Raw genomic sequence first — 72,089 nt, forward strand, 5'->3', positions numbered from 1 at the left:
ATGTGACTACCAAAGCTGATGTTTTAAGCTTTGGAGTGATACTCATGGAGCTGATCCCTCGTAGGAAAGCAAATTGACACCACCCAGCCACAGGAGAGGATACAATTTGTGATGTACTCTTTCTCGCAGCAAGTATGTCCTATAATCTGATGGAACTCGAAACCCTGCACAAAATACAAAAGAAAAAGGAAGAGATATCTTCTATGGTCAAATCCAAATGAACTAGATCCATATCTGCAACAATTTATCAAATTCCGATACCTTTCCTAGGTTTTTGTTTACTTTTCAAAGATGTTCATCAATTGGTGATTTTTTTTCCTTAAAATTGTGCTGTCCTGTATTTCCACCCTAAAGAACATAGTCCTGAACAGGACACTTGTTTAAACTGAACTTAAAACAATGCGTAGTTGCCAGTGGATGCACTTAAGATGTGATTACAACAACATCCTGGGTTGACGATAGATTGTCAATATCACGATCAAATAAACAAACTCTCAACTTTAATAAGCATTTCGCTGCATCGAATCATCCATCACAGGTGAAGAAGGCACACAAGAATGTTCCTTTGTACATGCATAATGTGGTGCTGAGAAAATAGTAAATCTTCTAAAAGCTGAACGAAAGGGGCCTAAAGACTTGGATTAACCTAATTTTCTGTTCCATCACTTTGCACAAAACCAGCTACCAAACAAAGTAGGATATAAACAAATAATACAATGAAAACATACCTGCATACTCTGGTGCAATAGAGCGGTTCCCTTCCGGTGCAAGTCGATTTAATCCAAAATCAGCAACCTTAGCTCTCATATTTTCTCCAAACGGGGAATGTTAAAGGGTTTCATATCCCTGACTGTACATGCTCTACACCTCGTGCTCATAGACCAAAAGCCTCTCATTTTCTTCCAAGCAGTAGCGAAGGAGGGAGGACCGAAATTTCTGACCAAAACTTGGAGGAACCTGCTTCAAATGGGTAAGATTAATAGAATAGTGCAGGTGAGATTGTTACCAGAGTATAGCAACTTCTGCAGCTTAGGCAGGCAGCAACTGGAAGTCGGGCGAGACCGCACCATTGAAACCAAATTTCTACAACGCGAAAACGGTGATATTACCACTGGGATCGCACGTAATGCCCGTGAAACCATTTCATGGATCATTCCCTCTCCAATTGTTGGCCAGTTGCATAGGATAGTTAAAGCACTTGGATCACGGTCGATGCCCTCTGTTACTGTATTGGCGAACATGGGCATCGCCGTCTTGCTTTGAAGTGATTCGAGCGAAGTCAGCGAGCTCGGCATGAGGCCCGTGAGCTTGTTGTTCCGGAGGTCCAAATCATAGAGGTTCTCGATGCGGCCCGAGAAGCCGCTTCCCTTCCGGTTATTGAGCCAGACGGCGAAGGTCGAGGGGATCGGGCCTGGGAGATTGATGCCGGAGAGGTTCGGATGGGAAAAAATTGGGGAAGTTGACGCCGTGGAAGTTTGGGGATGGTGTCAGTGAGATTGACGTCGTTAGCGGAGAAGGCGACGAGGCCGGAGGCGTCGCGGAGGGATGGTTCGGGCGGACAAGGGGTTGGTGTCGAGGTAGACGTTGGCGAGGGAGTTGAGACCGGAGAAGAAAAAGAGAAGCTATTGTTGGCCAGGAAGAGGGGGCGGAGGGCGCCGAGACCGGCAAGGGAGGGGAGGTGCAAGTGAACCAGGGCAAATCCCGGAGCATATGCACGGTGGTGAGATACAAGCGGTAGCGTGGCGTGCCATCCACCGTGGGATTTGACGCGGTCCAATTGCGCCGGGTGTATGCAATACGGAGGTTCTGAGCCCGCTAGGTTGGTCCCACTGCGGTGACTACCGTTTGATGTGCATATAGAAAAAAGCTGGGATTAGAGCCGGAGTTGGTATAATAACCATTCATTTAGTCAAACCATGCTGCAGAGTTTGCATTACAGAGCGGTGTGTATATTATTTGACACAAGATAGGTCATTATCAACAAGGATGCATCATATATTGCATCATTTTGTTTGATAGTCATCCATCTTCTGATAGTAAATGTTAGGTATTGTATAGTATTTAGAAATGCAAATTATGCACCATAAAAGATCCATATTGCTCTTCTTTCTCCGTATTCCATGATCAGAGAGCATCTGAAATAGGGACTCGACTTACTTGAATAGTACTAGAGGGTTTAACCTTGTTATGGCTTGCCTTTATTATTGAAGTGTGGTTGCTGTGAAAAGTCATCGAACTCAATTCAAAATGTGCAGCAAAAACCGTCCGTAATCTCCAGTTTGCCCATTAGCTTCAGGGGGCAAATCCGGTTCCTATTACAGGTTATGTGATATATCTTGAGATGTTGTTTTGTGTATGTATCGGAATTTTTCACCATTAGAGTTTTCAACCAAAGACTGGCAGTGCCTCAGCTGCAAGGAAACTAGGATGCCTTTCTGACCATCTTTTGGCCACGACATCATGTGCTTGTATAAACGTCTAAGAGCTACTCATTTTCTAGTTGGCAAAACGAGTTGAGATGGGCTTATAGAACATCGTTGCATTCGATGATGACCCACTAAAATATTAGTGAATACCAAGTGGACCAAAAGAGCATTTTTTTGCCCCTCTGTGTGACACAGCTGGGCTCCTTCTAGTGGTCCAAAAATACCTCCTTTATGCAGAGTAGTCTAAGAGGAGATGAAGGATGGTGAACTATATATTGAAATCAGTCACTGCAGGTACTAATGATTTCGTATAGAAGATTTATTATCATTTTCCTGCTCATGACTTGAAAGAGTATCATTTATCCTTCCACATTGGAGTATGATTATGACTGGTAATTTGGTTTTCAGAATTTGGAGTGTAAGAATTTTTTCAACCTTCCCATCTCTTCAGTTGACGCTTTATTGACTACAGAATATTGCTCAGAGACAGCTACATGATGTATGAAGCAAAATGGTACTAAGGTGGACCTATTAGCTAAATCATATGTCACTTTTGCATGCACGTTCTCGAGGAGCCTTCCAGTACTTATGATGTCCAGCATCACATGCGTCCTTTTTTCAATGACATGTATAAGCAAAACCGAGAATTTTGAGCTTTTGCACTTCACTCCCTCTCTCCCCCCTCCCTTTTTCTTTGTATCCATCTGAACTCTAATTTCCCTAGATTCCAAGACTTGAACCTACAAATTTGGTTGGTTGCTAAGGAGAGGACTATAGCAACTGGGACAGGCCCCGGCTCATAATATTGCACTTGACTCTTGAAGCATGGCTTGTGAACCACTTCAATCTGCCAATTCTTGAGTTAGGACCGAGCTTCTACTTATTTTAAAGAACTAATTCAACCTCAAACCATTTCTTGGCCAAGTTTTAAAGCACAGATTGAAGTTGGTTTTTTTTTAAAAAAGAATAATATATTGGATGCGCTTGAGCAAGCAAATTACTAAATCGATAGTGATCTATTTGGGATCTTACTCATGTCACAAAAGGATAAATTTAAGTGCTTGGATCCTCTCCAATTCTTATTCTATCATGTTCACTCACCCAAACACCATTGCTAACAATTGGTAGCTCAACTGGCCGACTTCCACCTCTTCAAGTGAGAGATTTCGGTTGAAGCTTCAATGCTGGCCACTAATCACCATATTTCAAATTAAAAAAAAAAAATCATCAGATTTTGTATTTGAAAGGATTTGAAATCACTTGCTCAAGCCCCGTATACTGTACATGCTACCCGTTCTTCAGTACGATTAGCTCATCAGCTCTCACAAATTAGTAAACAAATAAATTGGGATCGATGTGAATTAACCATCCTGATAAGGCCTTCGTGGGATGCTTGCTTCATTTGTTTGTTTGCACTCCTATGCAATTACGTTCTAAATCACAAAATAAATGGATCCCAACCTTCGCAGGTCAAGTCTAACGAAGAAAATAATCCCAATTGATTCAAAAGATTTATCCATGTGCTAACAAACTAGATGTGAAAACACAGCTGAAATGTGACATCTCCCAAATTAAGGAGAAAGTGTTGAACATGAAGGTTCATTAGACCTAAAATTATGAATATTTTTTTTTCTTTTTTTAATAAAAAAAATCCCTTATATCTCCTTAAAATAAGGCAATCTTGCTTAACGATATGTATACAGGTGGCTTTTATTCTGTTGAAGACCTTTCAATCATTTTCTTGATGCTGATTCTTTTCCAGAGAAATTAATGGGCTCATGGTCCGTTATTGTAGTAGATGTGACAAGTAGTAATAATTCCCTAAAGATAAGGCATCAAAGGAGGCTTCTAGATAAAAGAATTAAGACATACGAGGCAATTTTCTGGGCCACAGATATGACCTTTCCACCAGTACGTCAAAGGTAATCTAAAATCTAATAGCAACTGTTAAATTAGCCAACGGTGATTCAGCTTTGGTGTCAGATAACCATTTCATGACGGCGCCAGCTTATGCAAAGTCATTGTTGTAGACTGGAAAGATGTAATCGAATATTAATGCGATGATTCCTGCGTTAGAAAGGCTTCTAACAGAGACTAGAGCTTCTCAATTGGAGCGCCTAATCTTTTTTTTCTTTTTTTTTTTTTGTACGACAGAATGTTTTTAGCGCGTGCTTCTTTTTTTTTTTTTTAATTTTCTAAGAGCTGGTCCCCTTGCCATCTTCATGATTTGGATTGAAAGGAGTGCAACAATTATCATGAAATAAGGGTTAGTTGCACCCAACTACCAAAGTATGACTAGTTTAATCAACAGATCATGGGTTTTGTGTTATAGTGCGTCTACTAAGCTATTTTGATCACTCATCACCCACTAAAAAGTTGATAAATTGCATCAGACATGAGCTAGCACGAGCAAGCCCAACCTATGAGTCTGGCCTATGTACGCTTGGCATGCCAAATCTTCCACTTTCATTCGAAGAAACCGGCATTGCACTCGGACTAATCTCTACTTTCACATTATAACTTCTAGACTGGGATACAACATCCAAGAATCAAATTCAAAATCTTTATTTGCTAACTAGAGTTATGATTAGTGAGACAAGCCACGGTTCATTATACACCACTATGCATTAACATACAACAACTCACGCATATCACAGCCAAGTTTATTTGAATATATATAGAAAGTTATAATGGTTATGCACTTAAATTTTTTTTAAAAAAAAATTTCATGAATCTAGTTCAAACCATCTGTACACCAAGATCAAAGCACCATATGCGAATACACGTGAACAATTCTAGCAACTCAAATAAATCCTCGAAGAAAAGGCCCCTTCAGTGGTTCCATCAAGAGAGTGAGAAAGAAAGGCCATAAAAAAAGAGTCTAACATGGCTTGTGAAGGCCATGTGAATATTTTACACAAACTTCGGTGGGAGGATATGACTCTTCCTGGCAGTTAGCATATGAGTATGACTAATGCCCCATTTGGCCACATTCGAGCCCGCGTTGCTGCTACCTTTGTGTCGTCTTATCCTCCCTGTCCAAAAACAAATCTATCTCCAGCTAATACTGTACGGCAGATGTGGAAGTTTACCGAGCTGCCCTTGGACTTTAGAGGGAATGGCTTCGTTTATGGCTTTACGTCCAAAGTCTTGCCATAATTACGCCTGGTGAAACCAAGGGGAGGGGCTCTGACCGCACCAACTCACTGGCATGAGTTGGAAGACTTGTCATCTGCTTCATTATAAACAGCATCTCGATTCCAGGACCTCCAAGCCAGAAAGACAAAAGGAACGGAAAACTGAAGGCTTTTCCATGTTGGTGTTTGATCAAAGCTGCTGATTAGGATATCATATACTTCTTTATTTATGTATGTTTTTGTGTTTGCACAATGGTGTCTGCAGGAGGCAATTCTATTCAATTATATTTCAGTACATGACTATAGTTAAAATAGAGTTGGTGTGGTGGTTATCATGGAAACTCCAGCTTCAATGTCATCTCAATTCCAAATTGGACAAACCATTATGCTTAAAGCTTGACTAGTTTCAGTGAAATTGTCAAGAAACGTTAGGTTTATTTAGATTTTGATGAATTGATCCGTTTGACATCTAATCAGATGAAATTGAAACGTGACACCAAGTCAAGAGGTGATAGTGGAAAACAAAAGAGAAACTTGTGAATATGAAAGAGTACTGTATTAAAGATTCAAGAAAAACTGACCCAAGATAAAGTATTTGTCCCAAGTTGAACACGAAATGCCTGTGCAAAATGAGATTTCCAGCCAGTTTGTTTTGGGAATCATGAAAAATAATATGAACAAATTTAGAGCGCCAATGAATGAAGTTGAGCGGGGATGAACAGTGAAGAATTCATTTAATAGGTTGAATAAAGATTTCTTATTTACGATATATGACTTGAAAATACTTGCTGCTTCAAAGAAAATGAGTTTATAAGCCCAAACTCTTCCAATGTTATATGACTATCACAAATTTGGAAATGATGTGGCAATCGAACCTCAATTTCTATTCCTTTTTCCTTTTTTTTTTAAAGAGAAAGAGGGGAGATCCATTCAAATTATAATTACCCACATCCGATTATTTGAGATGCACCATCTTAAATCGAATCCTGCTAAGCAAAGAGATATCACCACTAAGGAATGCCTAGTTCATAAACCTCAAAATATTATGTGAATCCATAAGATGTACCATCCTACAAGCCTCTTTGTGTGTTTGTGTTTATGAGAGAGAGATCTGTTTCCTATTCCTAGACTAACAGAACAATTGAGACCACTTATTAGGGCGGTGCCACAAGACTAGATGTGAGGGGTTATGGCTGGTTCCTGGCGTGCATGTGGTCCACGAGGGCGTAGGTCCGGGCCCTGCACGGTAATAGATATGAGTGGAGGGTGGAGAGTCGTAGCTAGGAAGGCCAAAACTGGTACAGGGATATTATTTGGGTAATAACTGGCACATGGATATGGAAATCGCCATCAGCTGCATGGTTTTTTCTTAAAAAGAAACCGAAGGCAAAGCCAAAAAGTAGTGCACCGGGTCACCAAAATTTGAGACTTTTGTTACGTGCTGGTCATCCATTCCCCCCCTCCGAGCCAGTGTCACACCAAATAGAACCACTCATCCATTCCCCCCCCTTCTCTCTCTCGCTGTTCTCTTGATTAAAATTTCCAAAGCTTTAATGCTTATCTATCTGCCACCACACCAACAGCATGAAGATGGGGACACTGGGGAGGGAAAAGAAACTTTTTGTGTTTTTCTTTCAGTTATAAGAGGTGGAGTCATATCAGATGTTGATGGTAGCTTGGAGAGGAGGTTATTAAGCGGTGCCTACCGTCTCAATAAGTAGTTAGATTAATCTAGATCTAACACGTAATTGATGGAAGGTGGTGGCATCACTAGCTTTTCATTTGTGCGTGTGATGCATATTAGAAAAAGTATATTTTCTAAGTGGCTTTATGAATGGACTTGCTAATAAAACCTTTAAAATTTACTCTTAAAATATCATATGAATAAGATCTCTTTGACGTGTTAAAATATGGTACAAAAAATTATGTGGCCTTTTAAAGTCAACCTCAAGACGGCCATGCCCATGCAAGACTTTCATGTTATAGAAAATACATGAAATATAAATTACTCCGCTTAATTAATTAGCAAAGCTTATCACCCCATCTATGGTATCAATTTCTCAAAGTCAATCTACAGGCCTCTTCTACAAAAGAAAAAGGAAAGAGAAGAAATGACGCTGTAATCCATCGAACTTCAAGTTAAACACACAACATTAACGCATTAGGATACCAAGGTAAATTCACGACAGCCATAAGATAGAATCTTCAATGAAACTCAATAAGCAGATTGATAAGGATGGGATAATATCTATTGGTTCCAAAGATACCTGCATATGTGATGCTTTCCTATATCATCCTCCCCAATAGGCCAAGGCCTCATTATGAACAAACAAATCTAGGGCGATGTAATACAACATTAATTGTAGAGATTTCTAACAAATTATATAATTTTGATCAATAAAGATGGGTTTGGCACATCGGTAAGATTGCTTCATCATGACCTAAATGTTATGACGTAAGCCAATATGACGCTCTTTTGTAGGGCCAATTCAGTAAAAAATAATACCTTCAGATTTTCTAGACTTGCTTTTATAAAAAGAAAGAAGAAAATAGTGCTTGTAATAAAGAATTGTATTTATTGTGGTTCTAATAATGTAGAGAGCATCAATAGTCCCATATCGATTGTGAGTCAAGGAAGACTTGCTCTTATAAGGAGAAAAAAATCCTTCCCACGTGAGACGACTTTTAAAGGGCAAAACCGTGAGGCCCGTGGTGCAGAACGAACAATACCTCACGTGACGAGCCGAGCCCTTGTCCGCAATAATGACGTGCCAAGAAGGGGTCGAGGTCCGCTTCGATTCTCTGGGGCTGAGGTTCGCTTCGACTGACTGTGGGATTCTTCGGACTGTATACATCGGAGTCTCCCTTGACTGGAAGACTCTGTTGTGGTTCTAATAATGTGGGGGATATCAATAATTTCATATCGGTTGTGAGTCAAGGAGGACTTGCGTTTATAAGGAGAAAATTTTTTTTTCATATGAAGTCGAGCTCATCGTGAGGCCGTAGAACTGATGCAATAGGAAACCACATGGAGGTTGTGAGCCCAGCTAGGTGTGCTGTATCAAGAGAGGAATTCCATGGCTTTTTTAAACCCCAATTTGCCCGCAAGCATAGCCACTGTTTGATGAGTCAGACTCGTTAAACCATGAGTATATATCCTATCCTATAACATTAATTACTAGTGCCTTGAATTCTACCTGCAATACTTTAATTCACAAAAAGACAAATTATAAACCATGGCCAACAATACTTAGATACGATGACAAAATTATACACTTAGACCATTAAGTTTCCATAATTGACAGAGATCACATCAGTAAACCATTAAGTTTCACAGAGATCACATCAGTAACCTACAACCAAATATTTGGCAGTGGAAAATTTATGTAACTAACTTAACCTACAACCCAAAATAGACACTCAAGTGAAAATACCAGCTCATCAATCTGGTACGGTCTGGGATAGCTAAGTTCATATATATCCTGCCTTCATCAAGACTTGAGGGACTAAACTAAGACGTGCTGATGTTGCTATGTGTAAGTTACCGTCCGTCACCTTCCTTAAAATGTACTCCCCCATCTCAACACTAACACAAAAGACACAGAGAGAGGTAAAAAATAAAAAAGTAAAAGAGAAAAAAAAAAGAAAAAAGAGAGCATATACTTGATAAAGAAATGAATAACAGGGAGGGAAATCTCCATTAATTTGGCCTTTGCCAGCAAAGAAATCAACCCGACGGCCGACGCACTTAAAAATGCCAGATCTATGGAAAACGACTTTAATAATTACTCCCAGTATCTTATACTCCGAGGAATCGTATTCCTCTTTTACGAAAAGTTACCTTGTTATACTGTGGGAAATAAGGTAGCAGAACTTTCACTGTTCTTAACCCATTTTGGGCTCCACTAGGAACAAAAAAGGTAGGGCGATGAGCTCACCAAAGCAACCACAACCAGACCCAAACACTACATAAAAGAGAACGCCAGATTAGGCCCCAATTGTTAGGTTGCGGACACCCCAAAATTGGAGGGCGCAAAAGGTGAGATCTGCCAACCCCACAGGCTGAAGAAGGGAAAAAGAAAAATGTTTTTATTAAAAAAAAAAAAAAAAAAACACCCACCACACCTTCCTCACAGCAAAACGGCTGCATCCAAGAGGGGAAAAAGAGAGAGAATAAAAAAGTGCCTCTCTCTCCAACACAGACCCACACCTTCCTGAGCCAACTAATCCCCTACAGCTAACAAAGATGCCTTGGTCTTCACAAATCAAAGCCTTCTAACAGGACCATGCTGTCACCGGTCTGTACTAATACCACTATGCATTAATAGTAGTAGTATTGATAAACTAGTGCTAATAATAATATTAATGGCTGCACTTGCACCCCAAACGAAGACCAGGCCTTCTTCGACATCAGGATTTACAGAAGGAAGGGAGTGCAATGACATCTGCATGCTTTCAAACCTAAATCTCGTGAACGAAACATAGGCAATGAAGTCGAACAAAGAAAGCTATCTAAACTACACAATCATTCACAAGCCACATTAGAATCCCACATACAAAAAACCAAACAGGCTTCTTCTCTCTCACAAGAACAAAATAACCAAAACCTCAACATAAGATGCTGCACATTCATACTCTAGCACCAGAATACCACCAGCACCTGCTTTCTACCATTTCCCATTTGGCTACAAAAAGGAAGAACAAGTAGAGTGGTTCCCATTGCTCCATCTCATACAATGGTTTCACTCCGATTGTGTGATTGCACTGATGCTGGCTCCAGTGGCGGTGGTGGTGCTGACGACGGTGACGGTGTCAATGGCACTGAATGGTTGGTCTCATCGAGCAAACTGCTGATGGTTCGAGCCTTCACCATCCCAATCTTCTTCCTCTTCTTCTTTTCCTGCTTCTCCTCCATATCCTCCGCTTCGTTATCACCTCCCAAAGGCTGCTTATCCCTTGCATTCTTCTCATCCTCTTGCGTCGTAAAAGACAAAGGTAGAACCCCATCTCCTCCTCCCTCAGTGCTCTTCTTGGGCTTGTTACCACTGCCTTGACCTCGCACACTGCTCATGCTCCTCAGCCTCCCCTTCCCCAGATGGTGCTCGCAGAGAGAGTATCCGACGAGCGTCTGCTGGCTGCACCGCCACCCCCTACCATTGACCCGGCTGCACCTCGATCCCTCCATCAGCACCGCCGGGCTCCGCCGCTTCTTCCCATTAGATCCAATGTTCCCATTCACAAGAACACCATCACTTCCCTTGGTATCACCACCATTAGCACTAGTGCAATTATTCTCCACTTGACTGCTAGCCTTTGCCCTTGCCTTCGGCTTCGCCGTCTTCTCTTTATCTACTGGCTTCTCTTGTGATCTCCCATCTCCATTGTCATCATCATCATGTCCTCCTCTCCGCTTCTTCGGCAGGAACGCCGTCTCCCCAAGCTTCGACTCCTCCGAGACCGGTGCACTCGAGCTGCTCCCAATCCTGGGGAAGCAAATGGATACCGAAAAATGGAACTCGAGCGGACTAAACTTATAGCACATCACAACAACGAACCCCCACTTCCAATCTCCTCCAGAGCCTATTATTACACCATAGCCCACTCCACAACTCTTAACTCTTGTGCAATGGACTACCACAAGTTTGTTGTGAGCTAATAACTACCCAAAAGAGGTGCAGATGTGTGTGCAAGTGTGTGGATGGGTGCATGGATGGGATAGGATGGGATGGTGGGATGTCATGATGGGTCAAGCTGGCATGCATGCTATTAGCAAAAACTGGGGATGCTTTTCCTCTTTTTTACCGCAAGGAATGGGAGAGATATTAGAGCTACTTCCAAAAGGGAAAGAGAGAGGGGAATTTTGGGTATTTTTTTTACCTACCTCTTGTCACTATTAACTTGGGCATTCCATCTCTTGCTGGAATCCACCATCTCCTCTTGCTTCTTGACCTCCTTCAGGACCTGCAACCACAGCCCGAGAGAGCCCACCCATGAGATCGAGATGAACTCCTCTAATCCCCACATTGCACCCACCAAGGAACAAAGAAGCAAGAAGGGGATCTGATGGATGGAAAGAAATAGAAGAGCAGTGCAGTTGAGAAGAGGGGGGAAGGGAGTGGGTTTACCTGGCCATGGTTGAGGGTGGGATGTGGGGAAGCAAAGAAGGGTGGGGTGCTCCGTTCTTGTCTCCTTCCTGTGGTTGGATGACCGGCGCCAGAGGGGGCTGGATCCCCATTAATGGGATCCATCCCCCACCCATGGGATTCTATTTGCAGATCCCCATCTTGGTGCAACCCTTCACCTTCTCCCTCTTCCCCAACTCCCTTCTCTTTCGTTGCCTCTCCTTTATGTGGTGGTTGGGGGTGAAAGAGAGATGGATCTGGGGTCTGAAGAGGAGGAGCAGGGGAGGAGAGGGAGGGGAGGGGAGGTCTCCTCCGGATCCTCATAGATGAGATTGGGAGAAGATGGATGGATGTGAGAGAGAGAGAGAGGAGAGGTGTGGATTTGGGAGAGTGCAAAGGCTTCTCAAGGGACTAAATAATAAAGAGGGGCTTTTGTTGGGTTTTTCTCCTTTTCTTTTCTTTTTCTTTTTATTTTTTTACTATTATATAATATATATGGATGGAGGTATTAAATTAAATAATAATGGGGTGGTGCAGTTTGCGCACTAGGGACGCACAGGAGGTGGGGGAAGCCTGGCGCGGAGCACGTGCGATCGGGCTGGCCGGTGTGCATCCGGGGAACCGGTTGGCGGCGGTGGAGCGGTACGGGGATGACCGGGAGATGGACCGGTGCAACCGTGGTGCGACCGTGCGAGGGGTCGGACGTAAATTTATTAAGCGTAACAGGATTAGTTAATTAGTAATTATTGTTTGGGTGGGACCGACGGCGGGGAGTACGACATGCACGTCTTTGTGTGTGGTGTTAACGGACAGGGCCCAAAAAAGTGGAAGGGCATTCGGATGCTGTGAGTGAGTGGTGGTGGCTCACAGCTCTGGAGGGTTGCTCTCTCTCTCTCTCTCTCTCTCTCTCTCTCACACAGTAGGTTACGCAACGCCACCCCCCCCCCCGCCCACCCCCCCTGTCACGAGGTGAAAGGAAAGGCTGGTGTCCTCTCGAGGAACGTATCCCTCTTTTGATGGGTCTGTGGGTGCAAAGGGGTGCATCTTGGAGGTTTTGGGCAAATCGAACTAAATGGGCGGCATACTTATGACTTCAGGTTTTAGGATAAATGTATATCATGTGTATATATGGACCACACAATTTGCATCTCAATTTATAGGATTTACCTATTTAGACCAGCTAAAAACATTCTAAATCTAATATTTCCTCATAGTTTGTATAAATTTAATAGAACTAGAATATCAATTGGCATTAGAATTTGTATTAGATCCAGGTTTTCAAGGAAAATTAAGTTTATATTGATTGACATTTTAGTTAGAGGTGAGCAACATATACAAATATTAGAGAGAATATTAGAAAGTAATTTGCAAGTATTGTATATCTATTAAAATAATCATTAATATCTTTCACCTATCTTGTAGTTTTTGGAGTAAATGCCAAAATCATCATGAATTATTATGTAGAAAATGAGTAAATTATATAATGGCTTTTGTAGATTTTATTCGTGATAATATATTTATTTGGGCTTTCTATGAAGTCCTTTTTAATTGAGAATGATCAAAGAAGTGAATCGCATTGTCTGCTGCCACATCAACGAGAATCATGTGACATCTCCCAAAATTTTGCAAAATTTGACATAGAATGAAATCCAGTGGACACTTCTTTCTTCCCTTTTACCTAAAAAATAGAAAAGAAAAGAAAAGAAATAACATGTATGACTCAAGTTTGTGAAGTACAGAGATATAATTATAACTCTTATTATCAAATTAACTTGGAAATTATAATCACTAACTCGAAACTTTAGTTAATCATGTATGCAAATGCAAGCAATCTGCCTAAAGAAGAATAAATTGAGTTATGAAACGATGAATAAATTGACCAAAATGCCCCTGTCATCATATATGCTTTTTGCTCATGGTGATAATCTGTCCGATTAGAGTGCAGTTGGCTCTACCTATTATTTATAATACTATCTAATATTTTAACTTATGTTTATTAATTATTTAAATGAAATACCTCTTTTATGATAAAGTGTAAATGGTAATATTGTAATTTACTTGATTTTAATTTGTTATGAATTATTTGTTTTAGGTTAATTGTGATGTTAGGTTAATATTTTAACAGAACATATATCCAAGTTGGAATTCAATTTTTAAGTCATACAAGTGAGAAATTAAATTAAAGCTCTACGAGTACTGGGTTAAACAAACCCTTTTTCCAATGCTCGTTGACTGCTTGATTATAGCAACGGCTCAAACTTGAATCTCTAAAATTTACTAATTTGTGCCACTTTGGATATGTGATCATTCTTATCACTAATCCAGGTAGATGCAGCCAGTGTTATTTGGGTCTTAGTTTGATATTTTGATGTATTAGTTGTGGCTCAACTCTGAAACTAATTTAGTCTTTTGTTCATCCATTTATAAATGCATGCATTGCACATGCTTCCGCGAACTTTGCAATGAATTATTAAAATACCCTGATGGTTAAAAGGAGTAATAAAGCATTCGTGTGCATTAGGTAGCAAGTTGAATGGACTGGCTTAGGCTAAGGTCTAATCTTAACCCAGCATCAATATCTTGCAATCCTAACCTAACTCAATCCAAAATTTATATTTCTCCAATGCAATCCAATATTAAGATTCGAATAGAGTCAAGTTAATGTCAAGTTGCGTTAGGTTTGACAGAATTAATTTGGTCAGATTGCATTATAATAATAATTTAAGACTGGAAAAAAGGTTTGCACATTTTTATAATTAATATTAGATTGGTTGGAATTTTATTTGGGTGTATATGTGCAATTTTTATACAATCAAATATATAATAAAATAAAATATCCAAGCATTTTAGGTGAAAAAGAATTTTTATTTTTTATTTATTTATCATGTTATGTTGGGTTGAGCCAGGTTGGGGTCAGATTCCTGTTGGGTTTAGAATTAATCCTAAAACAGCTCCACTTGGGATACAAGTTGGGATATTTGAGCCTCTATGCTCAAAATAAAGCAAGTTAAGATAGTCAGATTAGGGAGTCCAGAAGAAGTTGCATGCCCTGCCTTCCAAGCTTATCGGATTCTTTCGAATCAAATCTCTCAATTATCCATTTGGTTTCATGGTCTTATAAAGATGTATGATTTTTACACAACACATCTTTCTTAAGAGGAACTATGGGCTATTATCTTAATTTCTTGCCCTCGGACTTGTGTTTCTTTGAACCTATAATATCCATTTCAATTCTGAATATGAGCTAGTTTATTTGTGATTTGGGGGAACTAGATCACCATATTATGAGTTTCAATGGATTTGGGTCAAAGTCGATTTTGCATAATTGTTCACCAAATTTAGTTTATAGTATTAAAGTCATAACATTTAACAATTTTATCATTGCCTTCATCAAAGTTTCTCAAGTTGGAACTACTAGGGGTCCGTTTGGTTGGGATATATCAGATTATAGGATAATCTATTAATTCTTAAGAATCATTTATCTAAAAAAATAATTTTTACTATATTTGGTTAGTGAAAAATTACTTCGAAAAATGGTATTGAAAAAAGAATACTATGTTTGGTTGGAGGTAAATTTATATAGGAATATAGTTAAATTTACAAATATACCCTTGGACATAAAAATAATTTTTTAATATAAGGATAGTATTGTCATCTCCAATGAATTTTTATGTAATGACTATAATTACATAATCCTTTATATAATACTATCTCTATCTTAATTTTTTTACAAAAGTTCTTTATTAAATAAATTTGTAAAGATATGAGATCAAATTTAATAATTACATATGCAGCTTTATTACGATATTTTTGTCAAATATAGATTATTGTCACTCTGAAATTTATCAAATACTAACCTCCCATGATATTTGTTTTATCTTCTCTCTTCGAAAAATAAGCATGGGTCCACTAACTTTTTTACCATTTCTTTCTTCTTTTTTTCATATCAAACATGATAATCTAATATGAGAATCATTTTTTCATATCAGATTATCTCCAACCAAATGGCTCCTAAGTATTTTAAAATTGGAGGTCTTTACTGAAGTTTACAAGACTCCATATGTTGATGACCAATACTGTTACACGATGATAAGGTGATGTTGTTAGAGACTACAAGGTAAGTAGCTGTTATGACGGCTTTTATCTTGCTTTAACGCTCCCATGCTCATCCTTATCATCCTCCCTCAAAGTGGACGTCCAAGGTTGGATGGTCAGCTTGGATTGCAAAGACCTAAAGCTTTGGTCATGATGTTTGCAATTTGGTTATTTATATGTAGCACCAACAAATGTCCTTTCTCGTACATGATCATGAAAATAATACATTTCAAGTTCAATATGCTTAATCCATGCATGAAAAATACGGTTGCTAATTAAATATGTGGGCTCTACATTGTCACAATGAAGAGTAGGGCAAGCTTGAAGTTTAAGTCCATGCTCTTGTTAGATAATTAAAGGCTATCAAACATCAGAAGTTGTGGGTGATAAAGGTCTATATGGCTTTTTTAGTGGATTAACATCTAATTTTACAACCAAGAGGAGTAGCATACCCTGTTATACGCCAATAATTATAAGGATCTCCAACCTAATGAGTATCGGAAATTGTTATGCCCCAACTCGATGATCCAAGTTGGATGCACGATAGATAGCCACACATCCCTATAGTTTAACCCCTTAGGATATGTAAAGCCTGCTTTCTCATTCATATACATACTCATATCAATTCAAACTTAGACAGTGGTAATAAAAGCAAACGTCTAGTATATTTATTTAATAAAAATAGTTCACCAATATCTAATAAGGATGATTAACGTGGAATCTAAATTAATATTTATTCAAAAATAAAACTAATCAAATATCATCTAAAATCCTATCCTCCTCACTACTCAATCCCAAGTCCCATTGATCTTTTGAATCCAAAAAAAGAATAAAAAAAAAGAAATAGGCTTTACAGGCTCAATAAGTTTTTAATATCTCTAAGAGATCAAGTATAATTAATTTTTATTTTCAAATATAGTAATTAAAAATATTAGATACATATACCAACATAACTTCAATTTTTAAAAATATGCTATATATAATAGTAAAATACAAAATTCTCTCTCAATCTTCGATGACTATAGCTATGATGAGCTCTATGATAATTAAGGCTTAGAAGAGAGTAATCCTTGAATACAAAATACATGATTCACCAGTATATACCAGTGATTAATCTTACTGGCTAGGCCTAAAAAGAAACTAGCTCTGATTTACATGACCATAATTAACTTCATAACAAGTCGAAGAGATTAGTCTGAAAAATGAACATGTGATGCATCAGCATATGCCGGCGATCAGCTCCAATTATTTAGGCCCAGAAAAAACTAATTTCTAATTACATGTGGCTAACGATTAGTCCCATTAGTTAGATCTAGATCATAGTTATTACATCTTAAACCCAGCACCTAGGTTGGACATGCGATGGCAGCACACTTTGTAGAGCAAGTCTTAAAGAATATGCAAAGCCTATAAATTCATTACAATTTCAACATCCCATGAACATTATTGATCTTAATTCATAACAAATATTTTGTATTAATAAATATTAAATCTTGTATAATTTATAAAACTTGATCATTCAATTGATATTAATGATGCTCTATCTAATCAATTCTTTCAATCATAATCCTAATCTTAGCAAAGCACAAGGATCCTATAACTTCGAGCAAAAAAAAGAGGAGGGTTATGAGCTTTAAGTCCAGTAAAAATTCCTACACACCAATATCAATATCAATATAATAATAATAAATAAAAAATTAATAATGATTGTTACTCATATAAATAATATGCCAAAAGATATCACAATTTATAAACATATATAGCAAATATATCTTTTTATGCAATGAGTCTCATCATACAATTATCTCAACCAACATACATCGGATTCGATCATATTAAGGTGCTCGGCTCTAGACTATCACAATCAATCCATGAAAAAATAATAAAAGTGGTTAGTCCTATAAACTACCACAGCTATCCATGATAGGGTAACAAAGTTGCTAGCCTATGGTAGGGCACCAAGAAAGTAGTTAATCCAAGAGACCGTAGGTGCTCAACTCTAAATTATTATAACCATATTTCAAGCCCATGATGGGATATTCATAAAGTGGCTAGTCCAAAGGATCACAAGTGCTTAATCTTAAACTACTACGGCCATATTTTAAGCTTATAGAAAGATAGTAATGAAGTAGCTAGTTCAGAGAATCATAAGTGCTTGATTCTAAACTACTATGGTCATATTTTAAGCCTGTTAGAAGATATTAATAAAATGACTAGCTCAAAGCACCGTAACTCACATACAGCCATACAACTCAATTACAAACTTGTTATGTATTGTAATTCAAAATTATATTCTTTTGCAAAACTCGATGCAAATAATTTTCAAAATCCATCCACTTCAGAATCACTGATATGTCATACATAACTTTATATGGAATCATACATATACTTAGCAAATAAGTATATAGCATGTAACTATCAAAAATCACATAAATCAAAATCACTAATGCACAAAATAATTTTTATATAAATAGATGACAATGTCTAGAAATTCTTACCTCTATTATCATCAAATTGAATTCATTAGATTTATGATCTGGATGTCAAGAACCCTATTTGATATTCTTTGGTTCCAAAATTATTCTCCTAAAAAGTCAAAATTAACATTAAAATAATGGTATAGGGACTATTTGTCTAGAACCCTCTACCGAGGTTCACTAGGATCCACTAACAAATTTCTGAATTCTTTCCCTCATGGATCTCTTGGTTCATCTAAGAGAAAAATAAACAAGTCCTCAAAATTTTCCATCTAAAAATTTTCTATTCAATCTAAGAGAGAGAAAAAGAAAATAAATAAATAAATAATTAACTAATTTATTAATTGATCAATTAATTGATAATCAAATAACTAGAGAAGAGAGAGAAAGAAGGGTAGAGAGCGAGCAACCTCTCTCTTCTTCTTTTCTTCTCCAAAATAGGGGACACCCTCCCCATTTCTCTTCTCTCAATAGTGGTAGTAGAAGACCATGGGTTGGCCACCTACGGTGGCTCTCGGTGGTAGTGAAGCTATGGCTCCAACAATGACCATGGCCGGTGAAAGTTGGCGAAGCAAAATAAAGAAAGAGGACCTCGAAATAGAGGAGCCCTGTTTATGCCCAAACCGTAGCTCACCGGTCCAAATCTAGGTGACATTAGGGATTGTAAGGTTGGAAAAAGAAAGGAAGGGAAGAGTAAGTCAGGTTACCTTGGTTTGGTGATATCAAACAAAACATATTCGGCAATCTTTCCAATGAAAAATCCAAAAAAAACATGAAGAAGATGATAAGAAATCAAAGAAGCTTCTCAAATATTCAGTGATAGAGCTTGAAGGAGGAAGAGGGCATCCTTTTATAGATGGATTCTAAGGATTTAATCCAAGTTTGAAAATATTAGAATCTTTTTCTTAGCCATAATCAGAGAAGAGGAAGACTACCATTGGGAGTCTTCTTTTCCCTCTCACGTGCACAGCATGTGAAGTCTTTTTTTTTGGATTGCTTTAAAATTTCTTCTCAAAATAATTCAGAGGGATGGGTCCTCATAATAATCTAACTATAGAGTTTTTCTCATAATTTTTATGGTAACCAATATACTTATTTTCATACTATTTTTTAATAAATTTTTATATTTTGTTTCTAAAAGTAAGAAAATAGTTTCCATTCAAAAGTTGATACAAACGTAATACCATGCAACATAAAGGAATCATCTTATTTAAAAATTTTATAATCATGCTAGGGTGACACTATGTTTGATCCATTCTTTTGAATTTTATTTTATGTATAAGATACATGCTTTCCAAACTTTCAATTTTCTAAATATTTTAATAATTTTTGAATAAATTCTAATTTGAAAATAAATGAAATATATTAATAAAAATCTCAGAGATAAATAGAACTTACCATCGATGAATTCAAAATTTATGATCTTTGACTCACTATTTGATCTCTAGATCCAATGCTCCTTTAATATTGAAAGCTTTGAAACAAGCATCATACGATCAAATTAGCCTTCAATTCAGAAAAAATTGATGAAGAGAGAGACTTTCAATCTAGCCTCAGTGTAGGTTATGGTTTGGATCGGCTCACGAGTTAGATTTATATGGTTCGAATTGATCTAAACTCAATCGGAATGGAGTCCGATCAATAAGCCAGGTTCACAGAAAGGTTGAATCTCTTTCCCTCTTTTTTTTTCTCTTCTTTTTTTCTCTCGCTCTCTCTTTCTTCCTCTCTTTCTTTCTTCTTCTTTTTCTTCCTCTCTTTCTTTCTTCTTCCTTCCCATGCCGAAATAGAGTCCTCTATGGCTTGAGGTGGTGGAGAAAAGGAAAAAAAAGTGAGGTCCGATGGTACGGCCAAGTGGCAGGGTGGTGGTGGTGCACCAAGGTGGCCACGACTTGAGGCAGCAATTTGGCCGTGCATAGAAAAGCTAAGAGAAAGAAGAGGAAAGGGGCATTACCCCTTGCCACCTTGGTGGCAGCATCCAAGGCAAGAAAACAAGGGGATGGGGAGGAAGCTCACTGGAGGTGGCAATGACGGCAGGTCACGGCCATCAGTGACTGATTCTAGTGGAAAAGAGGCCAACAATTCTTGGAACAGGGGAGATTAAAAAGGTAGGGATCTGGTTGTTTTGGCTAACAATGATTGGCTATAGTAGCATAGCAACCTCCGAAGATGAGGAAGAAAGGGAGAGGGAGGAGGATCTGAGCTTGATGGTAAGCACAGGGAAGGAGGAGATTTAAAGATTGAGTTTTGGAAGAGATAATCATGGCTCAATGAATGACTAAGGAAGCCTATTCGATGGGTGGAAATGACCTTAATGGTCAATGATTGGCATGATGACCACAGCATCCACACTAGCCATGGAACCATAGCCGTTAACTGAGCGATTGTGAGCAATTGCGATCTTCTATTTTAAGCCTTTTCGCCCTCTTCTCTTTGTTTTTTTTTTGTTCAAACTTGGATAGGCTTGCTGCTTTAGTCTAAAGCAGGCCCAATAATGCCAAGTTTTATATTTTCTCCTCTTTAAAAAATTTTATCTTTGAAATTTAAGAAATTTGGATCTTCCAAAGTTAAATGCACTCAACCTTTAACTTACATGTATCACTTTGCCCTGGCTTGGCATTTTTGTCAAACAAAATATATGATGACACCACTCAAGTGCTTGCAAGCAATCTAATCACTTGGATCAGTCACAATGTCATATGCATTTCTATACTAAAGCACATATTCTTTTCAAGAATGCTTCATAACTCAACACATCCAGGCCAACTCTCGAATTTTATCTCTTAAGTAACCTACAACCCAGGATCTCATCTTTTCTCGATTGAAATCAATACAGGAACCAAATTTAGATCCCACAAAAGTTAATAACCAAACTTGATTAGAGTCAAATCATCGATGGCTGTGAAGGTGATCATGGAAATAAATATGTATTGATAGACTTTAGATAAAGTATGAAAATGATCATCATTGAATTACAACAGCATGTTTGAGAAAATAAGGTACTGATATCATGATTTCTATATTAGAGTTGAGATCATGAGGGAATGAAAAGGGCATGATTTATCTAGGTACTTAACAAATAGGTGAAGTTGAATCAATAATCAACTAACTTTAGGCATAAGATGCTTGAAGTATATTCCTTAGCGTAGCCCACACTAGATGACCCTATGAGAGAGAATAATATAGCCATATCACAATTAGCCTAATAATCAATAATATTCAGTAATCACCTTCCCTTTACTAATAAAAAACCTCTTTACTTGAAAAAATCAAGTCTTCTATCATAACATATTTCAAACTACAAATAATATTTTCAACTACTTCTACTTGACTCGATCCACCATACTTTTGCAATGCAACTCTAATCACACTACAGAAAAATTGATTTTTTCTGATGCTTGCCTTTCCCGTCGGATCTGCTGATGTTTAAAAGCATCGGCAACTAATGATGCTTAAAAGCATCACAAAGTACCTTAAAATATGCCAATGCTTTTTAGAAGCATCGATAAGTACTAAATTTGCCGATACTTTGTAGCATCAACAATTAAAAAATTATCGACGCTTTTAAGCATTGACAATTGTTTATTTAGAAAAATTAAACCAAAAATAATCCATACATGAATACATAAACCTGTCCAATATTTGTAAGAAAAATAATCCAAAAATAATCTATACAGGAATACATAAATATATCTAAAATTTATAAAAAAAATTCAAACACAACATAGATATAATAAACACTCTATATAACATCATAATCAATCATAAACCTGTCCACAATTTATAACAAAATTCAAACACAAACATAAAGTCATAATAAATACTATATAAGTAAATAAAGTCATAATTATATTGTCCATCATGTTCATAAATTACAATGCACAATCAAAGAGAAGAAATCAAAAGAAATCTATAAAACTCAAAAGAAATATAGAGATATCAGGCTATTAGTGATTCATAGGAGCATGATCATTATTGACTCTATGAATACTGGAACTACCAAAAGCCTACAACAAAGATATAAAAACTTTAGTAGTTGATAATATGAAAATCATAATGTAAATTAAATTATTAAACGTATGAATAAATATAAATATAGTCAGATATGTACCCCAAAAGAGTCCACAAACGTCTGTAATATGGATGTCAACTGATCTATCTAAGTTCTCATGGTGGATATCATAGTGTCATAGCTCTGTCTGATCATCTCTATCCACACCTCCACTCACACCTCCACTTGTGTCTGCACCTATATATGCTTCAATCCATGCCGGCAGCTGCTGCTCAATCTGTGCCTGCACATGCTACTAAATCCGTGCCTGCACATGCTGCTAAATCCGTGCCTTTTTCTGAATCTCGAGCATATAAATATCTACATTGCTAGAGCTCTCTTTGACATTCTAAGTACATCGACGTATGTTAGATAATTGAGTGGGGATGACTCCAACTCCATAATCCCTCACTCAACCATAATGGTCCAATCTTAGTAGCTCTGTGCCTCAGCATGACGGATCTTCATAGATACTGAGGACTCACCAACACGCTCGATAATAAGAGATGAAGCTCTCTTCTATATTCAAAAAAAAAATATATTAATTTTATACTTAAAAATAAAACTATAAATCATTACACTAAATTATTATAAATACATAAAAATATATATGTCTCTCGACTCGCTAGTAACAAAATGGCCCTCTCAATGAATATGAGTCATCCTGTCAAACTCCATCTGACCAAGCTCTCTTCCATGCTTATCCATTTATAAAAAATATAAATTTTATAAAATATATAATTCATAAATTTTTATTGATAAACTCTAAGAGTTTCAATAAAATTTATAAGTATCATGATACATGTATGATACGTGATATATTATACGCACTTTCACTAAGAAGCGTGAGGATCATATATATATATATGTATGTATATATATATATATATATATATATATATATATATATATATATATATATATATATATTAAATTAGTCTAAAATATTTGTAATATGCTAAAGATTTTGAAAGAAGCATATGAATTCCTATCTACATCATGCATAGCTCTTGGACCCTGATGTATGAGGATCATATATATATATATATGTATATATATATATATATATATTAAATTAGTCTAAAATATTTGTAATATGCTAAATATTTTGAAAGAAGCATATGAATTCCTATCTACATCGTGCATAGCTCTTGGACCCTGATGTATGAGGAATAGATGGAGCTACTCATGCAGCTCTACCAATATTAGAATATACCTATAAAATAAAAAAAAGAGTGTGATATATCTTGTATATATGACCAATCTATGTTAATAATTAATATAACAAAAGATATATAATGAGTGTATATAATTATCTGTCCCTTCTCAAAGAATCAATAATGAAAAGCTTCCTCCACTGATGAGGATCTACATCAGGAGGACAAATATGAACAACATCATCCTCTATCAATTCCTCTCTCTTATAGTCTCTCTTTAGTGTTACCTTAAATTTTTTTCATTTTTGATTGAGAGACTTCAGTACCCATTTATAGCTATCCGAAAAGAGTACGAATTTACTCTAGAATGAAGTAAAGAAGGATATTCGATTATTAAACAATATAATTAATTGACTAAAATTAAATTAATAAAAATTATTTAGTCATTTTTTTACCTATACTATGTGTAGAATCTCAAGCTTATATGCAAGAAGCATATTATTCTATTTCATGATAATTTAAAGGACATAGTTGACCCTTTCTTGCAACAATATCTACAAACTTGTCAATAATCTGATAGCCTTATTGACAGGCTGCCCATCTGGTTACATTAGATGATGATTCTCTTAACATCAACCAAATGCCAAATATCTCTGACCCATGTGGGTCCACATCTAATCCGTACTCTCCTGGATACATCTATAATAAATGCAAAGTGAAAAAATATATTACAAATCAATCAACCAAAATTAATATTTAAATCTCAATAGTCATGAATATATAATATTTTTATTAAATTATTTTGAATATGTATCTTATCTATAATAGCATCCTCATCAGTAAGAGGATCATTCTATGGCTTAGACTACTACACGAATCATGAAGGATTGACCTCGGACTGCTGTGGCTGCCTCGACTGTAGGGCATAATTCAAACATTATCCATCCTGGAAAGTCTGCAATTTAATATCATCGAATCATCTACATCGAGAAATGACAACACTTAGCATTCACAAATAGAAATAAAAATCAGTTAACATATATTATCAAATAATAAATATAATACTGATTGAATTACTAAAAAAAATAAGATCTATAAAATAAATATGATAATATAATATAATATTTCATACAAAATGTATACATCTTAAATATCTCTTATCACTTAAGAATCAGTCAATATTTTCTCCTTCAATATCTATTATAATCAAGCTCATAGCATTTAGATTATTAGTCAGGCAAGATTGTAAGACACATACTGCGTATAATTTTCATCATCATCCTATCTTCTAACCCTTTTTCCATATCATATAAGTTCCTAGATTTTATTCTCACAACAATAGTCCAATCTTTATCTTTCGAGTCTTATACAAAAAATAACTGACAAGCTTGAGATGAAAATTGAGATGAAAAAAATAAATGGATCATCCTTTAACAACACACCGGTATGTATCAATCTTAAAAGATTTACAAATATAAACCCATTCATATCTTGCTTCAAGCCTTTTGGCAAGTTTATATCCACCCAATTACATTGAAATAATGCTACTTTAAATCTTTCATAATAATCTAATTCAAAAATATCTTTATGTACATCATAATAAGTCTTTTCATATGCTTCTATCATGAGTCAACTATTCTAGATTTTTCTAAATTTTTCATATTCTTTTGTATGAAATTTAAATCCATTAATGATGAAACCATTAAATCTATTGATAATATTGTTAGGACCTTGAGAAATGGTAATTAATTCATTTGAATAGTTACTCTCCATCATTATTGATACCTAAAAATTATGATAAAATTGTTGATATATTATTTGATATTAATAAACATATTTTGAAATCAATTCTTTCCCTCACATATATAGCTAACCTATTTTAAAAATCATTTAGAGAATAATTCAATCAACCATCATTGCTCAATTCCTGCATTAAGTCGAATGCTATGGTTTGCTCATCTCTGAGCAACCAAAAATTTGCTATAAGAAAATTAATCATTGATTAAGAACATTATATATGATGATAATGAAAGAAATCAATATATGACTATACTAACCTATGATACTGAAATATTATGTCACTATAAAGTAATACATAATGATGGACTTATGCCAATAATTTTTTGTCAAGAACCACATTTTCAAGCTTCCCCAAAACTCTTTCAATAGTTGAAAACTTATAAATTTTTGAGTTATCAATAATATCATAACTTTTTTTGAGGTCGATTAAACATAATCTCTATACTTTCAAGATATCTTGAACAAAATATTAAATACTCTTTAGCAATATATTCTTTCACAATTGAGCCTTCAGGATAAACTCTGTTTCATACATAATCTTTTAAATGCACAAGATACCTTCAAAAATTAAAAATTTATTAAAATATAAATATGAGTATGACATTATTTTTTTAAAAAATTCTAAATTATAACAATAAAATTTAGCAGCATCATCTCTCAGTAGAATACATACATCTATAATATATTGATCCATCAAGTTTTACTTCTGCAGCTAAGTGAATAAGTAGATGAACCATGATAGTAAAAAATTCAGAAGAAAAGATTTTCTCCATATGGCAAAGTGTCAGTACTCCATTTGACAAAATATAAGCACAATACCAGATTCTAATTGATCAAGCTCTCATGGATTAAGGACTTTAGAATATAATGACTTAAAAAATGATGATAACTGAGCAATAATAGCAAGAACTTGTTTTGGCATTGATAACCTTAAAGTCAATAGAAAAATATCTTGCATCAAAATGTGACCATCATGACTTATAAGATTTAAAAGTTTTCACTCTTTAAGATTTACATATCTTGAAATATTTGATGCATAGCCATCAAAAATCTTGATACTCTTTAAAAATATCAAGAAAAGATATTTCTCTCGAATGGATATTGTGTAACATGTAGGAGGTATATAAATTTTATCATTAGCAAGCTCTTCAGAATGAAGCACCTATCTTATGCCCATCTTTTTCAAATCTAAACATACCTTTAAGTTATTCTTACTTTTTCTATCAAAATTTAATAATATTTCAATCAAATTATTATAAATATTCTTCTCCATATGCATCACGTCAAGATTATGCTTGAGAAGATTGCACTCCCAATAAGATAAATTAAAAAAAAAATACTCTGCTTAACAACTCTATGTGTAGATATCTCCATTGTGTTATCATCATTCAACTTTCATCTACATGATCATCATCATCGTAGAAGTTGTCAGCATCCTCAAATATCCCTATATCAAGATTGCGAATGATGACATCCTCTATCAACCCTTCATTCGTTGAGTTTTCAACATCTTCTCTTTCTCTTTTCTTAGAATACTTGAAAATCTTATCATACCTATGATTCACACTATGCATTTGTATAAGAATCTCAGTTCTAAGTGGTGGTGTAGGAGTAGATCATAATTATATAGTACTATCAAATACATTTTATTGAAACTAAAATGGATGGTTGGTTTCCAACTGAAATAGATTGAAGCCATCAGTAGCTAAACCCAACCTAATACTATGAATATCTGAGGCAAAATCAGGATCCTTATCATTAAATACTTTTCACACACACACACACACACACACACACACATGCACGCACAAAAATTTAGCTCTTTAGTGCCATCAAAAGTCATCACAAAAAGGCCTAAATATCGCTACCAAAACTATTAGTGGCGACCAAAATGGCTGTGAGTAAAATGACCATCACTAATAGTTTTAGTGATGACTAATGCCTTGTCACCACAAAAGATCATACCATATGTGGCGATCGAATACTATCACTGATATACAAACAAGTAGTGACACAAACTATTGCCACTACAGGTCCTACTTTTTATGATGACACAGCATGCTACTAATAGATCTGTGATAATATTTTTCGTCACTAAATATGAAACTAATTGAGATAGCCTATTGGTGTCACTAATACTCAATCATAATTAGTAACCATTTTTGTCACCATTAAAAGTATTACTTTCTAGTGATGATAGATGCTGATGTCATAATAAAAAAATTATAATGTTAATGATACACTACTATAAAATAGGGCTACGAAAGTGGTTGAAAATCACTGTTATAGCCCAAAAAACTATTGCTATAGCCTACAGCAGTGGTTGTCTAGCCTACAACAGTGGTTAGATAATCACTGCTATCGTGGTCATCGTCATGGCCTATGGTCGTGATTTTTTGGGATACAATAGCGGTTGACATACAACTGCTGCCATAGAAAGGTATGGCAGCAATTTTATAACTGTTGCTATAGCAATCGCTACCATAGAGGCTATGGCGGTGGTTTGGCAACCGCTGCTATAGTATCTATGGCAGCGGTTGTCCAACCGCTACCGTAGTTGAGCTATGACAGTAGTTATGCCAACAGTTGTCATAGATACTGCAGTAGTAGTTGTCAAACCACTATGGTAGTTTTTGATCGATCAAAATGGCCGATAGATAATGGACAGTGACCGACCGACGGATGAGGACAGCGGTTGACAGCTAGGGGCGAGCCCGTAGGGGTGGCAGTTGGTGGCCGAGGGTTGGGGCGGCGACAGTGGAGATGGCCGGAGGTGGTAGCGATGGATAGGCTGACTGCGATGGCGGTTGGATGCCGGCCCACTGACAGACGGCAGGCGTTTGCCAGCGGTGGTGGGGCTCGGATAGAGAGAGAGATCGCGAAATACTTAATCCCATGCTATTGCTGATTGACTAATAAATTCTTATATACAGGTCATTTATTTCTTCCATAATTGATGTGGGACTATCACAATCAACCATATATTGGACCTATCGTAGCGATCATAGATAACCACTGCTATAGGTCAGCCTATGGCAATGATTAGTGGTAACTGCTATTGTAGATCCAATCTATGGCAGTGGTTAACCGCTACCATCGGTAGAGATATGGTAGCGGTTAAACCTAACCACTTTCATAAATACGATATGACAGTGGTTAGTAAACCACTGCCATAGACCTATGGCAGTGGCTATTATGCAATCACTACTATAGAGACAGAATATAATTTTTTTAATTTTTTTCTAAATATGATATAATTTTAAAATTAAAAATCTATCTTCATCATTTATTATCTAAATAATTATCGTTAGAGTATCGTCACAAAAGACCACCTTGATCCGATAATCCTAGATATGTCGATCATTAAAATTTGATTTTGATAATCATGAATGATCGTATGATGATTTGATGGATAGAGACCATCGATGGATCTAAAAATTTATAATGATGATCTCGATAATATTTATATTATACTATTAAAAATTTATTTTAATTAGATATCATTATCATGGTTAATTTAGCACGAGATGATTTGAATCGTTAAATAAAAAATGAGTGATGAAAAGATCAAACGGCATCGATTATAAAATTTTTTTTGGATAAATAATTTTTGCTACTACTTTGATCATTTGTACAATGATAATCATAAAATTCAAACAGTACGTATATGAACGATCTAAAACTATATATTACTTGCAACTCATTCTTAAATTTCTTAAGTAATTATACTTATACTTTTGTAAGATATGCTCAAGTAGATTCCAACATATATGTATGGTTTGAATTTTATGATCACCATCATATAAATGATTAAAGAACTAACAAAGATCATTTATCTAAAAAATCATCTCAATCGGACGTCGATTGGCCTTGTGATTACTTATTTTTTATTTATCAGTCAAAATTATTTCATGCTAAATTGACCATGCTAATGATGTCTGATTGAAGTAAAATTTTAAAAATATACTATAAATATCATCAAGATTATCATCATAAATTTTCAAACTAATTGGTAATTTTTATCTATCAGATCATCGTATGATCGTTCGTGACTGTTGAAATCAAATTTTTAATGATCGATAAAGCTAAGGCTATCGGATCAAGATGATCTTTTGTGAAGATACTCTAATGATAATTATTTAGATAATGAATGATGAAGATGTGCTTGAAATTCGATTTCACTATTATAGATTCATGCAATCATCCAAAATTGTTTGTTATAAATATCGACTAATTTTTTTTTAAAACTCTAATTTGAGGGGTAAAATGATATTTTTTTGTAAAATCATCATCACAGTCGTGTAAATCTTGAAAAATTATATGAAATAAAAAAAAATTTATTGAAATCCGACCTCTGGATCAAAAGTTATGGAATGATGATAAAGTTTTTACTTACGACAGTGGTTATAGGAACTGCTGCCGTAGGTCCAGCCTACCACCGTGATTACAAATAACCACTGCTCTAGATAACTTATCGCAATGGTTACTTGTAACCGCTACGATAGAAATAACCTACGATAGTGATTATACTAACCGCTGCTGTAGGTCGGACCTACGACGGTGATTATCCGTAACCACTGTCGTAGGTTAGCTTACCGAGTGGTTATAATAACCGTTGTCGGAGGTCTGACTTATGGTAGTGGTTATCTGTAACTGCTGCGATAGATTTTTATCTATAACCACTACGATAGGTAAAACCTATGATAGTGGTTACAATAACTGCTGTCGTAGGTCACGGCTATGGTAGCAGTTATGGATAACCACTGCCATAGGTCCTACCTACGACAGTGGTTATGCATAACCACTGCCGTAGGTCCAATCTACGGCAGTGGTTATGGATAACTACTCCTGTAGGTTCTATGACAATGGTTTTAAAAATTACCACCGTATAAGTACTGCCATAGCCTCTTTTTACAGTAGTGATAGTAATCATCACTATAAATATAATTTTATTTATTTTTATTTAAATTTTATATGATAGTTCTTTTTTCACCTATGGATCCATGACACCCATCTTTATCTGTACAATTCATTGCAAATGAAAAGTTATTTTATCAACGTATATAATAATCATACACGAGTTGTAAAAGCTATATCCATTCACATAATTACAAAATATTGTTAAAAAACTAAAATATACATTATCCAGTAAAAATATAGTTCCAAATCTATGCATGTCCATCTCTAAAATATTTGTAATACAAGTCTTCATCTACATTCCAATTATAAATGTCAAATATATATGACATAAGTAAAGATTTATTTCCTTAATACATCGACTAGCAACGAGCAACTGCTAAGTATGTAACCAAAAGGAGTAGCATCCATTTATCATCCAACAAAACTCAATCATACAGTGGATCCCTACATAAATAATATATATATATATATATATATATATATATATATATATATATATATTTAAATGCCAAATAGTAAGCTATAAATGAAATTATCATACAGGCTTAAGATAAAATTATAAAAGTTAGTAAAGAAAACTAACTAATTAATGATGTTAATTATTATATTTACCTAATTAGCAGGGGATTGTGATGAAGATAAACTCGAATGTGGATGAGAAATCATGTCTTAAGTGAATCGTTCAAACAAAGTAGCAAGTTGTTATTAAAATTTTGCTTCAAATAAAGATTGTTTTGTATTTTCTTTTATTGCATTTTGACTTCCTCACGTTGCATCTCCATGTCTTTCCACTGAGCCTCAAGCTTTGGTCTAAGCTTCTTAACCTCTTGCTCTAATGTATTTGCATAATTCAAGATAGCCTTTTTCTTAGCATGAAGCCTTTCGTTATTAGTTTAGCTTGAGACACTTCCTTTTTATCTAATGCCCCTTGTGTGCCTTTGAGATGGACAAGGAGAATCATCATAAGAAAGAATTTTTAGAAATTTGGACTCTTTTTTTGAAGGTGATCTTGAGATAGAGTTTTTAAAGGTGTGGACTCTAATTGCCAACAAAGAAAAAAAATACGGTACGATGTGGGATGGGGCGGGGGAGAGAGAACGGATTTTGGATGCCCTATTTTTTGGAGGTTTTGAAATAAGAGATTGTGAGGTGTTTGAAATAAGGTGGAATGCTTCCACACAAGGAAAAAATCATTTAAGAGAGTTTATAGAGATATAATTTAAAAAAAAAAAAAAAAATATGGTGGAATACTTCCACCTATGGATTATGAGAAGGAGGTAGGTTTTAGAGATGTGGATTTTAACTACCAAGAAAAGGGGCGTGTAAAAGGTAGAGAGTAGTAGAGCACCAATTTTTTTTGTCACTGAGAGATAGTGGTGTTTGGTTGTTGAAATATGATGAGATATTTTCATCTAGAAAAAGATCACTAAGAGAATTTTTAGGGCATAAACTTTTCTAAAAAAATATTAGCTATTTAAGATAATATAAAGCATACTATGTTTAGCTAGATATCCTAAAATTGGATTAAATCATATTACTAGAGGGTTTTAATGAATGAAATTTACTACATGTGGGAAATAGAGGGCTTAGATATAGATGAAAATGCTAATATATGCTTGCAATCTCTTTTGACTTTATGGATTGAAAAAAATCTCTCTTCTTATAATTTTTTTTGCAAGATTTGATTTTATGGATTCAGAGAAATCTTTCTTCTCCCAAATTAGATCATACTTACTGGTGTGAAAATAATTTTTTTTTCTAATGACATATCCAAAGAAACAATCAGTAATACTAATGATTTTATGATATTGATTCATTCTGTATTATAGAAAAGAAAAAAAAAATCTTACTCAGCATTGTATTAGCATCGATAAATGAAATCGCCATCAATATCCTTGTAATTAGTGATGATAATTAATATATCACCATAAATACTCACAATATTTGTAACATTAGAATGTTATTACCACTAATAACTACAATATTAATGACAATGCTATTATTGTTACCTATTAAGGATCATATAAGCGATAATATATTAATTATCATTGCTGTTATGATAACTATTAGTGATAATAAATCAATAATTATTAATGACAATAAATCAAGTGGTCACTAAAAAGTAGTATTAATAATGGTGACGTCTCTTATTCATCACTACAAGTGATTTTGGCACCTATTAGTGGCGGCCTTTCTGTGGCAATATGTGCAATTGCCACTAATACTAGTTATTTTGTGGTGAGTAAAAGTGTCACCATAAAAAAGATTAATATTAGTGATAAGTTTTAATAGTTGTTATAAAAAGTACAGTATTAGTAATAGCTCTAGATAGTTTCCACAAGACAGTTGTCACTAAAAAGATAAATTTTTGTGCATGCTAAACTATCAGCTGGGTATTTTAACATTTCATCTTTTGTACGACCTTTATCATGCCATCTCATTGATGAAGCTGTCTTCGATGATGTATACATCTTTTTCAATCTAGATATTAAAGAAAAATAATGCAAAACTTTAGTCAATTTTTTCTTACTCCGAGTATCATCCATTTCATTTAATACATCATCCTTATTTTCTCTATGTGATGCCCATCATGAAGATCCACAGACATTGCATGATTTATAGTTGACATTTTCATCCCAATACAACATACAGTTATTTGGACAACTATGAATCTTTTCATATCCAAGATCTAATTTCTTTATTAATTTTTTTACTTTATAAGAAGAAGTTGGCAAAATAGTACCTTCAGAAAATATATCCTTTAATAATTGAAGCAGCATAGTAAAATTCTTACCAGACCATCTGTTCAAATATTTTAAATGAAATAGACACACAAGAAAAAAATATTTCAAAAGTTCTTACAATTTGAATATAGTTCTTGATCATAATCTTTTAATAAATTATGATACCAATGTTTCATCTCATCAATAGATAAATGCTGGGGCCTCTCAATATGCATAGGATTAGTAAATATAGACCTCTTAGGCATCACAGATGTCTCTTATCCTTCACTGAAATCTTCTAAATTTTTAGCACTAAATTCTAGAGCATCTCTGAGCAAACCTCTCATATCATCTTCTCTTGCAGGATCTCTTTATAGATTACTGGTTTTAATATCAGATGTATGTTCTATATGTGAGGGTTGATTACATGAAAATAGCGATATGGATTCTCTATGAAATATTTATTCAATATATCCTCTTACAAAATCATTCCACATTAAATGTTCTTCAACAATTTGTAGATCAAAAGAAGAACTATTCACACATTTTCGATATGGATAAAAAATCTTTCCATTCTGATTCTTTTTCAATAGCAAATTTAATAAAATTTTGGACTCCTTCAAAATAATCTTTACTGGATCTTGACTTATTTATCTGACTTTTATCCATTATATGAAAATAATAACTATTATCCTCTGATACTAATAGACTATAGAATAAAGCACAAAAAATTAGCAAATATAAAAAAAAAAGATATAATTAATTCTAGCAACTAAAATGTATTATTACCAATAGCTCCTTACCAATTATTCACTGAAAGTCTCATCCCTATCAATTGTTAACTAGGAAAAAACCCTAAGCATGTGAGATGAATGTTGATATAACTATAGCAGAGGGTGGTCTTACTACTGAAGAAAAGCAGAAGATCAAATAGATTACGTCATTGCTATAAAAAGATGCATGGGAACCTCTTAAATTAGTTCACAACTTTTCACCTAAAAAAAGTTCACATCTTTTCATGTTTGCACAACATAATATTTTGTCTGTAAATGGCTTTGCAAGCCTGAAGAATATATGGGAAGAGTTAGTAAGCCAATGCTTCTATATCTGATAACCTAATAGTATGAAAAAAATCTATTAGGACCCCTCGTTCAAGGTTTGACCTTGTTTGATCTGCAGAGAGGGTCATCACTCAATGAACTAAGAGTAGCAAAGTGATTTATACTTGATAGACGATTGTGATTATTTTGCATACTTATTTTCCTCTTAATAACTCTCCATAGAAGAATGGTTAATGAATAGTTTACTAGAGGTAATGAATTGAGTGGGTGCATGGAAGGTCTAGCCAAATATTTTAAGAAATTGATTAAAAGCTCTAACTAAGATCACAGTTATTAACATAAAAATTTTGTGAAATATTATCATGGGAAGGGCCAGCCAAACATCATAAGCTAGTCAAAATGAAAGCAAGAGGATGGATAATCTTAAATCCAAATTCTGATAAAAAAAGTTACAATTTTCTAGCAAAGGCATGCAGTCAACAAGTGTGTAGAGGTGTCTTGTAGATTAGCATTGGCCATAGAATTAATATGGACCTTTGAGGTGTGAGTGCTTTTCTAGGGGTTTTTGCCTTATCCTCTATAATCTCTAAGATTGAAGATAGTGAAAAATCTCTAACTATCTCCATCCGTGGTTTTTTCTCTTTGATTTAAAGAATTTTTCCACTTAAATCCTGTATTTGCATTGATCTTTATTTTCTTCGATTTCTCTTTTGTTTGGCATCTTGCTACAACAAAGTGGATTTAAAGGGATTGTGAGGCCAAGATTCTCACAATCACCATACAATCCACAGAAACATGTTAAATCGGAAGGATCGGCTGGCATCCACCAATCTGAATTGGATGCTTGACTACCAAACAAAGAATGATGGGTGCATGCTGCTTTGGCCCAAGAGTCTAGTAGAATAATTGAGTTAATCAAAATAAAATTTTTTGCACTGTATACTATGAATCAGAATTATGAAACTCAATAAGGCAAGAAGTCTAAAAATGCAAGTTTAAGTAAATAATTGAAGAATGTAGACTCACCCCAACAAGTAATTGTGAATAGATTACTATTCAGAACTAGTAAACAGTATATGGTTTGATAAAATAAGGCTGAGCAAGAAAATTCTTAAATATTTTTTTAAGTCAGCAAAGGAGATTCTTTCTGCTCAACACTCAAATTGCATCCAAAACTCACTACAAATCTGAAATTAATCTTAGTAACCTGAAAAGGGGGCATACACTTGCCAAGAATTCAATTTGCTTCCTCAACAATCTTAGTTTCTAATCCTTTAAACCCCTTTATCTTTCCTCCCTACCAATTTTCTTTAAACCCTAATCTCTGATCTTCCAATTAAATAGACAACCCCAGAAAGCAATGCCCTCCGGCTGCAAAGCAATCAGAGTCCCCCCATAAAATTCTCACTAGGAGTACACAAGGAACAACAAAAATTGACAAAAATAATATGAGAATTCTAAACATCCCCAAATAATAGAACAGAAATCAAGAATGATTTACTTTACCTCAAGAGCTGGAAGTGAAGAAGAATCTTGGTGGAGCTAAAGGGCAGCAAGGGCGAGGTCGATAGTGGCATGACAGTGAAACAATGAGGGAGTTTGGAGCACGCATGATAGATTGATGCCAGTGAGGGCAAGAGATGGGAGTTCGCTCAGGATCGACGATGATAAGGTGGAGAGTCGACCAGGGAAATCTAAGAAGAGGTTTAGGGTTTCCAATTGGGGATGGAGGCACAGGATAAGTAGCGGGGAGAGTTGAATTTTAATGATGCCTCATGGCTTCTAGTGACACTTTTCTATGTCGTAAATTGTTGACGCTTTAAAGCATTGTAAAATGCTGATGCTTTTTAGAAGTGTTAGTAGGTGAATGCGGTGTTTGAAATTTGCCGACACTTTCTCTTCATGTTGGTAATATTAAGTTGGCAAAAATTCTTTTTCTTATAGTGTCAACATTCTCCAAAATTTCTTAAAGATCTTAGATTAAAATTTTATAAATCCAAGCAAAGATTTTATCTTTATTTTTCAAGTACATTGGATCATAATTATCCCTCAAAATGATTATCATGTTTGTACCATTATATGATCAAAATATTAACTTCTAAATTTGATTTGAGTTAAGCCAACTCTAGATTATCTTGATAATTTAATTAGATATTTCAAAATTAATCTCTCTCTTTTGAGAAAATCAGCTTCATATTCTAAGGAATCAAAAGATCTCAAGTTAACTTGCTTGTTAGCATAATCAACCCTTTAGAATCTTTTCTTCTTCTTTTATATTTGACTTATTCAAGCCTTTCAATATCATTTTGTGAAATTTTACTAACAATTAATAACAATGATAGAAGTGAAATAAATTTCAGTGCAGGGGTAAAACGATAATTTTAAAACCTTTTCAAAATTATTATTTTACAGTGAAAATTATTAATTAATCTAATTAATTAATATGTATTAACCCTACACAAAGATCTAAATATGATATATATAGCATGTATTTAAATTTAAAATTTAAATTTCTACAGTAAATATTTTACTGTTATGTGTTCAGAACACATTACCTTCGTGCGGGTAGTCGATCGCCACAATCTGATCACCATCAGGAGAATTTGATCATCGTAATGCAGTCACACAGTATGTCTGGCCTCTACGGATCATCCATATGAAGCTTCCGGTCTGATCGGCTCCTAACGAATGCTAGTTCATCACAGAACCCTTTCGACGGTCGATACTGATCGAACTCCTTCGATCGATATTTGTTGACTCCTCAGATACTCCAAATCATCAGCAAAGGTGCTTGAGAGGTTGATGAAGCTCTTCCTAAAGTTTGGTGGGCTCACGACACTCGTAGCTCACCTTCTCACTTCTCGAACCCTAGGTAGAAACCCTAGGGTACTCACTCAAAACCCTGCACCCACTTTTGTTTTTTTTCTTTTTTTTTCTCTCGAAAGTTTTTAAACTTCCAACTCATGCACAAGGCTTTCTCACACCCACTATTCTCTCTCAAAAAAATTTTACGCACGCCCCACCTTCTCTTCTCTTTTAAAATAGTGCAAGACGCGTCTTATCCGCGTGAGAGGATAAAGATAGGTGGTTGCTCACTTGAATTCAAATCGAATTTGAATTCAAATGCAAACCAACCCACCCTTATCCACTCTGGGCGAGAGAAGAGAGGAGGCGTGGGTTCTTTGTGCGTGGAGAATTTACACGAGAAACTCTTTCTCGTGTAGATTAAATGGCGCACAAGATAAGGTGGGTGGCGCATGGATTAGTTGCCCATTCAAATTCAAACATCCTTTGAATTTGAATGGCCAACAAACTAATCTTTATCCAGATAAATGGTGCACAAGGGAGGGCATGGGAAGGCTTCTGTGTGGGAGAAAATTCATGAGAAGTTGTTTCTCATGAATTCAAATGGACGCAGATAAGTGAGGTGGCGCAGGGAGATGAGGTCAAAGTGGTTTCAACCTAATTGAGCCAACCTAATCAAAATAGGTTAGGCACAATTAGACTAAGTTAAATCCAACTTAATTAGGCTTAATTAGGCTCAATAAAATTTTAATCAAATCAGAAATTGACTAAGCCCAACTCCTGATCAGATCAGGGATCAAATCACCTTGGCGATTTGGTCAACACTTAACCTAATCAGGTCAAACCCAACTGAATCCAATTCAATTGGACTTGATCCAAAAATAATTACTCAATCAAATTGAGTTAATTAGTGATCAAATCATTAATTAAATCTCTCATAAATACTGAGTCTAAATTTGATGGGCAATCGGGCATCAGAGTCCATTGAAATGAAATCTTGATCAAAAAATCCCAAACTAGTGGGACTCTTGACCCCGATATCCAAAATGTGTAGAACTCATGATTAGAGAATCCTGATTCTCGATCATAGAGTTCTAAACACATAGGACTCAAAGTCCACGAGTATTAGGACTCTTCACCAGCCATCAGATCAGATAGGAACCTTTAATGTGTATGACCCCGCAGGTTCGAACCTAAGCCGGTAGCACAGGATCCAATTCCTGTACTAATCAAAGTGACCATCTAGCAATGGTACCCGACGTTCGGATAGGTCGAATAGTCACAATTGCAACACTCAGAACCTACGTGAATATGGTTATTGTATAATTCATCATTTTGACCCCTGTGTTTAGGATGACTCAGAGTTAAACTGTCAACCCTGATTAGATCATCCGAATCGTGCTCAACTCAAACAGTCCTGTGACTCCTCACTAGGACTACCCTGATCAAGGTTTTGCTAAATTGAAATACGACTGTACATAGCTCCTGAACTGGAGTGGTCAATCCTATCTTGACACACGCACCGACAAGTCAAGTACTGGACTACACCCAGCAGCCTTCCGTCACTGAATTAGAAATTCAGGTAGTTCAGTGCCTAAGTGCAGTGAGTTGCTTGCAAGTCATCATGACGGTCTCAGGTCGGAGGGATATTTATACCCATATTCCATCGGAGCAAATCTTGACAGCAGATAAAGCTCCAGAGTCGATCACGTTCAGTATAGATGTACCCTTACATCTCACTTGTATGCCATACCAGTATTTTCACACTCCTTGGTTAAGAGGATAACCAACTCATATGGCATACAATGACCTATGCTTGATAAACATTGTTGTCCTTGGTAACAACGTATCATTTGATCGCGAACAAGTTTAAGGACTAAACGATAAATCCTCCTTTGTCGAGTCTAAATAGTCCTAAGGACTTCACCACAACACAGGAGTTCATTAGAAGATGAAATAATTTATGATAAAAAATATCAAAATAACTTTTATTTATTTATAATTCATATACTAATACAAGAAAGAGCACAACCGTCAACATGCTGATGATTGGCTTTAGGACACTATTTCCAACAATCTCCTACTTGGCCTAAAGCCAATCGATGCAATATCTAATACCCATCTTCGATTTGAAGTCATCAAACTCCTTCACCACAATGGCTTTAGTGCATGGGTCGGCCAGATTCTCCTTTCCGTCGATCTTCTAAAGGTCAACGTCACCTCGATCCATGATTTCTCGGATGAGATGGTAGCGACGCAAAATATGCTTCGTCCGTTGGTGTGCCTTCGATTCTTTCACCTGAGCAATGGCTCCAAAACTGTCACAGTAGAGCAGAACTGGACCAACAAGGAAGGGTGCTACTCCGAGCTCGGTGATGAATTTTCTCAGCCACACCATTTCTTAGGCAGCATCTGATGTAGCGACATACTCTGCCTCGCAAACTGAAATAGCCACTGTGTGCTGCTTGAAACTCTTCCAGCAGACAGCCCCACCATTAAGGGTAAAAATAAATCCCGACATACTCTTGCTGTCATCATGATCAGACTGAAAACTAGAGTCTGTAAACCCTATAAGTCTCAAGTTCAATTCACCATAAACAAGCCACTGGTCCTTAGTATTTCTTAAATACTTCAGGATGGTTTTAACAACCTTCCAGTGATTCTCCCCTGGATCAGATTGGTATCTACTCACTACCCCTAGTGAGTATGCCACATCTGGTCGTGTACATGTCATGGCGTACATGATAGATCCCACTACTGAAGCATATGAAATTCTATCCATATGCTCTCTCTCTTGAGGTGTTGTCGGACAATCCCTCTTCGAAAGAGAAATTCCATGGCCTATCAGTAGATAGCTTTTTTTGGAATTCTCCATGCTGAACCTCTTCAGCATAGTATCAATGTACGTGGACTGGGATAAGCCAAGCAACCTTTTAGATCTATCCCTATAGATCCTCATCTCTAGGATGTAGGAAGCTTCTCCCAGATCCTTCATGGAGAACTGTGACGACATTCAAATCTTTATTCCTTGTAATGCAGAGACATCATTCCCGATTAAGAGAATGTCATCCACATACAATACAAGAAATACCACTACTGGACCATTAGCCCACTTATAAATGCAGGGCTCTTCTCCATTCTTAACGAAGCCATACGTTTTGATCGTCCTATCAAAATGTATGTTCCAACTCCAGGATACTTGCTTAAGTCCATAAATGGACCTCTGTAGCCTGCACACCTTAGACTCATCTATGGATGTGAACCCTTCAAGTTGTATCATATACACCTCTTCGTCCAGCTCTCCATTTAGGAAAGCTATTTTCACATCCATCTGTCAGATTTCATAGTCCAGATGGACAGCTATCACAAGCATAATCTGAATGGATTTGAGCATTGTCACAAGAGAAAATATCTCGTCATAGTCTATACCATAACATTGACGATATCTTTTGGCAACCAGACAGGCTTTATAGGTCTCCACCTTTTCATCCGTGCCTCTCTTCCTCTTGAAGACCCACTTACACCCTATGGATTTTACTCCTTCGGATGGGTCAACCAATGTCCACACATCGTTGACCTTCATAGACTCCATTTCGAATTTTATGGCCTCTAGCCATTTCTCAAAGTCAGGTCTCTGCACTGCATCCATGTAGGTGATCGGATCCTCATCATTTTCATCAAGTTCGACAGGATCGCCGTCCCAGATCAAGAAACCATAGTATCTGTCCGGTTGATGTGGTACTCTACCAGACCGCCTTAAGGGTGCAGGAACAATGAGCTCTGGATCTGATCTAACCAAATTCGGTTTAGGTTCAGCAACTTGTGTCAGTTTTTCCACCTGCCGAACTTTCTCAAGTTCGACCTTAGAGGCAACAGTCCCTTCACCAAAGAACTTCTTTTCCAAAAAGATTGCCTTAAGGCTGACAAACACCTTTTGCTCATCAGGTAGGTAGAAATAATACCCTTTGATTTCTTTTGGGTACCCTATGAAATAACACTTGTCAGACCTAAGTCCAAGCTTGTCCGTAATTAAACGTTTAACATAAGTCGGACACCCCCAAATCCTAAGGTGCGAGAGTACTGGCTTACGTCCTATCCATATCTCATATAGCGTTTTGGTTACAGACTTACTCGAAACCCTATTTAGAAGGTAACAAGCTGATTCGAGCGTATATCCCCAGAGAAAGATCGGCAGACCAGTAAACTCCTTCATGGATCGAACCATGTCCAACAAGGTTTGATTCCTCCTTTCAGACACACCATTATGCTGTGGTGTTTCAGGAGGAGTCCACTGAGAGAGAATCTCATTCTCCTCAAGATATGTCAGAAACTTATTGGAAAGGTATTCACCTCCTCGATCAGATCGAAGAGTTTTAATATACTTTTCAGTTTATTTTTCTACCTCATTTCGAAATAGTTTAAACATTTCAAATGACTCCAACTTATGCTTCATTAGGTAGACATACCCATACCTCGATAGGTCATCTGTGAAGGTTATGAAGTAGAAATATCCACCTCTTGCACTTGAGCTCATGGGTCCACATACATCAGAATATACCAGACCCAAGAGTTTACTGGATCGCTCACCTTTTCCAGTAAAAGATGACTTGGTCATTTTCCCAAGAAGATAGGACTCACAGGTTGAAAGTGATTCACAATCACCAACTTCAAGAATTCCTTCTTGAGCCAACCTACTTATCCTGTTCTTATTGATATGATCTAACCTACAGTGCCAAAGGTAGACTTCTGACATATTGTCCATTCTAGGATGTTTACCGGAGGTTTGAACTACATTAACAGGCTGTGATAGTAAGTAAATTTCATTATTTAGTTGTCCAACAAACATTGTAACACCATTCAAAATGATATTGCAAACGTTTTCTTTTATTAAAAATTCATAACTGTACATGGCCAAAAGGCCTACAGAAATAATATTTAATAAAAAACTTGGACAATACTGATATTCATTCAGAATTACATTATGAGAATTGATTACAAGGTTCATAATTCCTAAAGCTAGAACTGAAACTTTGCTTCCATCTCCAACGTTCAGGAACCTCTCACGTTCATCAAATCTCCTACTGATCTGCAGACCCTGCATCTAATTACAGATATGATAAGGGCTTCCGGTATCCAATACCCAGGCAGTAGTATCATAAATGAAAAAGTTACAAGGTGTTATCATATAATTACCTTGCTTCTTCTTTGGCCTGTTCGGATCCAGGAGGCAATGTATAGAGGACAGTTTCTCTTCCAGTGCCCCTGCTTCTTGCAAAAGAAGTAATCCGCCTGGCTCTGGTCAAGCTTACACTTTTTGGTCGACCCTGTGCAGATGTCCTAGCATGCGGCTGCACCTTCTTGTTGTTCTTCTTCTTATTCTTCTTCCTTTTCTTAAAGGGTCAACGAGCAGAAGAAGATCCTCCCACAACATTCACCGACTTCTTATGGAGCTGGTGATCTTTCTCAAAGTTCTGCAGCAATCCCAACAAGCCGTGGTAGTTCACTGCAGGCTTTGTCATCCGAAAATGAGTAAAAAAGGGAATGAAGGACTTAGGCAAAGAATTAAGGATCGCATCCTTACCGAGCTACTCATGCAAGGGAAAGCTCAGTTTACTTAGGTGCTCAATCATTTCAATCATGTACAGTACATGATCAGTGACTGAGACCCCATCCCTCATCCGAGCATTGAAAATGACACAATTAGTTTTGTGCCTTTCAACATCGTCAGGCGTGCCAAAAGAGTCATTCAACATTTGAAGCATCTCCTACGGCTGGGCGTTCTCAAACCTGCAGTTGAACTCATCATTCATTGCCGTCAGTATTATGCACCGAATGGTAGTGCGGTTGTTGAGCCACTTCTGATAAGTGTCTCGGACCATTCCTCTAGCGTTCGGGGCTGGCTCCTTAGGTGTCGGATCTGTTACTATATAAAGGATCCGCTCATGCTCAAAGACGATTTTCAATTTTCGATACCAGCTATCGAAATTAGGTCCCATGAACTTGTCATTATCTAATAATGACCGGAGCGATAGGGTAGTGGCTATAGCTGCATAAAGAAAAACCAGACCTTTATTAGTATATAAATTATTAATACTAAAGACTTGGACTTTAGTCTAAAATTTTTTCCAGTATTTTTACGAACTGGTAGCCTCAACCTCCAATTCGAGAAATTACTTTAATTCCTTAGTGGGTACTAGAATCCACTCACACTACATACGAGCCCAACTTTGGTTGGTCAACCCATATGCATTATGGGTAGGTTCATAACCAGTTATTTCTCTAAACAACTTCTAGTAATTAATTTTGCCCCAGAACCTAATCAGTAGGCTTTGGCCTCCACTGAAAAGATCTGGTTAGGTCCAACCATTAACATGACTTGATTTGGTGAATCGGACCAATAAATGATCAGGTCCGACTTTGGTCGGTCAATCTGACCACCATCAGAAAGACTCAACCAAATTATCATATTATGAATGATAATTCTATTAGTCAATAAGTACCAGACCTTTGGGCCTTCAATGATTATAAAACTAATGGACTCATTATCATTCACTTAATGGGAGGCTATGACTTAGTTATCACTATAACTTAATCATTTGAGGGACCTAATAATTTTTGAGGATTTTTATTAAAGGATAGAAGAGAAAAAATTAACCAACCAATTTCAATCATCCCACTGACTTCACCAAGTCAGATTAAAAAAGATTTAATTAAAGCCGACATTAGGAGCACCTAAATCAGTCACACTGATTTACCTAATGACATAGGTGAGTCCTAATCACCAAGTGATCTAATCAAAACCTAACTCACCAGGTTGGCCAGGTAAGTGAGATCAGTGGTGAAGATAAGCTATTAACTTGTCAGAGATTGAATCAATGCGAGTAGCTCCCACTTAAAAACCACTGGTTAGACTGCCGAACTTACCTTAGACACCAACTGGTTCATTAGTTTTAATTTGATCAACTTAGTAAATAGGGTTCCACCGCATAGCCATGAATTAAGTCCATCTTGGTCTGGTTAAAGACATGGATCCATTCAACTACAACTATTGGAGTTGAATCTAGAGTGTCCTTGACCTAATCTAATTCAACTTTTGATTAGATTTGATCAATTACTCTAATTTAGTCCATTTCTTTAAGCTAATCTTAGGTCTAATCCAATTATAGACCTAATCCATCTAACCCATTGACCCATAAGTTTATGCAATTGTCTTAGGTCTTAATTCACAATTTTAGACCAACTAGACAATACTTAATTCTTTTAATTAAGTATTTGGGTTGATGGGTCAGGGTTTGGCATTTCAAAAATAATTTTCAAATTTGAAAGGTTTTATTTTCTGTTCACCAAATGTGTTGACTTATTTCACAAACGGATCAGCACATTTCATAAACAACAATCCTATTGCTAATTACATAACAGAAAATAACTCAATCAAAATAAATCATGAATATACCTTTAGATCTAATCTAACACATTCATGATGAATTTTACAATTGAACTTTTACAATAAAGTCCTTTCGCTGCTTCGTCTGTATGGGATATAATCGCATCGGCACCCCTACCGCCATAGGAGAATCCCATCGAATGGGAGGAGAGGGCCCTTAAACCCTACTTTTCTCCTATGACCGGACGACCATGGCAACCAACCCACTTAGCCTACTTGCTACTTGGATCAAGTATATCTAAATATATCAATTTCAAAATTTAAATTTCAAAATTTAAAATTTAAAATTTAAATTTTAAATTTTAAATTTTAAATTTTAAATTTTAAATTTAAAATTTTAAATAAATTTTAAATTTTAAATTTTGAATTTTAAAATTTTGAATTTTAAAATTTTGAATTTTGAATTTCGAATTTCAAATTTCAAATTTCAAATTTTAAATTTTGAATTCCAAATTTTTGAATTTTGAATTTGAATAAATTTCAAAATTCAAATTTTAAATTTTGAATTTCAAATTTTAAATTTAAACTTTTAGATTACTACTTAATCTACGCATGTAAATATATATCATATTTTAAAACCCACTCTGATACTATTTGAAGCGAATTTCAGTGCAGGGATAAAACAGTAATTTTAAATTTTTTCAAAATTACTATTTTATAATAGAAATTATTAATTAATCTAATTAATTAATATGTATTAATTCTACACAAAGATCTAAATATGATATATATAGCATGCATTTAAATTTAAAATTTAAACTTCTACAATAAATATTTTACTGTTATGTGTTCAGAACACATTACCTTCGTGCGGGTAGTCGATCGCCGTAATCTGATCACCATCAGGAGGGTTTGATCATCGTAATACAGCCACACAGTATGTCTGGCCTCTACGGATCATCCATATGAAGCTCCCGGTCTGATCGGCTCCTAACGAATGCTAGTTCATCGCAGAACCCTTTCGACGGTCGATACTGATCGAACTCCTTCGATCGATATTTGTTGACTCCTCAGATACTCCAAATCATCAGCAAAGGTGCTTGAGAGGTTGATGAAGCTCTTCCTAAAGTTTGGTGGGCTCACGACACTCGTAGCTCACCTTCTCACTTCTCGAACCCTAGGTAGAAACCCTAGGGTACTCACTCAAAACCCTGCACCCACTTTTGTTTTTTTTCTTTTCTTTTCTCTCGAAAGTTTTTAAACTTCCAACTCATGCACAAGGCTTTCTCACACCCACTATTCTCTCTCAAAAAAATTTTACACACGCCCCACCTTCTCTTCTCTTTTAAAATAGTGCAAGACGCGTCTTATCCGCGTGAGAGGATAAAGATAGGTGGTTGCTCACTTGAATTCAAATCGAATTTGAATTCAAATCGAATTTGAATTCAAATGCAAACCAACCCATCCTTATCCACTCTGGGTGAGAGAAGAGAGGAGGCGTGGGTTCTTTGTGCGTGGAGAATTTACACGAGAAACTCTTTCTCGTGTAGATTAAATGGCGCACAAGATAAGGTGGGTGGCGCATGGATTAGTTGCCCATTCAAATTCAAACATCCTTTGAATTTGAATGGCCAACAAACTAATCTTTATCCAGATAAATGGTGCACAAGGGAGGGCGTGGGAAGGCTTCTGTGTGGGAGAAAATTCATGAGAAGTTGTTTCTCATGAATTCAAATGGACGCAGATAAGTGAGGTGGCGCAGGGAGATGAGGTCAAAGTGGTTTCAACCTAATTGAGCCAACCTAATCAAAATAGGTTAGGCACAATGAGACTAAGTTAAATCTAACTTAATTAGGCTTAATTAGACTCAATAAAATTTTAATCAAATCAAAAATTGACTAAGCCCAACTCCTGATCAGATCAGGGATCAAATCACCTTGGCGATTTGGTCAACACTTAACCTAATCAGGTCAAACCCAACTGAATCCAATTCAATTGGACTTGATCCAAAAATAATTACTCAATCAAATTGAGTTAATTAGTGATCAAATCACTAATTAAGCCTCTCATAAATATTGAGTCCAAATCCGATAGGCAATTGGGCATCAGAGTCCATCGATATGAAATCCTGATCAAAAAATCCCAAACCAGTGGGACTCTTGACCTCGGTACCCAAAATATGTGAAACTCATGATTAGAGAATCCTGATTCTCGATCACAGAGTTTCAGACATGTAGGACTCAAAGTCCACGAGCATTAGGATCTTCACCAGCGATCAGATCAGATAGGAACTTCTAATGTGTGTGATCCCGCAGGTTCGAACCTAAGCCGGTAGCACAGAAACTAATTCCTATACTAATCGAAGTGACCATCTAGTAATGGTACCCGATGTTCGGATAGGTCGAATAGTCACAATCGTAATACTCAGAATCTACGTGAATATGATTATTATATAATTCATCTTTTTGACCTCTATGTTTAGGACGACTCAGGATTAAACTGTCAACCCTGATTAGATCATCCAAATCATGCTCAACTCAAACAGTCCTGTGACTTCTCACTAGGACTACCCTGGCCAAGGTTTTGCTAAATTGAAACACGACTATACACAGCTCCTGAACTAGAGTGGTCAATCCCATCTTGACACACGCACCGACAAGTCAAGTACTTGACTACACCCAGCAGCCTTCCGTCACTGAATTAGAAATTCAGATAGTCCAGTGCCTAAGTGCAGTGAGTTGCTTGCAAGTCACCGTGGCGGTCTCAGGTTGGAGGGATATTTATACCCATATCCCATCGGAGCAAATCTTGACAGCAGATAAAGCTTCGGAGTCAGTCATGTTCAGTACAGATGTATCCTTACATCTCACCTGTATGCCATACCAGTATCTCCACACTCTTTAGTTAAGAGAACAACCAACTCATATGGTGCATAACGATCTATGCTTGATAAACGTTGTTGTCCTTGGTAACAACGTATCATTTGGTCATGAACTAGTTTAAGAACTAAACAACAAATCTTCCTTTGTCGAGTCTAAATAGTCCTAAGGACTTTACCACAACACAGGAGTTCATTAGAAGATGAAATAATTTGTGATAAAAAATATCAAAATAATTTTTATTTATTTATAATTCATATACTAATATAAGAAAGAGCACAACCGTCAACAGGCTGACGATTGACTTTGGGACACTATTTCCAACAAGAAGATCCATGATCACTCATAGATTTTGATTTTTAGCTTCAAAATAATTTAACATAAAAATCTAATAATCTCGTTCAAAGATTTATTAGAAACTCCACCAAGACAAATACTCCATGATTTTACAATAAAACTAATTCTAAGGAAAATATGTCTATTTGCAATATTACAATCATAGAGATTTTCAACTTATTTATCATTATCTTAGAAGTTTGACTCATTTGCAATATCCTTGAGTGATCATTTGATTACCTTTTTTTTATTATTTTTATCAATAAAACAACTATAACCTTCTAATTCCCTTAATTATAAATCTCAACCATAAATTGATACATTATTTTTTATTAATAATCAAAAAAATAAATTGCTATCATGTTCTATAATCATATTCAGTTTAGATTTTTAAAATATATTAAATGCTAACATAATGCAACTCAGCTATATTGCTCGAAATGTGTTTTTCTTCATCGGTTATTTAACCTTGATGATTTTCTTCCAAGATTTAGGCTTGTGCACTTAGCCAAGAGTTTTAATTGTGTAAGCCTTCTACAATTAGCATGAGCAAATCCCTAGGGATCATAACATATATCCATCAAAGGAAATTAAGTGAACTTGTTGAACCAATAATTATTTCATGATATGCAATCAAAAGTCTAATTTTAGCCTACTCTCACTACTAATCTAAGCTCTAAGATCTTGAACCTAAGCTCTAATACCACTTAATCTATCATATCCCAACCTGATAGCCTAAATCGGATACGTGATAGACGGCCGCACCTCCCCTCTTAGGATTTCACCCCTCATAATAGGAAGGCATACCTTTTCATTCATATATATATATATATATATATATATATATACTCATATCAATCCAAACTCAGACAATGATAGTAAAAGCAAACTTTTAATATATTTATTTAATAAAAAATAGTTCACTAATGACTAATAAGGATGAGTAATATAAAATTTAAATCAACATTTATTCAAAAATAAAATTGAGATCATCTAAAGTCCGATGCTCCTCAATGCTTGGTCCCAAGCCCCATATGCTCTTCTAAATTTGAAAAAAAATAAAAAAGAAAGTAATCTTTACTGGCTTTATAAGTTTTCAATATTTTTGAGAGATTAAGTATAGTTAAATTTTTTTTCTAAATATAATAATTGATAATATATTAGATACATATACCAATATAATTTTTAATTTTCAAAAATATATCATGTATTTTAGTAAAACATAAAATTTTCTCTTAGTCTTCAGTGACTATGTCCATGATCAGTCCCATGATAAGATCTAGAAGAGAGTAGCCTTGAATATAAAACATGCGATCCATCAGTATATACCAGTGATTAGCCCCACTGGATAGATCCAAAAGAGAGCTAGCTTTGATTTATATGGCCACGATAATCCATGATAAGGTAATTAAAAAATTAATCTTGAAAATGAATTGTAGCACATCTACATGTGCTAGCGAATAGCTTCGACTGGCTAGGCCAAAAGGATTAGATATACCAACAATCAATCCTGACAGGCTAGTTCAGAAGAAACTAGTTTCTAACATATGGCCAATGATCAATCCTATTTACTTGATTCAGAGCATAGTTTATAATAACCAACATATTTATTTTCATAATATTTTTTAATAAATTTTTATATTTTATTTTTAAAAATATAAAAATAATTTTTATTCAAAAGTTCATACAGGCATAATACTATGCAACATAAAGGAATCATCTTATTTAAAAAGTTTGTAATCATGCTAGGGTGAAACTATGGTTGATCCATACTTTTGAATTTCATTTTATACATAAAATACATACTTTTCATATTTTTTTTAATTTTTTAATAATTTTTATATAAATTTTAATTTAAAAATATATGAAATACATTAATAAAAATCTTAAAGATAAATAAAACTTACTATCATTCAGATTCGAAATTTATGATCTTTGACTCACAACCCGATCTCTAGATCGGGTGCTCCTTTGATGTTGAAGGCTCTAGAACAAGCATTATACAATTATATTAGTTTTCAGTTTAAGAAAAATTGATGAAGAGAGGGACTTTCAGTCTAGCCTCGATGTAGGTCATTATTTAAGTCAGTTTATGAGTCAGATTTATATGGTTTGGATTGATCTAAGTTCAATCGGATTGGAGTCCGATCAACAAGACAATTTTATAGGAAGGTTTGGTCTTTTTTCCCTCCTTTTTTCCCTTTGTTTTTTTGTTCTCTTTCTCTCTCTCTCTTCCTCTGTTTCTTTCTTCCTCTCTTTCTTTCATTCCCTCTTTCTTCCTCTCTTTCTTTCTTCTTCCTTCCTATGCCGAAACAGAGTTCCTGATGGCTTAAGGGGGTGGAGAGAAGGGAAAGAGAAAGGGAAGTGAGATATGGTAGGTGTACGACTAGGTGGTCGGGCAATGGTAGCATGGCCAAGACGGTTGCGGCCTAAGGAGGCAGTTCGACCGTGCATAGGGAAGCTAGCTAAGAGAAAGAAGAAGAAAGGGGCATTGCCCTTGCCACCTTAGTGGCAGCATTCAAAGCCAAAAAAAAGAAAACAACGGGAGGGGAAGGAAGCTCACCAGAGGTTGTGGCGATGGCAGATCACGATTGTCAGCATTTGATTCTAATGGAAGGGAGGCCAACAAATCTTGGAACGTGAGAGGTTAGAAAGGGAGGGATCTAGTTATTTTGGTTGGCGATGATCGGCTATGGTGGCATAATAGCCTTCAGAGATGAGGAAGAAAGAGAGAGGGAGGAGGATTTATGCTCGATGGTGATCAATTGCCAGGAAGAAGGAGATTTAAAGATCGATTTTTGGAAAAGATAATCACGACTCAACGAATGGATAAGGAAGGCCGTTCGGTGGGTGAAATTGCTGGCGACCGGCATACCGACCCACGGCATCCACGCCGGCCATGGAACTGTGGCTGTTAACGAGGGGATCGCGACTCGCAATCCTCTATTTCAAGTTTTAGCGTCATCGTCGCCGCCGTCTTTTTCTTCTTCTTCTTCTTCTTTTTGGTTCAAACTTGGCTGGGCCTATTGGCTTAGTCTTGCTCGCGATCCTCTGTTTCAAACTTTATCATTTTTTTTTTTCTTTTTTTGGTATAAACTCAACTGTGCCCGCCGAAGCGGATCTTACTGTGATTAAACAAAGGATATTAGATTGCTGGATGTGCAAACCACAATCCACAGCACCCTCCACATCCATCAAAATGTCTTGCAGCTTTATAATGAGTCGAGCGTGGAGAATGCATAAACTGGCAAACCTAATTAAGGGCATAAATTAAATCAGGTCTTGTCATGGTGAGATGCTGAAGAGATCCAATTACCACAGTTCTATATTTAGCTGCATCAAGCAGTGGAACACCATCATAGGGAGAGAGTGAATTGGCAGTAGCTTGTTTGCTAAGAAAATAAAAAAGAAATCAGAGGTTGTCATTTAGTTCGTCGAATGAACATGACCCCACTGAAAAAAGATAAAATAAATGATGGCTGAGGTTTGTGAAATTATGCATGTGGAACTTCCTTAAGGTGATAAATGGCCATGAAGGTCGCAAAAAATATATGATGCATGAGCCAGATGAACAAAGCCAGGTGGCAGAGCCATATTGGCTTCCTCATGTAGGGAGCAATGCAAAATGGTGTTTTTATGTAATGTCCATTCGCTTGTTGGCCAACCCAAGGATATAGCTATTGAAAAAAGAGTCATTTTGATGGTCTATGGTTCACCAATGGGACTAAATGTTTCATCAAAATCTAAATCAATTTGTTGATGATTTCCCTTGGCTGCTATCGTGCTTTATATCCCTCAGTACTTCCATCTGAATTTTGATGTCTCTGGTGCATCTATTTACAACCCATGCATTCCTTTTGAGGGTGGAAGAACAAGAGTTGTTTTTCTATGTTTTAGCAAGGCATTGAATTCGACAGTGACGGTGGCTCACTCTTTGGCATCTTTACGAAAAAATATTCGTTGCAACATTATATGAAGTGGGCTCCCCTGGCATTGATGGTTTTAAGACCATGTAATAATGACTGGATATGGATGTTTGGTGGCAAGATAAATATTTGGTTTGTGTCCTGAGCTTGTCATCATAGGATGCCAATGTTGCTTAATGGCTACTACGGAATGGAGGTGACCGATTGACTTTAAAAACTTAATCTGATAGGTAAAGGTGAAAAGATATATATCAGGCTTAACAAACCTATCATGTGCAATTAGAGAGATTTGAACTCAATCTCTAGCAAACCTGAGTTATGAGTTATGACACCATACTAAGCATTTTGGTTTTGGATGTCTTTACTCGAGTTCGCAAGTCTCCGTATGTTTATAGTCAATATTGTTATAGGATGATAAAGTAATGTTGTTAAAGGTTATAAGAGACAAGTATTTATTACGACAATTTCTTTGCAACAACTTTATCTTGATTCAAGTCTCCAATGCTTGCTTAATTTTACCTAGAATCAACCCTTGGCAGAGTCTGGTTTTGGGACTTCTACTAGCTTTTAATCCCTCCATTGCCCCGACATCGTATAAAGAATGACCTAAATGATATTCTGCATAGAATTTCCATGGTAAGTGCCCACAAAAGTCTCTTGTTCTAAAGATTTAACCTTTTTTTTTTTTTTTTTTAACTTTTTAGAAATATGGTAGTATTTGACGCCACCTGAGATTCATGCTAGGATCTCTACTATGGAGAGATGGGAGCCAACAATCTGAACTTCTAGTTGTCGGCTTAAATATCTAACTATATATCCTATTATTATTTTTATATTAAGATTCCAGAAGAAACCTTGAATTTTAATGACTCATAAAGAGAAGTTACTAAGATTTCATTTGAAGCATGTAGGATGCAATCTTTTTAAGTGCACAGCAAGACATGCAGAGATAGAGAATCTCCTAGATCTCTAAAACAATATTTCATGGACAAAACAATGATGTCCATGAAAAGCTATGCCTTCCCAATTTTCTGTTTTTGTCACTGAGCATCATATTAACGTATAGATAAAAAATGCGATAAAAGATCTTCTCACCCTGTATGGGTGAAAGATCAAAAAGAGCCAGGCTCTCTCAAACTTTTTACTAAAAGGTAGATCTTTCACATTTGCATGCCTGGGATAATTTGAACCATTAATTGTTATTTATCAAATCTCCCCCCAGAGAGTAATTTCGAGGAGTGAATAGAACCATGAGGGATTTGATCAAAAATTTCTTTCTATTTTCTCAAAAGTGATAGTTTTTTCATGGCAAGAAAATCTCACTGCATCTAATATTCTCCCACAGATTGGATTGTCCATCAAGCATAGCATTCATTGGAAACAAGAAACAGCTATTTTATGATAATCTTTTATCCCCACTAGAAGCGGATAATAGAATTTTGTCTACATAAATGTGGTTTTATCACTCTTCGACCCCATACATGCAACCTAAAAATTTTTGTGAAATATATAAAAGTTCTTGACTTTGTAAGCAATACATCCTGAAAAGTTTTTAAGTACCTAGTAGGATAGTGGAAGGGTGGCTTGAGCCTCCCAAATCTTAAAAAGTGATGAAAAGAGTAATAAAAACAATATAAAAAGTACCATGTGTAGGGGTACCAAGCATGCAGGGTCGAGAGATTTCATGGGAGTTCTATACTCTCTAGTTCTAAGAAAAGTGATGTGGAGGCTATTTGGCCGTGCAAATTTCTCTATGGTGCAAAACATGCCCCATCGATGATTTGGAGTCTGAAAATTATTTGCATGCAAGTCATTCAAGGGTGGTAGTTTGAAATTAATCTTGTTTTCTGAGAGAGGGTTTGAAACTAAATTACCAAGCTACCTTAATTGTTGGGAGAACCAGAGTCATGAACATCATGCATGATGGTCTTTCTGTTATGACCTAGGTTACAATTCAAATGGAAACTAAATGACTTCCATCATTAGAAAGTTATCAGATTTGAGAGATTCAAAATATTGATTTCTCTTGTTTTGATATCAAACAGAGAATCGAGTAGATGAAAGATGCAATTTACAATAGTTTTCACCATCTCAAAGAAAATCTGAAGACTATACTATGTTTTGTGCCAAATCCAAGAATATGGATTTTGATCCCATATAGGGGATAACATGTGCTGTCATACGTGCACGTATCTGGATAGCACTTTTCTGTATTAAGTAAATATATTAAGTAAAAATTCGGAAATTCTATTTATGATACTGAATATGAAACATAAATATACTTAAAAATTTAGAAACTCTATTTATGAGTTTAGATTGGTTAGGCGAGGCTTAGGTGGAGATTCATGTTCAACCTTAACACAAGCTAACTTGGAGTCAGCTTGGGACTTTTGAGCCCAAAACCCAACACAAGCTTGTAAAACCCAGGGCCAACCCAATCCCGTTAGTGGGTTTGCCTGGTTGGTTTTGTTGAACCAAATCCATCTTCCACAGACCATTCCAGTTAGCTATCTTCAGAAACTAAAATCTTCGACTCCTATTTTGAACCTTTTCCTCAAAAAAAAGAAAAAAAAAAAAAGAAAAAAAGAAAAAAAAAGAGAAACTCTTATTATGGATTAGCTTTCTATTATTAATAATAAGAGTGGTCTCCCCACACGCAAAATTTGACAAAAAACGGGCTGCACTTAAGAGTCCATATCAATTCAAATGGGTTAATACTAGCAGTCTAACATTGAGACTTCGCTAACGAAATTTACACCATCATCCGGATAAAAGGTGAGAAGAAAACTCTTTAAATGAGCTTTTTTTTTTCCAGCACTAAAGTCATAGCAGGGTATTTTAAAAATTTTAATTAAAACATTCTGCGCTTCAAACTTTGACTCGGAGAATTCAATGATATGCGTAGCTCATGATGAAGCATAAGGCCCGATATGGCTTCATAGCAAGTTTTCTTGGTAATGGACATCGTACGATTGCTCAAAGTGGTGACTAGAATTTTCAAACAATGATCATTTTTGCAGTTTATATCGTCGAAAGGTTAGACACTTCAACCATGCTTCCGAATGAGCCACACTTCTGTAGGCAAGAACCACCGTTTAATATCAAAGACCGACCATAAGATATTGTCAGACTCTTAAACCTTAATAATTTAGAGCTTAAAGCAAGGAAATAACATTTTTTTTTTTCTTTTTCTTTTTCTCTTCTTTTATAATTAGAGCTTTACATGAGTGTTTAATAAGATGTTGTAAGACATTCAAAAGCCTTAATAACATAAAGCTTAAAGGCAAAGACATAGCATGTTTTTTGTTTCTCTTCTTTTATAACTAAAGCTTTACATGATTGTTTCATGGTTTATAGTTTCTTTTCTTTGTGAGTGCACGCTCAACTGACCCTCTAAATACCAAGTATGGCACAAGCACCTAGAATTCGAGGGTGCATTGAACGGGGGCATTTGTTTGAGGTCAAGGGAATAAGAGCCTCATAAACTTCAGAAGCAGGTACTGTTTTGGCCTGGAAAAAAAAAATCTCTTCTCGTAGCAACTATTTTGAGTTATTGTATTAATGAAAACAAAAGTGAACCCTTCTACCAGATTTCCTACTCCAGAGCAGTGCATGGTTAAGTGTTGTGAAAAAGAACCATGCTAATCACTGCTGGCAATATCACATCCTGATCCAATAGCACGAGCATTCATAGGATTTAACCCCATGAAATATGCAAAGCCTGCCTTTTCCATATATATTTATGTACATCACTTCATACTCAAGCATTGGCACTAAAAGCAACAATTAATCTAGTAAGATTATTCAAAAAGAAACTCTACAAACTCCAGAAATGTCTGATCAAATTTATTCATTCAAAAGATAAGCTAGGAGGTGTCTTCTAGATCCTAAGTTCTTCTCTGCTCAATCTTAAGCCCCATCTATTCTTTTGTATCTGAAAAAAGCAAAGAGATGGTGAATTTTATAAGCTCAATAAGTTATTTAATCCTTTAGTTAGATCAAGCAGAATATACAATTTTTTCAAATAATAATTTGATAATTGCAATATATGAAGTACTATGTATATATGCATTTATCAACATAATTTTTTTTTTTCAAAATATGCTATGCTTTTGATCATTGATTTTTCCAAGTTAATATCCATGAGTCATAAACTTCCTCTCAATCTTTGGTAACTATGGCCATGATGAATCCTATGATAAGGTCCAAAAAAGATCAGCTTTTGAATGAAGGACATACTATTCACAAGCATGTGCAGGCGATTAGTTTTGACTAGTTTAGTTGGAACAAAACTAGCTCTGAATTATATGGCAACGATTTGCTTCGTAATAAGGATTAATTTCGATAATAGAATATGTGAATCTTTAGCGTGTGCCAGCAATTAACTCTAATTGGCTAGATCTAAAGGACTAATTTTATTAGTGATTATCCCCAACTAACTAAGCTTGAAAGACACTTTTTTTTTTTTGATATATGGCCAATGATTAGTTCTCTTGGCTAGAGCTAAATCATAGTTAGACTAGAGAGTTTTAATATATCCACAATAAATCAATTTTTTTATTTGTAATGTGGGCATACCCATTTCAATAGCAAAAGCAGAATTTTATATCTCATTTCAAATGCTATGTCATGCGATATGAAAATAGAATAATCATTTCATTTCAAATTTTATATTTATGCAACTAAATCATCATATACATAATCATTCTAGAATAGGCATCTTTATGTTCGATCCATGATTTTTAAATTAATCTTCTTATGTGAGCTTGTATAATATTTATAAGCATGCATAATCTCTAGAATTTTCAAGTTCAAATATTTAAATATTTTTTAGTCATTGGTCCAAAGATTAAGTAATATGCATTCCAATTTTAATATAGATAGAATGCACTATAAAACCACCAAAGGCCAAAAGGAAGGTTGTCCAAAACCTAAAATAATTTAAGTGGCTTACTAAACCTTTGTAGAATATCATATAGTTTGTAATGTCATATTTAGTGATGAGACCTTCTCAAGCTCCATAACTTCGGATTTTTTTGAAATGCAGATAATGATTCTAGATTTTTGAATCATAACTCTACCCTAGAGATAGGGTCGAGTTTATGTCTACACCATAAAGTCGAGCCTAGCATTGAAGATCTTCGTCACCCCTTAGATTTATTCATTACTTACAATGTAACACAATAAGATGGAGTTTCATGATTATCTAGATGTGGAGGGCTCAATTCTAATTATACCTTAGTTGTCAGGGGTCCTGGCTTCCACTTGATCAAATTAAGTTTTTTGAGATAGATCTAACTTGCAACTAAAAAGGTAATTAAGTTAAATGGAGGAAATTAGAGTTGGTCTAGGGCGATCAATAGAGGGAGGAGAGAGATACTCAGTTCAGGTCCAATTAGATTTTAGGCCTGATTTGCTTAGCCTAGGCTGACCAACAGGAAAAGGAGAGAACTACCTTGTCGAGGGCCAATTAGATTGTTAGCCTAATCTAGTGATAGTGGAGAGAATAAGAGAGATAAAAATGGGAAGAGGAGGAGGGGCGTGGATAAAAAAAGACTACTGTTGAAATAAAAGAAAAGAAAGGGAAAAAATGGCATGGTGGTAGTGGTCAAAGGCTCTAGTAGTGACAAAGCATAGCAACTAATGAGTGCCGGCTAGCAACAGTGGTACTTGATGGAAATTGATAGAACATAGAAGAAGAGATGATAGAACAGGGGTTTGATCGAATGGCTAAAAGTTGGAGGGTAAGATTTGGGCTTAAAGATGAGGAAAAAAGGATAGGGTAGGGGGCTCATTGATAAGTGATGAAAGTGGTAGATTGGCTAAGGAAGGTGGTGGATTGGCCAAAGGTGGCAGATCTTGATAAAGGTTACAGCTACACAACTAGGAAGAAAGAGAGAAGGAGGTTAGAAAGAGAGGGATTGAGCTCTTTGGCTATGGCAGTGCAGTGTGGCTTAGCTGTGGCAGCATAGTAGCCACTGAAGTGGAGGAAGAAGGGAGAAGGAGAAGGCTATGGAGTTTGGTGGCCTGATCAAGTGGAGAATGAGGATTAAATAGAGTGGAGATCGACGAGGTTGACGACTGCTCTTTTCTATCTATGATCTTAGTGATGGTTGTGAGTAGTCCCAATGACTAGGCTGGCATTCTATACTGGGCTTGCAAATTCTGCATTAGCCACTGTTGGTTATTATGGTCTTATCCCTTTAGCGGAAGCTCAAGTATCACGATCCTCTATTCCAAGTACTATTTTCTTAAAAAAATTTTAAATAAAAGTTGGCAAACTATGCCGACTTTAGTTCAACCAAGGTTGGGAGATTGTTATTTACTTTAGTTCCATTTTGTTTCAACTAGACCTATTCTCAGATACAACAATCAGAAATTAGACCTATCTAATCTTCATGTAGAGTAGAGAATATCAAGCAATTCTTATAAGGGCTAATGTATTAGCTATCAGTCCCACTGTTATAAGCTATCCTTTCTATATGTTTCATGTGGTGTAGAAATTTAACTTGGCTTAATTCCCGATTCTCTTTCACACATTTGAAAATAATATTGCATCCTCTTCGTGGCATTATGCAGTTTTGTCCTTGGTTTTGGTAAGAATTTTTGAGATTTTGGTGCGGCCATGGATTTGGTGAGGTTAGATTGCTGTTTTTGAAGCTTTTTTAGGATTTGATGTTGGTTTTTTTTCATTTTTATGTCGTTCTTACTTCTGACCCTAATTTGGATGCTACTGCATTGCCTATTAAGTTAGCAGCCATATGTGCCTTGCTTGGGATAGTTGAATGATCGCTGGGCATCAATGTCCATCGGGTATTGATGTAGCCATCTCTGCTGCTAGGATTAGATTTGTTTGATGGTCTATGGCAAGACATCGGCTCGTCTAGGGTATTGATGCAGCTAGCCATGGATTTGGTTCTCTTTTTCTTTGGATATTTTCATTTGTTCATCTTCTCTTATTTTTCTTTTTCTTTGGAGATTCATGGAATCATTTGGTTCTTTTTTTTCTCGTTTGATATGATACTACGGTTGGCCCATGTATATGCGCTGGTTTTGGGCTATGCTTTTATTTGTCATTTGGGGTTTTTGGACTGTCCAGCTTAGAATTTTATGGGTCCAGCCTTATTTGCCCTTTTGATTGGACTTGCTACACCATTTTGGGCTGCATTCATATGTGGCTAAGTTGTATTGTTATCGCTCATTTGTATGGTGGTTCTGTTCAGCCTATTCTTAGCTTAGATTGATTGGACTAGAATCACTGGAATTTTGGTTTTTTATTGTTTTTATAGATTAATTGGTCTAGCTAGCAGTGATATATTTTAGGGTTTTAATGTTATCAAGGTTGGTGTAATTGGATAAAAAGAAATTGTTGTGGCTTTTCATGCTTATGTTGGGACCTGGGTTATCTTTTACTTATTTTATTTTGTTGATTGCATTCCATGCAGGTGCTTATATTTTAGCTTTTATTGAACAACTTGACTTTTGTTAGCTTCGTGGGACTTTGGAGTATGGTGGGGGTGGCTTGTGCATTTCTATGACTATATTGTTTTAGGGATGCCACACCAAGTTCTTACCGTATATTGGACAGATCAGATATCTTGACACCTATTATTATACTAGTTTTTCACATTACAAATTTCTTTTATGTTTATGTTGATTTTATATTCAATCCTTGATACTATTTGTGGCATGAAAAATTTTAGGATTGATTGTTAGTCTTTGTTTCTTGGCAATCTTTTTCCCTTTCCGTACTTATCGAGCTAATTATGGTGAGAGAATAAGTGACTTTAGGATATATTAATATAAGCAGTAGCCACTGATCAAGGTTGTGTACTAGAAGGTATAGAAGATGCAATACTAAACTAGCAAATAATCCATACTGTACAATATAATTGAAAATAATCATTATTGGCAAGGTATCAAAATCTTACTATGTAAACCTTACTAATAGAGTATCAAAGTGCCAATATATAACTTCTACTAATAGGATATCAAATCATCTCCATTGATAGGGTATTGAAGTGCGAACATATAATATTTACTGATAAAGTATCGAAGTATTAACATATAACTCTACTGATACGATATCAAAGTGCCAATGTGATGTTGTCGCAAGCACCAAAAATAAGAGTTTTAATCTGACTCAATTATTATGCAGAATAGTGTAAGATCAGGTGTCGAATCTTCAGAAATCAATGGGTTGAGTTGTGTTCAAATTAAAAAATATACTGAAGGAATAAGAATTTTTGGATTTAAGAAAAATAAAAAAAATAAGTTGATAGAAATAAAATTTTAGAAAAATCAAGTAGAAGAAAGTGCCTCAAGATTTTTGAATGTATCTTTTATCATATATCAATATTTAATTAAAGTAATGAAGATCATAAAAAACTACAAGCCTTAGTGATGAAATAAATTCACGGTTTAGTTCTCAATATAGTTTATCTTATTGAGAACAAATCATATCTTCAGGTTAGGTTACGACTTGTCTCTATGTAGTCATAAACTATTCAAGAATAACTATTATAAAATAAAAAATACTACTACTTAAACATATGAATAAAATTATAGAAACTATTCATGTTTGTAAAATATTCAATATTATTCAAAAAAAGATGCCTTACAATGTTTAAGTAATCGATTGCATAAGAAAAAAATATACAATAAGATTTAGAAAATTAAATACAAATATGATCTTAAGGAGTTCATCTACTCTCCCAAGGATGAAAAGTTTAGCTGCTCATGGGTTGGATCTTACTTACCACCAAAAGCTCCATCTTTTTTGATTGTTGGGGAAGGTTTTGAAGAAGAAGAAGTAAAATCTCCTTATGCCGCCAAAAACTCTCCCAAAACTCTAAAATCTGGCAACCTCCCTCTCTTCCTCTCTCTCTTTTCTTCTTTACAAAATTTTTCTCTTTCTTTGGTTTGCTCCACACTCCTTTTTTATAGCTCTCGAGACCTCCTCAAATCCTAGGCGCCAAGTCTCCTAAACCTTCGCACCTCCCTCTCTTTTCGATATAAGCTTTGGCACCCCAAACCTTTTTTCAAGTCTCACAAACCCTAGCCGCCTGTCCAAGGTCTTGGCTTCTCTCATGCTTTTTTTTTAAAAAACCCTCAAGCCCATCATCCATGGTGTCCACATCCCAGGCGCATTTAAATCGCACCCACCTGCATGACCTCATGCCCATGCACGCATCTTTGTGAGCTGCGAGCATGGACCACGTGGCTGTTTCTGTGCACCGCACATATGGACCACATGGTTGCTGCTCCTGTGAGCTGCATGCCCACTCACAAGGACCGTGCCTCCTATTCTTATGAGCCGCATGCGTGGATTGCATGCTACTGTGGGTCGTGGCTTATTTTTCTTTGGGCCATGTGGTTGCTTTCTTCTGATCTGGATCGTGTATTTGCGTTGGCTGAAAACTTGTCAATAGAGGCAGGCTAACCTAGGCTTTAACTTGGGCTTTGTCTTAGACTTGTTGATCGTGGAAATATGTGTGACAGACTGATAGCATTTATTCATTGGAAATCTTGCTGGTTGGTTTGTGAATAATTTCTTATGATTAATAATTTTTGAAAAAGAAAGTAAGAAGCATCAAATGCTAAATAATAGAGATTAAATAGCACAGATTTTAATATTTCTTATGTCATATTAATGCACTGATCATACCCTCCAACTTGAACTTTACTTGTCTTTGAGTAAGAAAAAAATCAGTGTCATGTACTTTCTTACTTAGAGATGAGTGTTTTATCAGAAAATTTTAAAGGCAAATGATATTTAGCTAGAAAATTAGCAAAGTATGTCATCGATATTTTAATACTATCCAATAGAGTGGTTAAGTAGAGAACATAAAATTTTTTAAAGTTTTTTTCTTGATCGACTCCCCACTTCAAGATGGGCTAGTCTATTGTCTTCATGCATTTTATTCTTTTATTTTTTTTTTGCGTGTATAGTTGGTGCAATGCCTTAACCCCTTAAGCTTTCTGTCTGACCTTTGTAATAAGTTTTAAACCAATGACTCCCAAACTAGTTGGTTCTAAGGCATTAGGTATAGAACACAACTCAGGCTTACAAACTCAAATCAAACAGACTACAGATTAAAACTAGCTGTATAATATGGTTTCTTCATATTTTTCATTTTTTGATGCAAACATTAATGCTTACTTAGGCAAAAAGATCTGATTACTCGGTGCAACATGCTCAAAATAAAATTTATGTTTCTAATTCTATAAAGAAGCTTTTGCATACATCAACACTTTCCACTCATACCCATAAAAAGTAGATTCTTCATTGATGCTAATAGGGAGGGTTAGGAATGCTCAGAAATTGATTTATATTCCAAACCTAACCATTTATTGGATTTTTTAATATTTAATCCCTTGATATTTGAAAAATCTTCCAGATTGTGCATCAATTATTTCTTAAAATGCATAATTAACCTCAAGTCTGAAGCATAATTAGATACATAATTAAGAACATATTTGAGGATTTATGATTTATTAATTTATTAATTTATATCGCCCCCAACTCCAATTGCAGGTAGACTTCGCCCGGACTCCTACGGGAGCCGGACCTCGTCCCCGACTCTGGCTGTAGGAAGGCCTCGTCCGGACCCCTACGGGAGCCGGACCTCATCCCCAATTTCGGCTGCAGGAAGACTTCGCCCGGACTCCTACGGGAGCCAGACCTCATCCCCGACTCCGGCTGCAGGAAGGCCTCGTCCGGACCCCTACGGGAGCCGGATCTCATCCCCAACTCCGGCTGCAGGAAGACTTCGCCCGGACTCCTACGGGAGCCGGACCTCATCCCCGACTCCGACTGCAGGCAGACTTCGTCCGGACTCCTACGGGAGCCGGACTCCGCCCACGACTTTAATTACAGGTAGATTTCATCCGGACTCCTACGGGAGCCGGACTTCGCCCCCAACTCCAATTGCAGGTAGACTACGCCCGGACTCCTACGGGAGACGAACCTCGTCCCCAACTCCGACTGCAGAAAGGCCTCGTCCGGACTCTTACGGGAGCCGGACCTCGTCCCCGACTCCGGCTGCAAGCAGACCTCGTCCGGACTCCTACGAGAGCCGGACTCCACCCATGACTTCACCTGCAGGCAGACTTCGTCTGGACTCCTACGGGAGCCGGACTCCACCCATGACTTCACCTGCAGGTAGACTTCGTCCGGACTCCTACGGGAGTCGGACTCCGCCCACGACTTCAATCACAAGTAGACTTCGTCCGGACTCCTACGGGAGTCGGACTCCGCCCATGACTTCAATCACAGGTAGGCTTCGTCCGGACTCCTACGGGAGCCGGACTTCGCCCCCCGACTTCAATTGTAGGTAGACTTCGTCCGGACTCCTACGGGAGCCGAACTTCATCCCCGTCTTCGACTGCAGGAAGACTTCGTCCGGACTCCTACGGGAGTCGGACTTCGAGCTCCTGTTGCAAGCGACCCACTCTGAGTTACCGCTGCAAACGAACTACTTCAAGTTCCTACCACGAGCGGCCTTGGCCGAGACTCCTCGACAAATGATCGCCGTCCGGACTTCTACGGAGATCGGACTCCAACCGAATTTTGACCGACGGGCCTGGACCCCCTGGCAGGCCGTAGTAACGGCCACGACTCTGCTCCACTTCCTGCGACGGATTCCGCACGGCTCCATCACTCCCTGGCAGGCCGCAGTAACGGCCACGACTCTGCTCTACTTTCTGCAATGGATTTCGCATGGCTCCATCACTCCCTGACAGACCACAATAACGGCCACGATCCTGCTCCACTTTCTGCGACGGATACCGTGCGGATCCTCCATCCTCTGGCAAGTCGCAACAATGGACGCCGCTCCACTCCCCGCAACAGACTCCACGTGGCATGTCTCGATGATAGCCACGATTCCACTCCACTACTCTTCGCAACAAACTCCTCCTGACCCCAGGCAGCCCACTGCCAGACGGTTACAAACATCGCTATCAGTCTGTTGCCCCCTCTACCTATAAAAGGGGGACCTCAGATACGTTATTCTCTAAGCTCTCATTTTCTTACCTACAAATTCTGCTAAAATTTTCATTCGAGCACTCCATTCTTGTTGAGGCAGAGAACTAACTTGAGCGTCGGAGGGTCTTACCAGAGCAACCCCACCTCCGATTTAGACTTCTTTCGCAGGTCCCGACGGCGACCGCGACTCCCTCGACTCCAGCTTCTCCGACGCAGGCGGATTTTTGCACCAACAGAAGGCAAAAAGAAAGAACAAAGAGAGATATTGTTGGAGCAACTTCTCCAAGTTGTGGACATTAGGAAACAACAAAGATCAGGTCATGGAGGTCGTTGAAGGCCAGCAATCAAGCAAAACAAAAACAGGCTTCAGGATTTCAGCAGCCTTGTAAATCATGTCGGTAGAATTTCTTTCTGTGATTTGAACTCCTTCTCCATCAGATCTAAAATCTATCTTTTGGAACTTGAAAGTACCTTGATGAAGTCTCCAAAAAATAAAAGATGAGATCTGGAATTTCTCTTGGGCGGCCAAGAGGGGACGTACAAATAGGAGGGTGTGCACAAGGGGGGGCACTGGTTTTTAACGTCTCCTTTCTTTCCTTTTTGGGTTGACGGCCAAGAAACCCTAAGATTTTTTACTGCTAGGATGTGGAGAAGACTAGAGAGAGAGAAAGAAAGAGAGAGAGATTAGGGAGAAAATAATTATGTATTCTTTTGATTCATCGAGTCTAAATATAGTGTATGTTTATATACAGGGTCAATGTGACCCAACCCAAAAACTTCTCTGGCTAACTTAATACAAGATTACGCTCAGTCAAGCCCATGTACACCCATGACTTAAACCAATCTCATAATCTTGGACTCAATCCTAATCCAAATATAAGTTAGTCCCTCAAGGCCTAAAATTTTTTGATCTCAAGATCCGAAAGGCTGACAGTCTTTCATCCTAGGGTCCAAACTAGCCCTAGAAATCCTATGACCACCTCATGGACTTTGGACCTTGGCCTTAGCCTTGATCCCCTGAGCTTTGGGAGCACCACATGAGGCCCAACAATCTCCACCTTGGTGCCCCAAGGTCTCAACCAATTCCATCCTATCCATCAAGTACATCAGTGTCACATATTTTCGAAAGCTATCTTGTGGAAGTACCTTCGTCAGTGCATCCACTGGATTCTCCTTTATGTGGATCTTCACTAGCTCCACCTCACCTTCTTCCACAAGCTCTTTGATCCAATAATACCTGATATCGATGTGCTTTATCCTCACATAGTAGACAGAGTTCTGTGCAAGTAATAATGCACTCTAACTATCACAGTGCATTCTGACGGCCTCCTGTGTGAGGCCCATCTCCAATGCCAAGCCCTTCAACCATAGGGCCTCCTTCGCTGCCTTCGTAACACTATTGTACTCTACCTCAGTTGTCGATAAGGCCGTGATGGGCTGCAAGCACGATCTCCATGAAATGGAACCTCCAAACAGACTAAATACAAAACCTATCGTCGACTGTCGGGTGTCCACGTCTCCACCAAAATCTGCATCCACGAACCCTCCTATCTACCCCCGAGCCTCTTTGAATGTGTTGGAGAGTCCCTCAACACCTCCTCGCTGTCTGTAGCCAATGTCGACTCCAACAATATCTGTCAAGTACCTGAAGATCTCCTTTAGTGCTCGTCAGTGCTCCCTGCCAGGCTGCACCATGAACCTGCTGATTTGGCTCACTGCATGAGCGATATCCGACCTACAACACACTATGACATACATAAAGCTTTCCACACCAGAGGCATATGGCACTCTTTCTATCTTCTGAGCCTCCACCTCAGTCTGTGGCGACATCATCTTCTAGAGTCTAAAGTGCCCGACGAGTGGCAGCTCCATCGATTTCGCTTCCTTCATCCCAAACCTCTCCAAGACCTTCTTGATGTAACCTTCCTGAGATAAATACAGCACCTTCTTGGCTCGATCTCTGAAGATTTTCATGCCTAGGATCTTCCTTTTAGGTCTGAAATCCTTCATCTCAAACTCTCGAGACAAGGCTACCTTCAGTTCCTACACAACCTTCCTACTCTTGTATGCTATAAGCATGTCATCCATATACAAGAGTAGAAACACCCTAGACCCATCTTTCAAAAATTTAACATAAACACAAGAGTCATACTCACACCTGAAAAGCCCGATGCTCCTCACATAAAAATCAAACTATTTGTACCATTACTTCGGCGACTGCTTCAGCCCGTACAGTGATTTCTGTAATAAACAGACTTTTCTTTCTGCTCCTGGCTCTTGGAACCTAGGTGGCTACTCCATGTAGATGCTTTCCTCTAGATGCCCATGGAAGAATATCATTTTGACATCCATCTGCTCCAGCTCTAAGTCTTGAGCTGCTATGATGCTCAGCAGCATCCTGATGGAAGTATGCCTGACCACGGGAGAGAAAATCTCACTAAAGTTGATGCCTTTCTTCTGAGAGTATCCCTTGGCCACTAGCCTCATCTTGTATCTGATACCTCCATACTCCGAAGGCCCCTCTTTGCGTTGGTAAACCCACTTACAACCAATGGATTTCTTCTCTTTTGGCAACTGCACCAATCACCACGTCTCATTCTTGTGGAGAGACTGCATCTCCTCGGATATTGCTTGGACCGACCTCTCTCTGTCCTGACTCTCCATAGCCTCCTCGTAGGTGTAGGGGTCCTCATTTTCTGTCACAAGGGCATATGATACCATCTCTTCGAAGCCATATCATTTCAGTTGCTCGATGTTTCTTTGGGCTTGTGTAGTGCAACCCTGATGTCCATCCTAGGTCCAGTTTGCTCCTGCTAGACCTCCTGATCTCTTTCATTCATCCAAGCTCTCTCCACTTGTGGAGACACCTTTGGAGAGTACTCCATCTGAATACCAAGTCCTCCCAATGCACATGCAAGTGGCAAAATAGAATAGGATGTTAGTTATCCAACGCTGCCCTGTTGGACCTCCTACTGCTCCTGCTGCTCCTCCATGCCATCTCGCCTTTGGAGAGCTGAATTTTCATCAAAGGTGACATCTCTACTGATGACACTCTTCTTTTCTAAGGGATCCCATAGCTGGTATCCCTTAACTTCTCATGGATATCCCAAGAACACCATCTTTCGTGACCTGATGTCCAATTTGCTCTGCTCACCAGCACCAATGTGCACAAATGCCGTGTACCCAAACACCCATAGATGGCTCAGTCCAATCTTTCTTCCAGACTATTTCTCCTCTGGAATACCACCATTTAACTTAGTGTGAGGTGATCGATTCACCAAATAACAGGCTGCATCTACTGTATCAACCCAGAACACCTTAGAAAGCCCTACCTGCAGCCTCATGCACCGTATCTTTTTCATAAGGGTTCTGTTCATCCTCTCGACCATCCCATTTTGCTGAGGAGTTCCTCTCACTGAGAAGTACCTTTTGATACCACACTCCTCATAAAAAATTTGAAACTCCTTGCTGGTGTACTCTCCGTCATTGTCAGACTGCAGATACTTCAAGCTCCGACCTGTCTCCTTCTCCACCTCAGCTTTCCACACTTTGAATTTGGTGAAGACTTCTAATTTCTCCTTCATGAAGTAGACCCATACCTTCTTCAAAAAATCATCTATGAAGGTTAAGAAGTATCTCACCCCATTTTTAGCTGAAATCGGGATCAGTCCCCACACATCAGTGTGAACTAGTTCTAGTGGGGCTGCACTACGGGCTGAACTGCTGGCAAACTGTAATCTCCTCTATTTTTTCATCTGGCATGGCTCACATATCTCTGAGATACCTCCATCCAGATCTAGAATCAGACCATGCTTGCTCAGCTCTTTCATCACACGAACTCCCATGTGGCCTAGGCGATAGTGCCACAACCGATGAGTTCTGCTAGTCCTGCGCTGCTGCTGCATCAGATTCTCCAGTACCATAGATCCTTCCATCCTGTAGAGGTTATTCTCCATCCTCCTACCTCTCATCACTACCATGGCTCCATTTAAGATGTTCAACACCCCACTCCTCGCATGACTGCTGAAGCTGTAGCTGTTATGCTCCAGGTAACCAAGTGACACAAGATTCTTCTTCAGATCAGAGACGTGCTTCACATTAGTGAGCATCCACACCATCCCATCAAACATCCTTATCCGAACACTCTCAATACCAGTAACTCGACATGGGTGATCATCTTCAAGTGTCACACTCTCTTCATCCATCTTGGTGTATGTAGCGAACCAAGATCGGTTTGGGGGTGTAGTGATGCGAAAAGGCTGAATCCAAGGTCCATACATCTGTGTTTTGCCTATGACCATCTGATACTACCAAGAGGTCATCCTCCACCTCACTAACAGCCATCATACTTAGCACATCAGATCCTCCCTTATCTTCCTTTTTATTTTTTTCACTACGGCAATCTCATTTGAAGTGTCTGATCTCGTTGCATTTGTAGCACCTAGCTTCCTTGCTGCTCCTACTCTTTCGAGACTTTGACCGTCTCCTTGACTTGCCTCTTTTCCTTCCTCTTCCTAATCTCTCTCCTATGGCTAAGCCCTCCTGAGGAACACTTTCTTTAGTCAACTTCTCCTGTTGTTTATTGGACCACAGCACCGAGACCATGTCTTCATACTCCAGGGTCTCCTTATCGTAGAGCAGCGTCGTCACCAATAGATCATAGGAAGGGGGCAGCGAACATAGTAGTAGCAATGACTTATCTTCCTCCTCTATCTTCACCTCGATGTTTAGCAACTCATTACACACCTGATCGAATTTCTGGATATGACCCAAGACATTTCCACCTTCTTGTATCCGAAGACTGTATAGTTTCTTCTTCAATATCAGTTTGTTGCATATATTTTTTTCCATATACATGGTGTGCAACTTCAACCACAAATATTTTGAGGTCCTCTCCTCTAACATCGAAAAGTGCACCACATCTGCTAAACATCCTCTAATCACAGAACAAGCCTTCTTCTCCAGGGACATCCACTGACAACTGTCATCCCTTCAGGCTTCTCCTCTAATATCTGATCTAGATCTGCTTGAATCAAAAGATCATCTACCCAAACTTTTCACATAAAAAAAATTTATTTTTCATCAAACTTCTCAAAATCAACCTTTATGTTGCTTCTCATAGCTAGATCCAAACCAAAAACACAACAAAACTCTAAGGGATTTGAGAAATACCTTGACAGGGTCCTTGCTGAAATTTTAGCCTTTGAAGATCTTCAACTTCTGGAGTCTCCTTCTTTCTCCACACAATCCGTGCTCTGATACCAATTATTGGAGCAACTTTTCTAGATTGTGGATGTCAGAAAATAGTAAGGATCAGATCATGGAGGTCCTTGAAGGCCAGCAACCAAGCAAAACAAAAACAGCCTTTAGGATTTCAACAGCCTTGTAAATTCTATCGGCAGGATTTTTTTCTATGATTTGAACCCCTTCTCCATCAGATTTGAAATTTATCTTTTGAGATCTGAAAGTACTCTTGATGAAGTCTCCAAAAAATAAAAGATGAGATCTGAAACTCCTCTTGGATGGCCAAGAGGGGGCGTACAAACAGGGGGGCGTGCACAAGGGGGGTGCTGGTTTCTAGTGCCTCCTTTCTTTCCTTTTTGGGTTGGCAGCCAAAAAACCTTAGAGTTTCTTGCTGCTAAGATGTGAAGAAGATCAGAGAAAGAGGAAGGAAGAGAGAGAAAGGTTAGGAAGAAAATAATTTTATATTCCTTCAATTCATCGAGTCCAAATACACTGTATGTTTATATACAAGGTCAATATGACCCAACCCAAAAACTCCCCTGGCTAACTCAATACAAGATTGCGCTCATCCAAATCTATGTACATCCATGACTTGACCCAATCTCATAATCTTGAACTCAATCCTAGCTTAAATATAAGTTAGCCTCTCAAGGCCCAAAATTTCTAGACCTCAAGATCCGAAAGGTTGACAGCCTTTCGTCCTAGGGCCCAAACTAGCTCTAGAAACCCCATGACCACCTCATAGACTTTGGACCTTGACCTTAGTCTTGGTCTGTTGAGCCTTGAGAGCACCACATGAGGCCCAACAGATGTCACCTGAGATAAGTGTGCTCTTAAGTTAATAGGTACCTTCATAATTCCAATCCAAATCTCTACAAGTAAATATAACTTAGTCAATTTATTTTTAAACCTAAAGAAACTAAAACAAAAAAATTGGATTGCTTTCCAAAAAGTCCTAAGTTTAGAGTCTTTAGCCAGACTTTTTAAATCTTAACGTATCTCGTATATCGGATCCACCAAATTGATGATGTAAATTTATCTTTCGTTGCTAGTTCCATCTACGTATGGCTTTAATCGTTGACCATTGACTTTAAAAGTGTTGCCATTTTGGCGATCCTAAATTTTAATTATTCCATGCGGGAATACTTGGGTGACAATAAATGGTCCATCCTAATGAGACCAAAATTTATGAAAAAAGAGGCGTAACTTTGAATTGAAAAGCCATACTTTTTGATTGGGCTCGAATAATTTTCTTGAAATATACTTGTCATGGAATGCCTTGATCGAGCCTTGTAAATATGGAAACTCTCATATGCATCATGGCATAACTCTTCTAATTCATTTAATTGAAGTTTTCTATTAGAACCCACATTTGTCATATCAAAATTGAATGTCCTTATAGCCCAGAATGCGTGATGGTCTAATTCAACTGATAAATGACACGTCTTTCCAAAAATTAATCTATAAGAAGACATGCCAATAGGGGTCTTGAATGTAGTACGGTAGGCCCATAATGTGTCATCTAATGAAAGGGACCAGTCTTTCTTGTCAGGCCTAACCATTTTCTCTAGAATGCTTTTAATTTTTTTATTGGACACTTCTACCTGACCACGGGTTTGGGGGTGGTAAGGAGTGGCTACTTTGTGTGTGATACAATATTTTTTCATCAATATTTCAAAGTGTCAGTTCGTGAAGTGAGTACCTCCATCACTAATGATAACCCTTGGGAAGCCAAAATGATTGAAAATATTACTTCGAATGAACTTGATCACAATCTTGTGATCATTGGTCCTTGTGGCCATAGCCTTCACCCATTTTGAAACATAATCTACAGCCACCAAAATATATTGAAATCCATATGAGGATGGAAAGGGTCCCATGAAGTTAATCCTCTAAACATCAAAAATTTCGACCATTAAGATAGGGGTTAGTGGCATCATATCCTTCCTTGATATGTTTCCTGTTTGTTAACACCTTAGGCAATTATGGCCAAATTTGTATACATCTTTAAAGAGTATTGGCTAGTAAAATCTACTTTGCAATACTTTTGCTATAATTTTTCTTTTACTAAAATATCCGCCACATGCAAGAGAGTGATAGAAAGTGAGAATGCTTTGAAATTCACTTTCAAGGACACACCGATGAATTATTTGGTCAGGACAATACTTAAACAACTCAAATTCCTCTCAAAAATAGTACTTGACTTGAAAAAAATTTTGATCCTTCTCCTGCTTTGACCAATGAGAAGGAACCTGACCTATAGCCAAGTAATTAACAATATGGACAAACCAAGGAGGATGATTGAGTGTAAAGAGTTGTTTGTTTAGGAATCTTTCCTTAATCATGTCAGTGCCTTGTATGTGTTCAACTAAGATTCTAGAGATATGGTCTGCTACAATATTTTCAGAATCCTTCTTATCTTGAATTTTTAAATCAAATTCTTATAGCAGAAGGATCCATCTAATCAATCTAGGCATGGTATCTTTTTTGGAAAGCAAATATCTTAGAGTAGCATGATCAGAATATACTAGAACCTTAAACCCTAAAAGTTATGATCAAAATTTACCTAGGACGAACACTACCACTAGTAACTCCTTTTCAGTGATAGTATAATTGAGCTGGGCATTAGAAAGAGTTTTACTAGTATAATATATCACATGTGATTTCTTATTTACTCTCTGTCCTAAGATTGTACCCATTGCAAAATCGGATGCATCACATATGATTTCAAAAGAAAGGGACAATCATGAGGCATAATAATCGATGCTATTGTCAGGGTAGTATGAAGTTTGTGGAAGGCTTTCAGACAATCATCATCAAAGATAAATGGAGTATCCTTGTGCAAGAAAGTTTATTGAATTTTTGATAAATCATCTATAGAATCCAGCATGAGTAAGAAAGGATTGTATTTATCGGACCAAGTTGGTGGTGAGAGTTTTAAAATTACCTTAACTTTGGCCTTATCTATCTCAATCTCCCTTTTAGATACGATATGTCCTAGCACAATCCCTTCTTGAACCATAAAATGGTTCTTTTCTCAATTTAAAACTGGATATGTCTCCATGCAAGGTTCAAATACTTTGGAAAGGTTTTGGAGACATCCTCAAAAGAAGTACCAAATACAGAAAACTCATCTATAAAATCTAAAAAAATTATCCATCATATCAAAAAAAATAGATAGAATGCATCGCTGAAATATAGCAGGTGCATTATAGAGTCCAAAAGGCATGCATCGAAAAGCAAAAGTGCCATAGGAGCAGATGAAGGTGATTTTTTTTTGATCGTTCGAGAATATAGGTACTTGGTTATATCCTGAATAATCATCCAGAAAGTAAAATAAGTTTTGATTACTAACACTACTATAAAAAAAGACTATGGTAGCACTTATATGGCAATGATTTCTAAAATCACTATCATAGAATCTATAGCAGCGGTTATCCATAACCACCGTCATAGGTCAGAACTATGACAGCGGTTATGGATAACCGCTGCCATAGGTGGACCTACAACAGCGATTACTGTAACCGTTGCCATAGGTTTTATCTACCATAGCAGTTACA

At 36.9% G+C, this 72,089-nt stretch overlaps 1 protein-coding gene and 2 pseudogenes across 1 annotated transcript; all 3 read right to left on the minus strand.

The window, feature by feature from the left end:
• Positions 1-10,072: 10,072 nt before the first annotated feature.
• LOC105041899 (uncharacterized) lies at positions 10,073-12,081 on the minus strand. The gene is made up of 3 exons (XM_010918966.2): positions 11,689-12,081; positions 11,445-11,524; positions 10,073-11,046 (listed from the first exon to the last, which is right to left on the minus strand). Exons 1-3 carry the CDS (start codon positions 12,007-12,009, stop codon positions 10,293-10,295), a joined length of 1,155 nt encoding a protein of 384 aa, XP_010917268.1. The 5' UTR covers positions 12,010-12,081; the 3' UTR covers positions 10,073-10,292.
• A 9,931-nt stretch (positions 12,082-22,012) lies between these two features.
• On the minus strand, positions 22,013-25,670 carry LOC140856251 (uncharacterized; annotated as a pseudogene).
• Positions 25,671-25,912: 242 nt separating this feature from the next.
• On the minus strand, positions 25,913-26,541 carry LOC140856092 (uncharacterized; annotated as a pseudogene).
• Between the last annotated feature and the right edge of the window lie 45,548 nt (positions 26,542-72,089).

The sequence above is a fragment of the Elaeis guineensis genome, chromosome 3 (genome assembly GCF_000442705.2).
Source record: "Elaeis guineensis isolate ETL-2024a chromosome 3, EG11, whole genome shotgun sequence".
In the NCBI taxonomy this organism is placed as follows: Eukaryota; Viridiplantae; Streptophyta; class Magnoliopsida; order Arecales; family Arecaceae; genus Elaeis; species Elaeis guineensis.

Excerpts from the sequence above, each read along its gene's own strand:
- LOC105041899 (XM_010918966.2), bottom strand. The coding sequence starts at position 12,009 with ATGAGGATCCGGAGGAGACCTCCCCTCCCCTCCCTCTCCTCCCCTGCT. Across the intron at positions 11,525-11,688 it reads CCACCCTCAACCATGGCCAG|GTCCTGAAGGAGGTCAAGAA; the intron begins GTAAACCCACTC and ends CTGTGGTTGCAG. Across the intron at positions 11,047-11,444 it reads CAAGTTAATAGTGACAAGAG|GATTGGGAGCAGCTCGAGTG; the intron begins GTAGGTAAAAAA and ends TTGCTTCCCCAG.